The sequence below is a fragment of the Miscanthus floridulus genome, chromosome 13, assembly GCF_019320115.1.
Source record: "Miscanthus floridulus cultivar M001 chromosome 13, ASM1932011v1, whole genome shotgun sequence".
NCBI classification, from domain to species: Eukaryota; Viridiplantae; Streptophyta; class Magnoliopsida; order Poales; family Poaceae; genus Miscanthus; species Miscanthus floridulus.
The window spans coordinates 69,207,489-69,278,241 of record NC_089592.1 but is presented as its reverse complement, the minus strand read 5'-3'; the positions used below and the strand labels follow the sequence as shown (position 1 = coordinate 69,278,241).

The 70,753-nt window shown below is 49.5% G+C and overlaps 2 protein-coding genes and 2 pseudogenes across 2 annotated transcripts; 2 read left to right on the top strand and 2 right to left on the bottom strand.

The window, feature by feature from the left end:
* Positions 1 to 13,028: 13,028 nt before the first annotated feature.
* Positions 13,029 to 15,772, bottom strand: LOC136499975 (uncharacterized; annotated as a pseudogene).
* A 26,559-nt stretch (positions 15,773 to 42,331) lies between these two features.
* LOC136501578 (bifunctional monodehydroascorbate reductase and carbonic anhydrase nectarin-3-like) lies at positions 42,332 to 44,554 on the top strand. Its single transcript, XM_066497093.1, has 7 exons — positions 42,332 to 42,377; positions 42,482 to 42,727; positions 42,831 to 43,045; positions 43,253 to 43,359; positions 43,445 to 43,718; positions 43,834 to 43,887; positions 44,255 to 44,554. Exons 1-7 carry the CDS (start codon positions 42,344 to 42,346, stop codon positions 44,339 to 44,341), a joined length of 1,017 nt encoding a protein of 338 aa, XP_066353190.1. The 5' UTR covers positions 42,332 to 42,343; the 3' UTR covers positions 44,342 to 44,554.
* A 1,503-nt stretch (positions 44,555 to 46,057) lies between these two features.
* On the top strand, positions 46,058 to 47,376 carry LOC136499974 (G-type lectin S-receptor-like serine/threonine-protein kinase At2g19130; annotated as a pseudogene).
* A 4,113-nt stretch (positions 47,377 to 51,489) lies between these two features.
* Positions 51,490 to 53,685, bottom strand: LOC136500680 (uncharacterized). The gene is made up of 3 exons (XM_066496089.1): positions 52,532 to 53,685; positions 52,178 to 52,406; positions 51,490 to 52,085 (listed from the first exon to the last, which is right to left on the bottom strand). The coding sequence occupies exons 1-3, from the start codon at positions 53,386 to 53,388 to the stop codon at positions 51,921 to 51,923; spliced, it is 1,251 nt and encodes a 416-aa protein (XP_066352186.1). The 5' UTR covers positions 53,389 to 53,685; the 3' UTR covers positions 51,490 to 51,920.
* Positions 53,686 to 70,753: the final 17,068 nt, after the last annotated feature.

Here is a 70,753-nt window from a genome sequence, read left to right as displayed (position 1 = left end):
CTCTCCAAGTGCGTCAGGACCGCCTGCACCTCTACATCCGGCCCAACTCGCGTCCTCCAACGCTGGTGGTACACGAGTTGGTTTTACCTCCGCAATGACGACAGAGGGCTTCCCCCCTACACCGGGTGGATTGTGGGGAGTTGCCCGAGAAATGGAAGTGGGGTGTCCCAAAGGTCGACCAGCCCAAGCTGGAGCCGCTCCTAGAGGGGCTAGGAGGCTGGGGCCATGGCCTCACCGTGGCTGGTCGTGGCCGCCTTCCACCTTGGAGGGTGCTGCCGCTGATGGCTCGGGCGGGGCTGTTCGAGATGAAGCCGGTGAGCCCATTGAGGGCACCCGGATGTCCTCCTCCCCTTTCGACGAGGAAATTCTTTGTCGGGTGGGGAAGGTAGAGGCGAAGCTGAGGGGGGCAACTTGACCCCTATCGCGATGCGGCCATCGCGGGGGTTCCTTTCGCTGGTAAGTTGTGTGCCGATGTAGCCTCTGAACCTCCTTAGTCTCCCCTTACCCCTTGTTCCCTCATGCACATTTGTCGTTCCTTCAGGGGATGAGGGACGTGCGCTCCTCTCCACCACCCATTCCCGAGGACGCAGGGCGGCGGGCAATCAACCGCACTCACGCCGATGCGCAGAAGAGGCGAAAGGACGCCAAGGCGGCGAAGCGCACGAAGCACATCCTCACGTGCGAGGAGCTGGATAAGCGCCACCATCAACAACGGAAGGATGGTCTCCCGCTGGAGGAATCCCCATCGACGTCGTTGTCGACGGAGGCCTCGGACGGGAACGACAAGGGCGAGGGAGGGCGAGGTCCCCTGGACCACCTTCCTAACATCGTGGATGTGGCACCCGAGGTGTCGGCAAGCAGCCCGGCACCCTCGAGAAGGGGAGGAGAAGCGGACCCAGGGCTGGCGGTTGCCCGCTCTGGGGCCGAGGCCGACACACCCGAGGCGCGGGCGTTAGGCAAATGCGCCGTCAGCCCGGTAGGCTTGGCGGCCGTGGTGGAGCAGGTGGTGGTGGAGGCGACACCACCGCCCCTGCAGAGGACCGAAGGGGCGTCAGGGTCCGCTGAAGACCGACCGGCGTCGATGGATACGGAGGCGACGCCTCTGCCGCCGCCTCCGCCGCTGCGGATGAGGTTTGCCGTGGTGAAGCGGGGGCCGCCCTGTTCAAGGCAAGTCTATTCTTGGTAGGGTCATGGTGCCTTCTAATCGCTTTTTTGGTTTTGCGCTGACCTTGTAGGTTAATTTTCCTTAGTTGGAAGCGGCCTACGGATGACCTCCCCTTGGCGCCTCTTAAGGCGCTTAAGGCGAGCCCCGGCTCCTCTGCCCACTGGGTGGCGGAGGCACAAGCCGCTATCCAACGCGGCGCGGCATCGGCGAGGGTCGACCCAAAGGGGCCAGCCACCCAAGGAGGGGCTACCGAGGCGGCCCCTACACAGACGAGGGAGGGAGCACTTCCGCCTCGTGGGGGCGATGCTCACGAGTCGGATGGGGCTGGTGTGCCCTTTGTTACCGAGGCTCCTGGGGTCTCTGAGGCTGAGACGATGGAGGCTACGATGCCCACGACCACCGAGACCGCAGCGGCCGCGGTCGGTGTCTCTGTGTCTGCCGAGGCCACGATGGCGGAGGCCAGAGCCCCCGAGACCGCCGAGGGCTGTAATTGCAGAGGCCGAAGCCCCCGAGGTCACCAAGGCCGTCGTGATGGCGGTGAGGCCGTCTGTGCAGGAGGCGGAGATGCAGGCGGTGGAGGCCTCGGTGGTGCCCTTGGTTTAGGGCCCGCCATCGTTGAGAGAGAGTGCCTGGGAGGCGGAGGTCTATCCGATCTCCTCCGACGATACTTCCCGGGCACGAGAGGTGGTCGACGCCAAGGAGACCGATGCCATGGAGCAGCCGGCACCGCTCTTGGACGAGGGAAACTCGGCCCTCGTGCGGGTGCGACCCGAGCCTCGCAGGTGGGATCACCCGTGGGTACTGTGGCAGAGCTAGGACAACCCTGAGAGGGAGCCTCTGTTCGCCCTTGAGGACATGGCCGAGGGCAGGCGCTGGAACACCTTCGAGCAGTACCGCCAGCTGGCGGAGCGGTCGCTACGGATGATGCTGTCCGTGGTGGCCGACGAACTGCCCGGAGTCACCCAGGTTCATGTTTTCCTTTCTCGTGCGACGTTTCCTTTCCTAGTTTTGTTGTGACCAATGACCCTCGTTCTGCTTCCCCAGGAGCTCGAGACCCAGTCGCTTGGGAAGTCGGTCTTTCTCTGGCGGGAGAGGGGCATCTGGGACCAGCTTCAGCGGCAGAGGGGCCTTCTTGCCGACGCTAACGAGCTTCTGTCGATGCGAAGCGTGGAGGTGGAGGACCTCTGACTTCGCTATGCCGACGCGAAGGTCAAGGCGGCCATAGCCTATACGTAGCTCACCCCCTTGGCAGCGCGGGTCAAGGAGCTAGAGGAGGAGCTTACCCGCGCGGTCAGCGATCGGGATGCCTTTAGGTCCTGGGCCAAAGAAGCGATGGCCTCAGGCAAGGCCCTCGCTGGGCAGCTAGGGGCAGAGGAGAGTGCGCACCGGCTGACCAAAGGCGCTCTGAACGAGGCCCTTGCTGCAGTTGAGGCCTCACAAATCGAGGCTGTGGTTTTGAAGGGGACGGTCGAGGGTGAGTTGCGGTCCCCTTGTTTTGTTTCCTTTTCCTTATGTTTGCTCCCTAACTTCCTTGTATGACGCAGAGCTGGGAAGTGAAGCTTCCAGGGCGGCTGAGGCCTCTAGGTTCGAGGCCCAATGGTTGAAGGAGAAGGCCGAGGCCTGTCAAGCCGAGACCCGTCACTGGGAGCAGAAGGCCAAGGGTGAGTTCCATGGGCTTCCATCCCTAACTTAGGTTGTCCTTTCTCTCACTTGACCTCATTCCATTTTCCGCGGTGCAGAGTCAGAGGCGGAGATCATTTAGGCTGCCGAAGCTTCCAGTGCAGTGCAGACGGTGCTCGAGACCGAGATCAGGGAGCACGAGGTGCTAAAGCGTGCTGCCCTTTCCGCCTACGAGGCCTTGGAGGTCGAGGGGGTTCAGTCAGGCAGCTCCCTTGGGAGCCGCTTGATTGTGCTGAGCAGCCAGATGCGTGAGCGGCTCCGAGGGGCACTGCACACGGGTGTCAAGCGGGCGCTGGCCGTCATCTCCTCTCACTACCTTGGCGTCGACCTCCCGGCCATTAGTGATGGCTATGTTCTGCCTGATGATGACGAGGAGGCCGACGCGGCGGTCGCGAAGCTGATGGAGGCGGCGGAAAGCCCTAGCACGGCGCTAGCGACGCTCTTCGAAGAGGAGGTGGTTCCTCCCCTACCATCTGCCGGTGCTGAAGGCCCTAAGCCTTGATCTGGGCCCTGGGGGCTATGTAAAAATAGGATAGGGGTTATTTTTGTATCGTAATGCTTGTGGCCATCGAGGCCTTTACTTTTGAAGTACTTGTGTTTCTTAGTTGTTCTTCTTATGTTTCCGAGCCTCTGCCCTCTGTCGCTCCTGATCGGATTTCGTTTACAAAACACCCCCTTGGGGCCTAAGCTGTCCCTTGAGCGAGAGGTAGTGAGGGAGTGCCGTAGCCCGGAGGCGTAGGCCGTCTCGTGACTCTACCGGCCTCTTGCTTAGGAAACAGACCTTGGTCCGAGGGGTTTTTACAACTGATTCATCAGAGCCTGCTAGGGACTTGGCGTAGGAATTTTTTGCGAAAAGCAACTGAAGAATGGTGCATGGGACCTAGGGGACGCCTAGGGGGGTCCCCTATCTAGCCCCCAAGGGAGGCTTGGTTCTACCGAGGCAGAACCGAGTTTCCCTTGCCATGTTACTGTATTGCCGAGGCCTACGATGGGCTTGGGGGGTTTCTTGAAAAGTTAGACCAACTAAAGAACGCTTTTTAATTGTATTTCGAGAAATGATATATACAATGCTTGGAAATTTAGGGATAAAAGCGACGTAGTTGTTCTATGTTCCAAGCGTTGGTGAAGACTTCGCCCTTCTTGTTGGCCAGTTTGTAGGTCCCAGGCTTCAGCACTCGGGCAATGATGTACGGTCCTTCCCATGGTGGGGTCAGCTTGTGGCGACCCTTGTTGCTCTGTGCTAGCCTCAACACTAGGTCGCCTACCTTCAAGTCTTGGCCTCGGACGCATCGGGCCTAATAGCGCCACAGGCTCTGCTGGTATTTGGCCGAGTGTAGTAGCGCGACATCTCGGGCTTCCTCCAGTTGATCAAGGGCATCTTCTCGGGTGGTGTGGTTACTTTGTTCGTTATAGGCTTGCAGCCTCGGGGAACCATATTCCAAGTCGGTGGGGAGGATGGCCTCGGCCCCATAGACTAGGAAGAAAGGCGTGAATCCCATGGCTCGGCTTGGAGTGTTCCTCAGGCTCTAGATGACCAACGGGAGTTCGGCGAGCCATTTCTTGCCAAACTTTTTCAACCGGTTGTGAATCCTTGGCTTGAGGCCTTATAGGATCATGCCGTTGGCACATTCTACTTGGTCGTTGGTCCTTGGGTGTCCTATAGCCGACCAGGCCACACGGATGTGGTGGTCGTCACAAAACATCAGGAACCTTTTGCCGGTGAACTACGTCCCATTGTCGGTGATGATGGTGTTGGGGACCCCAAACCTATGGATGATGTCAGTGAAGAACAGCACCGCCTGCTCGGATTTGATTCGATTGATCGGACGAGCCTCGATCCATTTGGAGAACTTGTCGATTGATACCAATAGATGGGTGAAGCCCCCGGGGGCCTTTTGTAGAGGCCCGACCATGTCGAGCCCCCATATGGCAAATGGCCACGTGATGGGGATGGTTTGTAGGGCTAGGGCCGGGAGATGTGTCTGCCGAGCATAGTACTGGCATCCTTCGTAGAAGCGTACCAGCTTGGTAGCGTCGGCGACTACCGTCGGCCAGTAGAACCCCTGGCGGAAAGCGTTCCCTACGAGCGTCCGAGGCGCCGCATGGTGCCCACAGGCGCCTGCGTGTAAGTCCCAAAGCAGGGCTTGGCTTGCTTTGGAACTGATACACCGTTGGAGGACACCTGAGGTACTTTGCCTATACAATTCGTCATTGTAGAGGGCGTAGGTCTTGGCTCACCATGCAAGCTGTCGCGCTTCGGTTCTATTATCAGGAAGCTCCCCCTGATCGAGCCAATCGAGGAATGGGACTCGCCAATCCACGTCCTGATTAGTCTGTGGAGGCTCGGCGTTGACTTCCATGACCTCGGGCTTGGTCGAGGGGGTCTCGGCAGCAGAGGGGGCATTGAGCTTCACCGCGGGTTCCATAGGTGGGCCCTCCTCTATTGCCGGGGTGTATCCAATGGAAGGTTTATGGAGGTCTCTGGCGAAGACGTTCGGGCGGACCGGGGCCCGTGCCGAGGCCATCTTTGCCAACTCGTCGGTGGCCTCGTTATACTTCCGCGCGACGTGATTTAGCTCAAGACCGTCGAACTTGTCTTCTAGGCATCGTACCAGCTTGCAGTAAGCCTCCATTTTGGGGTCAAGGCAGTTTGACTCCTTCATCACTTGATCTATGATAAGCCACGAGTCGCCTCGGACGTCGAGGTGCCGCGCCCCAAGTTCAATGGCGACTTGTAAGCCATTGATGAGGGCCTCGTATTCGGCCATGTTGTTGGAGGCGGCGAAGTGGAGCCGCACCATGTAGTGCATGTGTACTCCGAGGGGCGAAACGAAGAGCAGACCCACACCTGCCCCGGTCTTCATCAGGGATCCATCAAAGTACAGGGTCCAGCACTCCGTCTGAATTTGAGTGGGTGGCAGTTGGGTATCTGTCCATTCAGCCACGAAATCGGCCAAGACCTGAGACTTGATCGCTTTTCGAGGTGCAAAGGTCAAGGTTTCCCACATAAGCTCGACAGCCCATTTGGCTATCCTACCCGAGGCCTCCCAGTTATGAACTATTTTGCCCAGGGGGAAGATGATACCATAGTCACTGGGTGTGACTCGAAGTAGTGACGCAGTTTGCGCCGGGCCAGGACCACAGCGTAGACCAGCTTCTGGATGTGGGGGTAGCGTGCTTTGGTCTCAGAGAGCACCTCGCTGATAAAATAAACAGGTCGTTGGGTGGGCAGAGTGTGCCCCTCTTCCTGCCTCTCTACCACTATGGCAGCACTGACCACTTGGGTCGTTACGGCGACGTAGAGCAAGAGGGTCTCGTCCATGGCTGGGGGTATCAAGATGGGAGGATTTGTGAGCAGTGCTTTGAGTCTGTCAAGGGCTTCTTCGGCCTCGGGAGTCCAAGAAAAATGCTCGGATTTTCTGAAGAGTCGGTATAGAGGCAAACCTTTTTTGCCGAGGCGCGAGATGAAGCGGCTCAAGGCCACAAGGCATCCCATGACCCTCTGTACTCCCTTGAGGTCCCTGATTGGTCCCATGCCGGTTATGGCCAAGACCTTCTCTGGGTTGGCTTCGATGCCGCGTTCTGAGACTATGAATCCTAAGAGCATGCCTCGGGGGACCCCGAACACACACTTCTTAGGATTGTGCTTGATGCCCTTCTCTCTAAGGCATTTGAAGGTTATCCTCAAGTCATCAACGAGATCCTCAGGCTTTCTGGTTTTGACCACGATGTCGTCTATGTAGGCCTCGACGGTCTGCCCGATGTTGTCGCCAAAGACCTGGGTCATGCATCGCTGGTACGTGGCACCTATGTTTCTGAGGCCGAAGGGCATCATCACATAGCAGTACATGCCAAACGGTGTGATAAAAGAAGTTGCGAGCTGGTCGGACTCTTTCATCTTAATTTGATGGTAACCAGAGTACACATCAAGGAAAGACAGGGTCTCGCACCCTACAGTGGAATCAATGATTTGATCGATTCGAGGTAATGGGAAGGGGACCTTTGGACAGGCTTTGTTCAAACCGGTGTAGTCTACACACATCCTCCATTTCCCATTTTTCTTCTTGACTAACACGGGGTTAGCCAACCACTCTGGGTGGGACACTTCCTTGATGAGCCCGGCCGCCAAGAGTTTCTGTATCTCCTCACCGATGGCCCTATGCTTTTCCTCGTTGAAGTGGCGCAGGCGTTGCCTCGCGGGTCTAGATCTGGCCTAGATGTCCAGGGCGTGCTCAGCGACCTCCCTTGGTATGCCCGGCATATCCGAGGGACTCCATGCGAATATGTCGGCGTTCGCACAGAGAAAGTCGACGAGCACAGCTTCCTATTTGATGTTGAGGGTGGCGCTGATCCTCAGCGCTCGGTCGTCAGGGCAGGTGGGGTTGACTGGGATGAGTTTGATGGTTTCCGCGGGCTCGAATGCCCCCGCACGACGCTTGGAGTTAGGCACCTCACCACTGAGTTGGTCGAGGTGGGCGATGAGGGTCTCGGCCTCTGCAAGGGCCTCGGCATACTCGATGCATTCAATGTCGTAGTCGTATGCATGTTCGTACATGGACTCAATCATGATGACACCGCTAGGGCCTGGCATCTTGAGCTTGAGGTAGGTATAGTTGGACACTGCCATGAACTTGGCGTAGCACGGCCACCCTAGAATGGTGTGGTAGGCTCCCCCAAACCCAACTACCTTGAAGGTGAGAACTTCCTTGGGGTAGTTGGAGGGGGTGCCGAAGCAGACAGGAAGGTCGATGCGCCCGAGGGGTCGCGTGCGCTTCCCTGGCATGATGCCATGGAAGGGTGCGACGTCGCCTCGGAGCCTTGACCGGTCGATCTCCAAGAGCTCCAGGGTGTTGGCGTAGAGGATGTTGAGGCCGCTGCCTCCGTCCATCAACACCTTGGAGAGTCGGGTGTTGCCGATGATTGGGTCGACAACCAGTGGGTACTGCCCGAGATTCGAAACATGGTCAGGGTGGTCATCTCGATCGAAGGTGATCACCTCTCGAGACCAGTCGAGGTACTGGGGGTGGCCACCTTGACCGAGAAGACTTCTCGGCGCTCCCTCTTGCGCTGCCGTACCATAAGGCACGCTGAGGGCCCACCAAAGATCATGAAGGTGTTGCGTACCTCGGGGAACCCGTCATCCTTGTCCTCATCCCGGTCGTCGGCGCCCTTCTGCTTGGTGTCGTCGTCGGGGAGCCCGAGCCTAGCGTAGTAATGCCGCAGCATGGTGCAATCCTTGAGAGCGTGCTTGACCGGACCCTGGTGGTAAGGGCAGGGCTTCTTGAGCATGTCGTCGAAGGGCCTAGGGCCTTTGAAGCCTCGGGGGTTCTTGCGTTCTGCGGCCGCGACTAGATTAGCCTCCAGGACCTCCTACTTCCCCAGGCGCCCCTTTTTCTTTCTCTTGGGGAGGTGGGAGGCTGAGGCCTCGGGGGCCTCGTCCCTCCGCTTACCCCTGGTGTCGGGGAAGATGGCTCCAATAGCCTCTTCACCCGAGGCGAAGCTGGTGGCGATGTCGAGGAGCACAGCAGCGGAGCGCGGCACGTTCCGGCCTAACTCTCGAACCAAGTCTCGACAAGTGGTGCCGGAGAGGAAAGCCTGGACGATCTTCGAGTCACCGACACTGGGCAACTCGGTGCACTATTTGGAGAAGCGCCATATGAAGTCTCGGAGAGACTCGTCTGGCTTCTAGCGATAGCTCTTAAGATCCTAGGAGTTCTCAGGGCGCACGTATGTGCCCTGGAAGTTTCCGATGAAGACTCTAACCAAGTCGCGCTAGTCGTGGATTTGCGAGGGAGGAAGGTGCTCGAGCCAGGCTCGCGCTGAGTCTGACAAGAGCAAGGGGAGGTTGCGGATGATGAGTAGGTCATCGTCTGCGCCACCTAGCTAGTAGGCCAGGCGGTAATCGACAAGCCAGAGTTCAGGGTTGGTCTCGCCGCTGTACTTTGTGAGATTGGCTGGTTGCCAAAACCGGGCGGGGAAAAGAGCAGCGCGGATGGCCCTACTGAAGACCCAAGGGCCTGGTGGTTCAGGGGAAGGACTGTGGTCCTCCCCGCTGTCGTAGCGACTGCCTCGGTGTGGGTGGTAGACCCGAGCGGGCCCCTCGTTGTCGTGGCGTCGTCGCCTGCTGACCACCTCATGGTCTCCCTGTACCTCGCGTTGATTGCCGAGGTGGTCTAGAAGCACGGGGGCCCTATGGGCTATCGGTGCTCGGTCAGGCTCAGGACGAGCTGGGGCTTCCCTGTCCTACTAGGGCGGTGCTATGGGCAGGTTCGAGGCGCCCCCGTGTCATCGGGAGGTGGAACTCTCAGCCTACTGAACCACTGTGGTCTCTAGGAGCTCCCGGAGCTCGCCGCGGACCCGCCGCCCCTCCATGGTAGAAGGCTCGGGCATTGCGCGGACCAGCATTGCTACAGCCGTGACATTCTGGCTAGCGCGATTGAAGACTGGGGGTTGCTCACTCCCTTCGTCGTCATGGATGTGGTGATGCACATCATGGGCCCTCCATCGGGCTCCCCCGCCTTCGCCGCGACCTCGCTGTTCCAGTTCGAGAGAGTCTCGAAGCTGCTGCAGAAGGAGTTGGTCTTGTTCGACCTTGGCCTAGAGCTCACGGAGATGTTCTAGGTCTGGGTGCTGAGGTTGCGCAAGAGCGATGTTCTCATTTCGTGCGTCCGGCAGGACGGCATGTGGAGGTGTGACGGCGCCTGCGCCTGGGCGAAGCGGGGAACAGCTACCTGCCCCCTCGTCCTCTTTGCCCACCCTCGGCATCCCAAGCCCGACATGAAAACACTCATGAGTGGGGTCATAGGTGCCTTCGTCATTGGAGTCGGAGTAGCCGAAGCAGTAGTCGCTTGCGGCCAGGAACTAGCGCAAAGCCCTAGGGTCGTTGAGTCTAGAGAAATCCACTCCAGGCCATGCCTCGTTCTCATCCGAGGAGTCGGTGTGGTTGCTCAGGTCAAGAGCGAAGCGCTGGCAGCGTTCCGAGGGATGCTCGTGAGCGGCAGTGTAAGCGTAGGCATAAGAGGCAGCGGCATTTCTCAACCCAAAGGGGTATGGGGATGGTGCCGTCGCCAAATTCTGCCCTGCCGGGGTCGGTTCTTCAGGGAGTGGTGGAGCGGAGCTTGACGACTGGGCATCGCCGCGTGTCACAGGCGACTTTCCTTTGTCCAAGCTCAGGCTAGACAGTTCCCCAGCTAGGGACCCTGTGCCAACAGCTAGTCGTAGGATATTGGCGGGGGGTGGCGTGGCACCCTAGATTCACGTAGCATCGGGGTGGCCTTGTTCATGTCGTGCTTGGCGAGTGCGGTGAGAGCGGCCGCCTGGACGCCGCCTACGCCTGGGCTGCCAGGGTGTGACTTCATCGTCGAACGGTGGGGCTCGAGGAGTGAGGAGTACCATGTCATACTCATGCCCTAGAGACATGAACTCTAGGCTCCCGAACCAAACCACGGTGCCGAGACGCAACGGTCGTACGGGGTCTGCCATCCGGAACCTGCTAGGATGACGAAACTAACACGCAGAGGCCCCTACCTGGTGCGCCAACTATCGATGTTTTGGACCGGGGGTCCTCAACCAACCAGTGAATTTGTTCTGCATGCTCCCGATTCAGAATGGTGATCCAAAGAGACACAAGGTTTATACTGGTTCAGGCAATCGAGGCCCTACGTCCAGTCTGACAGGTCAATCTTGTATTCCTTGCACCAAAGTGCAAGTAGTAGGGGGTTACAAGCTGAGGGAGAGAGGGAGCTGGTCCCAGGTCTCGGTAGGGTGTCGTGCGGGCCGCTTGAGGCGTTGCTCTCAGGCGACAGGGATGTGCGCGTGTGTGTGTGTTACAAGGTGTTCTCCCCCCCATCCCTCAAAACGGCCCAAGTCCTCTCCTTTTATAGCCTGAAGGGAGGACAAGGACGGTACATGAGCTAACTATATGGTGTCATGTGAACAGAGGCGGCGTGTCCGGGCCCTATAGTCTATTCCCGTGGCGGTGTGGTCGTCGGAGTGGTCTGTCCTTGGAGCACTGGAGCGGCGTGGTCGTCGAAGTGGTCCGTCCTTGGAGCACTGGAGCGGCGTGGTCGTCCCATCAGATTCTGTGCGTCGTGGGAACCTCGGGACTGCCTCAGAGTGGGTGCGGTGGTGAACGTGCAAGCCACTGTGGATGGACTGTGCACAAGGCCGAGGCTTGGTCGGTGCCGAGGCTGTCCTATGGTGGAGGGGTCTCAGTAGGCGCGAACCCCAAGATCACCGAGACCTTGGTGTACAGTGCCGAGGCCTCGAGCGGCCGGCTGATCGTGGGCATAGCGTTAGGACACAGTGGCCGGTAATCCCCGCCGTACCCTGTCCTAGCCGGTATGGCGCTGATCGTGGACACAGTGTTAGGACACAGTGGCCGGTAATCCCCGCCGTGCCCTGTCCCGGCCGGTATGGCGCTGATGCGATCTCGGGTTGCGTCGGCCATTCTGTGGTGTTGAGCCGCCGTTCGGCTGAGATTGCAGAGTGGTTGAAGCATTAATGAGACATGATGCGCTGTCTGGAGGGTCGGTCGAGGCGGGGGGTGATGGGCCATGGACGACCCGGCCTCGAGCGATACGGAGAATGAGGCCTCGCGCAAGACGGAGATCGGGCTCCCTGCCGAGGCCTCGTGCGAGACGCCTCGCATGATACGGAGAATGCACCCCCTGCCGAGGCCTTCCATGGAGAGCCTTGGGCGAGGCGGAGACGGCGTTCCCTGCCGAGACCTTCCCTGGAGAGCCTCGCGCGAGGCGGAGTTAGTGTTAGGATGCCGAGACCTCCTGCTCGAGGCTCGAGGCAAGGAGGAGGAGGACCCAGTGGGCTCGGTCGTGGCGGGTGAGGGGCCCACGGCTTACCTTCTAGCTTTATTTTTTAGATGGGACTTTAGCGACCCATTTGAGTTTTGCTTGGGGTACCCCGTTCTAAGGTACCCGACATATAGTTTGGAGACTCTATTGCAACGCTCACTATTCCATTGGTATGATGTTTTTTGCAACACCGTTTGTTTGTTGCTATATCATATATTGCAACACCAAATTATTTTGTCGATAGTCCATATTGCAATGCTCAGTTTGCTTCAAACAATAATTGCATGCCAAACAATATATGATGAAAGAAGCATTTAGACATCCATTAATCCAAAATATGCTTTGTTCGTACAACTCATTAATGAAACCACATCCAATGTCAAACTTAGTTGATAACACACGCACAACAACTGAAACACATAAGGTATCTGACGCATAGTAGCTACTTTGAACAGTTCAAAATGTAATAAGCTATGTGTAGCACTGTAGCAAAGGTTGGCTTGACATTGACCGTCCATCAGTTGTGCACTCCACTCAAACTCTATCTTGCTCCTGAAACAATCATTAACATTGGTATATTCAGCAAACAAAAACTTAGTATTCAACTAAGTATCATTTCACTTTACAGTAACAGAAACTAGCCAACTGAATCTGATTCAGAAATATTCACAGGTAGTGGAGTCAAAAATCACCTGTGCTTTGCCAGCTTGTTGATTCCTTTTGGATAATGCTCGTTTCTTAGCCACAGCATCCCTCAGTGCTTTAGTAGTAGTAAAACTAACTGTCGTATCCCCTCCTTTGTTTTGGCTAGTTTGAGTCTTATTCGCAGCACTATTTCTAGTTGTGCGACCATTACTTGTACTTGCCGCTGTTGTAGCTTCGAGTTGTGTTTGTGGTGGGATGCTATCTTGGTTTTCCTGCAAATCAATAGATGGAGGGAAAATTATGCCTCATACTAAGGACTATCACATGACAACATTAAACACTCTTCAGTTCTCAAACTGCATGCTGATGTGATATTTCTTCACTTTCTATATTTACATTTTCTTCATCCATGTTTGTTGTAGCAGCAACCTCTACATTTTGTCCCCCATCTTTGTTAGCCTACATTTCAATTTTGGTCAGAAAAATCATGAGTGGAGTTTGAAACTACCAAAATGATGCATGGTTTGTAGCCGACCCTACTACCTATTGTATTGATGCTTGTACATGTGTTGATTGCATCATTGCCATAAACTATTGCCTAAGAGCTTCTCTATCGGCCTCCCTTGCCTTCATCATTTGTTCCATTTGACACCTATGTTCTTCCCTTTCGGCTTCCCTTTCAACCTCTTGAGATTCTAATCTCTCTTGTAGCTTTGAAAATGCTTCAGCTAGTGCCGATTCCTGACGCACTTGGTACTGGTAATCCTCAGACAGTAGTTGCCTTCTAGTTGGGTATTTTGCCAAGTATCCATTAGCATAGATCTTGGTTGAATTGTAGTTTCTTGTTTCCTAGTAGGCTGACTGGAAAATCTAATTTTGCTCCACGTCTGAGATGATGAGTGCTTCTTCATATGTTTCCCTCTCCGAAATTTTGCTGCATGCATCATCCTAACAAAGGAGGACAGTTGAAGTAGTTAATTGAAAATTATTTTGTAGGCGGTCACTTTGCATCAGTTAATAAGGTTTGTACAAACTGTTATATACTCACATAGACATCCCTAGAATCTTGGCTTGTCCATTGCCCATTCTTACTGTGCGTGATCATGAAAAGCTCCAAATCATTTGGCTCGTCACCAGTTATTGGGTCCCTCTAATTAGGCAAGAATGTAACAAATTAGCGATATTTCAAAAGGTAAGGAAGCATGGTCATGTGCTTCTGAAGTTATTACCTTCTCAAAGCCACACTGAGAAAAAGTCTTTGATCCTGCCCGATGGTGTACCTTTACATTCTGCCAATTCCTAGAATTCTTGCAACTAACCCTCTGCACAAGGAGTTGATTATAAAAAATATTGCAATGTACCGAAACATATCCTTTATTTCATCAAGTGCAAATGGCAAGAATAAAGTAAAGGTCATCAAACCTGAAAACTTGTCTTGCCAAAATACAAAACCAGATAGTGCCATTCAACAATGTCCAACTCTTCTGGCTTATGTCTCATTCTCTCCTCATAGGTGGTGTACGCCCTGTATGTAGCACTTAATGTTGCTCGCCATCCTTTGTAATGCTCATTAGCGATGGTCCATATTTTTTTCCTATTTTTTTCGTTATTCTCAATGTCCCACTTATGATGTTCAACATATAAAACATAAATTCTAGGTCACTTCTTAACTAATTTGGTAACAAACTGTGTATGCTAGCAAAAACAAATCAGAAACTTACCATCATATGAGATACTATTGAATATTTGACATCTTGATGGATATCCTTCCATGTTTTCACCCCAATGAGTGGTGCTTTTTTCCTTGTGTACACTACTATTTTATCAGTAAATGTGTGTGCGTTCTCACCTACAGCTCCTCCATGTGTAGAGAATTGGACTTTAAGCTTCTGACTGCCCTGCTTGGATCTCTTGTGGCTGGCTGCCAATCCTTTCATAGTACCTCGTGCCTTCCTCTTTTGAGAGTCTTGTCCATCGAAACAATATACAGTGCAAGAGATTAAACAAAATCATTTACATAGGGAAAACTAAACTGAACATCAAAATAAAATCACAATAAGCATCACTTACTATCTCCCTGTGTTTTCTCACGCCGAGCATGTGATGGCTGGTTCAGAGGTGGTGTTGGATTGCTATCTTGACTTGAATTTAGTAAAGCTATCTGATTTGTAGGGTTGTCATATGCACCTGCAGATAATAGGTCGCAAGTGTAAACTATAAATGTATTGTGAAGGACTAATAATAAGTTGGTTGACATTTTGGGAAAAGAAGGTATATATTACTAATTTGATCTAGTTGTCCTTGCACCCTTAACCATTCTTTGTAAGTCTCGACTGTGTCATCCCTGTATATATCTTCAAAATCTGTGAAAGCCATGCTGCTATTAGTGATCTGGCCATTGCAATATAATATAATATAACAATTCATAATAGGGCAGCAACATAACTTACCCATGCCTTGGCCCTATCTATGCATATTTTTAAGCCACACCTGGCAATCATCAAGTGACTTATCTATGGAATGCTCACTATTTGATGCCACAGTTCTTGGCAATTTAATGGGTGTTATGTCCACAATTCACTCTGTTATTTGATCCCTTGACAATACTAATCTGACCTCCCTCTCCTCTGCATTACTTGATATCATTGCATTTGCATCGACATCATATTCGTTCTCGTTTAGTGTTGCTACAGAGTTACCACTTCTCCTCTTGTAGTACAAGTAGTCCCTGGTACCATACCCCAAATTTGATTTCATTGTTATTAAGTTACCAAACGTGAGGTCGTCCCTGGCTATTGTATACTGAGAAAATTGTTGTCCCCCCGATGCCCCCTTGCAAGTGAAAGAAACAATCCATGTTTGTTCCGAGCTGTCATAGAATGTAATGAGAAACATAAGCACACCCTAAACAATATTTAAAGAAGGAACAACTTGAGAATGGCAAACAATAATGTGTCCTTCATATTATTGAAGCATCTCACTACCGTTTATTGAAGGATCTCACTATTATTGAAGTAATTTGTCGAATTCTAAATCATTGCAGTAGCATCCAGACAGACATTGTGCCGTTACCTATCGTCGTCCTGAGTGGAACGCCGGAGGTTTTCTTGTGATTGGCTACCATCACCTCCATCTTCATCAGCAAGAGGTGTCGCCGTCCTGGACAAAGGTGTTTGAAAAAGCGACATCATCGCCCTGGGTCTGGACAATGAAGCAGGTGTTGGCGTGTTGAACGCAGGTGACATCGATTGAGTCTCCATTGATGCAATCTGCAGTCCAGCTACATTGAACAAGTTAACTACATAGACACACAGGTACATGCATTACTCTTTCGTAAGTGAAAAGTGAATAGATCAATGGCTTTAGGGTTGCCATAACTCTGATGAAGAGGAAGTCTGGGAGTCCTTGAGGTTTGAGCACCAGCGGTGGGGAGGCACGTCGTGGCGGCCTCCGGGTGCGGCCTGTCCTGCATCGGCGCCCCTCCAATGATGACGCGACGGCGAAGACAAGCGGCAGCGGCGGGTGCAGATCGGGACCCGAGTTGGAGGAGGGAAAGGAAAGAATTGGAGGAGATGGGGAGGATAATGAGAAGTGGGGAGGTTAAGATTCGTTTTGTTCGCATATTGGGCGGGGTATTAGGCGGTAAATGGATGCATGCGGGCGTCAAGCCAATTTTCGACCAAATTTTAAAAAAATAAGTCAGAAAAAGGGTGTGCCACTGACATGAGGGACCCACTTGTCAGTGCCGGGTTCATGGTGTTCATCTTTTTTATTTTGATTCATTGTAAAAACGTAAAACGTGTTTAGATTTCGCATTTGTTGTCCAAATCAGGTGATTCTTTTTTCCAATTTCTCGGAAAACTTTTTCCTTTCATGTGGTTTTATTTGCATTGTGTTACTCGACCCCTTGTATTAACATTTTGTCATTTGCTTTAATATTTACGTACTCTACAATGAACATACCTTTTTCGAATGTGTCCAAGGTACCAGGGGCTTATGAATAGGCAACTTGGAATCTTGTTTGATCAAATGTGTATCATATAGGTGTATCATATATATGGCATATCATATAGGTGTATCATGTTCAATGTGACCTTTGCCTTGAGGTGATTTCATGTGGGAGCTAAGACAATGTTTCAGTGCAAATTGGTAATCGATGTCCTCAAGGATAGGATTTATTGCACAAACCATCTTTTTGTAGCGTGACATCTTTACCTAGGTTTGGGTTCGTGACACCAAGATACACTTATCTTTGTATTTGTATTTGTATTTATGATAAACCAAGCTAGTGATATACACTTACCTTTGTATTTGCGATAGCATCCACTCCCTCATGCACATTGTGTTAGGACTTAAGAAAATATATATTGGAATTGTATAAACTTAAATTGGCAAAAAAATAGTACTAAAAAACTTGTAAATTAAAAATGAAGGAATATAAATTGAAAGAAAATGCAAAAAAATGTGTTAGGTGTATCATATATATGGCATATCATATAGGTGTATCATGTTCAATGTCACCTTCTTTGCCTTGAGGTGATTTCATGTGGGAGCTAAGACAATGTTTCAGTGCAAATTTTATAATCGATGTCCTCAAGGACAGGATTTATCGCACAAACCATCTTTTTGCAATGTGACATCTTTACCTAGGTTTGGGTTCGTGACACCAAGATACACTTATCTTTGTATTTGTATTTGTGATAAACCAAGCTAGTGATATACACTTACCTTTGTATTTGTGATAGCATCCACTCCCTCATGCACATTGTGTTAGGACTTAAGAAAATATATATTGGAATTGTATAAACCTAAATTGGCAAAAAAAATAGGACTAAAAAACTTGTAAATTAAAAATGAAGGAATATAAATTGAAAGAAAATGCAAAAAAAAATGTGTTAGGTGTATCATATATATGGCATATCATATAGGTGTATCATGTTCAATGTCACCTTATTTGCCTTGAGGTGATTTCTTGTGGGAGCTAAGACAATGTTTTAGTGCAAATTTTATAATCGATGTCCTCAAGGATAGGATTTATCGCACAAACCATCTTTTTGTAGCGTGACATCTTTACCTAGGTTTGGGTTCATGACACAAAGATACACTTATCTTTGTATTTGTATTTGTGATAAACCAAGCTAGTGATATACACTTACCTTTGTATTTGCGATAGCATCCACTCCCTCGTGACACCAAGAAAGCGAAGCACCATTCGCACACACACCTCGCCCCGGCCCTCGACCCGCCGCCACAATGCCTCGCCACTTGTAGACAACATGGGCGATGCTGAACCCGTCGTCCTCACGTCGGCCCCCGATGCCTCCATCGTCGCCGTCGTCCGAGTCGGACCTCGAGGTGAACCTCAAGGACGATCCGGACCGTAAGACCACATCGGAGGAGGAACCGAAACCTCTTCCGGTGGAGGAGGTTGTCTTCAACTCGTTGGAGATGGCTCAGAAGGAGGAGGAGGACCGGCGCCTCCGTGCCATCACACAGAAGGAGACCGACGACTGCATCCTGAAGCGCGTCGTCGAGATCTACAAGGAGGAGGAGCGCCACCGCTAGGAGGAGGAGCGCCACCGCCAGGAGGAGGAGACCGAGTGGCATCCGCGATGGACGCAGAACAATGCCGGCGCAGGGCTGAGCGAAAGAAGCGCGAAGAGGAGCACCGGCAGCAGGGTTGAAAAACCGTGATTAATCTATGTCTTAGGTCCATGTAATAATTTACTGGTGCTAAAAAAACCATGTCGTCGAATCCTTTGTTTGATGATTGTCACCTTGGGTTGATACTTGCATTGCATGACCTCGTTTTATTTGCTTACATATTGGATGTTGCATATTATATGACCTCATTTTGCTTACATCGTCCCTTGGATTGGTACTGTATGTGGCGATGCATCTTGGTCATTGACTCATTGTCACGAAGACCATAGTATATGATATGCTACGTACCGGAGATCGAGGGGCCAACAGGATTGTTGCTCTTCTAGATAATACCGTGTTGCAGCATGTCTATCACTTGACGCTCAATCTCAGTTTTCAATATTGGAGCATAGCGATACGTCCTTATGAAGACTGGGTTGGCACCTTCAATAAGTGGAATAGAGTGATCACATGAGCGAGGAGGAGGCAACTCAGTGGGCTCCAGAAATATAACATCAAACTCGTTGTCCTTCATAATATGGCATGCGAAAGCTATCTTTATAATGAGCGAGGAGGAGGCAACTCAGTGATCTGTCATGTCCATCATCTACCATCTCGGGGCATGTCATGTTTTGCTGCGTCACCGGCCGTGTCCACTATCTACCCCTTTGAATGCATATGTACACGTATGCCTATGTCAACATGTTACACATACATCTCCGCGTCTCCTTGTCTCCTCCGCTTGTTCTTCAACAGTTCCCAAGGCACCGGCAATGGGGAATTAAGACTGATATTCATGTCCACCATCTACCCCTTTGAATGCATGTGCACGTATGCCTATGAATGCATGTACACATACATCTCCTCGTCTCCTCCGCTTGTTCTTCGGCAGTTCCCAAGGCACTGGGCGCGCTATGTTGCTTTGGATTTGTGGAAGTGGGCGAGATTTCGTCATGTTATGCATGTGTTAGCTCCTGGGTAACCTGCAAATGTGTGTGTTGGTGTAGGTTTTTGTCACGTCTGTGTCAGCTCCTACGTTACAAACCCTTGGTCGTTGAGTTAAATTATGAACAGTCCTAAAGATTGACGATGGCGGAGGTGAGGAGTAGCATGGGTGACGCTCCATCCTTCATAGAAGCTGTGAGACGCCGGGCCGGGTGATCTTTTTTTTAATGCTTGTTGCCAACTAAAATTTACCCCAAAAAAAATTAGGCTTCGGATCGCAACATGGGCCCTGCAAGCAGCGTAGCACATGGACACAATTTTTTATGTGTCACACAGAGTTCTCCTATTCTAGTTCGGTTGAAACCCTTGCATCATCGATGCCGCCTCCTCTCACGATGTTTGGTGCCAAGTATCGCCGTCAATCCAGTGCCCGTTTGACTCCTCTGCCCGTTTGACTACTCCTTCGCCTGTCCACCATGGTTGGTGCATCTTGTCATTGCAGAATAATGTCAGGTGATGATAGGAGTTGGATACACTTGCCTCGTTCTTCAATTGAGTGGCAGGAGAATCTCTAAAATTTTCTGGACATCACATTTGGTGGCACATCGAGAGGTGGAACTGCTACGTGTCCATGTCCTAGATGTGCATGCATGGCATACAGACCGCGACCTCTGGTTTAGCTTCATTTGCTTCATAGAGGGTTTGATGAAAGCTTTATCAGGGAAGGGGAAGGTTTAGATGTGGGATTGCACAACGAAGATGCACCAGCAGCCGATGTAGAAGTACACAATGATGCACCACCACCAGCTGATGTAGAAGTAGACAATGAATCCGCACCACATGAAGTTGGAGTAGACAACGAAGAAGGCACATCGAGTGATGACGACTGTGGTGTCACTAATTTGGTTAGATCCCCAATCAGAGGTGCTATACATGGAGAGATCAGAGATACTAATGACAATGAATAGCCGAATGAACATGCGAAGATATTCTTCAAATTATTACAAGAGGCAGAAAAGAAATTGTATCCAGGTTGCGAGGATGCTACTAAGGTCTCTTTTATTGTGGAACTTTTTCAGGTTAAGTGCTTGTACGGTATTAGTAACAGAGCATTGGAGGAGGTACTTAATATGTTCACAAGGCTTTTTCCTAAAGGCCACTATGTCCCGGACATAATGGAGAAAGTGCAAAGGGTGGTTCAAGATCTAGGCTTGGACTATGTAAAGATACACGCCTGTGAGAAGGATTGTGTGTTATTTTGGAAGGAAAACGCAAATCTAGATACATGTCCCAAATGTGGCGAGTCTAGGTGGAAAACGACCGACGACGGTGCTCACAAGGACGCTGCAGATGGTGATGCTGATACAACAAACAAGAAGCGTGTCCCACATAAAATCCTATAGTACTTTCCTCTTACTCCTCGGCTACAAAGATTATATATGACAGAGAGCACATCATCACAAATGCGATCGCATAAGGAAGAATTGGTCGATGATGGCAAAATATGTCACCCTGCTAACTCGAAGGCATGGAAGCATGTGGATAACAAGTATGGTTGGTTTGCAAAGGAAGCTCGTAATATTAGGCTGGGTCTTGCTTCTGATGGCTTCAACCTCTTTGGCATGCAAAATGTTACATACACCACATGGCCGGTTATCCTCATCCCTTACAATTTGCCTCCTTGGTTGTTTGAGAAACAACCTTATTGGATTATGTCGATGTTGATTCCTGGTCCAAAATCTCCTAGAATGAATATTGATGTCTATTTGAGGCCCCTCATTGATGAGCTGAAGGATCTTTGTGAAAAGGGAATTGATACATGGGATGACAAAGTAAAGAAGAATTTTAAACTACATGCTATTCTGCTTTGGACAATTAATGACTTTCCTGCATATGTGATGCTTTCTGGTTGGAGCACAAAAGGCAAATTTGCATGTCCATATTGCCACAAGGATACCGATTATTTGTGGTAGAGATTTGGAAAAAAGCACTGCTACATGGGACATCGTCGTTTTTTGCCGTCGGACCATCCTTGGCACATGAACAAGATGAGCTTCAACAATGAGGTGGAAACCAGGGAGTCTCTAGTACCACTATCTGGTCAATAGGTATTGGACCAGTATGAAACTTTTGATCAAGTGATATTCGGAAAGGCGACATCAAAAAGGAGGAAGCGTGACAAAGATAAAAGATGGCACAATTGGAGGAAGAAGAGTATTTTTTTTAGCTCCCTTACTAGTCTTCTTTGCTCATAAGGCATAATTTGGACATGATGCACATTGACAAAAACATATGCGAGAGCATATTGGGACTTTGCTTGAAATTGAAGGTAAATGTAAGGACAACAAGAATACCCGACTTGACATGGAATAGTTAGGGATAAGGCAAGATCAGCACCCTATCATTGACAATGATAATTATACCTTGCCACTAGCCTTGTACTTTTTAGATAAGGCTGACAAGAAAAGTTTATGCCAATTTCTATTTGGAGCGAAGATGCCTAATGGGTTTAGCTCCAATATAAGGAGATGTGTTGACGCAAATGCATGTAAGGTGTCTGGACTGAAAACACATGACTACCATATTATTCTATAGAAATTGTTACCCTTAGTTGTCAGAAAGATTTTGCCCGAAGAAGTTGTCATGCCATTGATTCAGCTTACTAGGTTCTTTAGTGCACTTTGTTCAAAGGAGTTGGTAGAAGAATATCTTGACAAACTTAGCAGTTCAATTAAAGAGACTCTTTGCCGGCTTGAGATGGTATTCCCACCTGCATTTTTTTATATCATGATTCATTTGCCGGTTCATCTAGCTGAAGAGGCTAAACTTGGAGGGCCTGTGTGTTATAGATGGATGTATCTGGTTGAGAGGTATATACATACTGTTAAAGGCTATGTGAGAAACAAGGCGCACCCAGAAGGTTCAATAGCCGAGGGATACATAGCCGAGGAGTGCGTTACATTTTGCTCCAGATTCTTGGACGTCGACACCAAGCTGAATCGCGCTGATCGTCATGAAAGTACAACAGTGAATGAGCCACCATCTGGTCTGAGCGTATTTGGAGAAATAGATTACAAGAGGAGAGGACAGACTACCGAGATATTTGGTGTAGATGAGGTTCGGAAGATGAGGCACTACATAATTAGTAACTGTGATGAAGCCAGACCATGGGTCGAGTAAGTTGCAATATACCATCATTAATTAATCTACTTTTTGTTTCTGGCATCAACTAATTAATTAATTGGCTATTTCAATGCAGTGAGCACATGGAAGAACTAAAAAAATAGTATAAGGAATCTTAATAAATGACACGAGGAGCACTTTGTAAGGTAGTTCGAGGGCAAGGTTAGTTCTATTTTTTAATTTGTTATTCCATGTGATGGTTAGAATGATGTACTTCTTAACTGGCATTTGTTTTCAAACTATGTTTGCAGATCACCAAACTATACGAGAAAGGTGAAGCAAGTGAACTTATGTATGCCCTTTCTCAAGGACCGGACCATCGAGCTCGTGTGTTCCATAGATGCTACATCAATAACTGGCTATTTCGAACGACTACCATTGAGAGAAACCTCGTCACACAAAATAGTGGTGTGCTTGTGAGGGGTGATGGTACTACTAGTAACATGACCTGGTATGGAGTGATTAGAAGAATGATCTCACTCGAGTTCCCTGCACAAAAAGAAGTTTTATTGTTTCAGTGTGATTGGTATGATGTGCCGGCTGCCAGTACCAGCAAAAGTAGAGGATATAGTAGGGATAAATATGGTGTTATCAATATCGATACTTCTAGGTTTAGATATTCAAATGAACCTTACATTCTGGCAACACAGGCCGAACTAGTGTTTTTTGTCAACCTCGTGAACAAGCTAGGATGGTCTAGTGTTGTTGCGGTGAGACCAAGAAATTTGTTTGCCATGCCAGAAGCAAAAAATGAGGGTGACATGGAAGTCGATCTACTTGATGTGGGAATCCAAGACATGAATCTATTAGTCCCAAATGAGGATTTGTCAAATTGGACAAGACCAAACAAGGAAGGCACAACTGGTGATGCCTCTGTTGTTAATCAGGTGCGTGGCGAAGCAGTTCTCGAACCAGATGATGCGGTCTTAATTGATGAGGATGATGATGACGAAGATGACACCTACATTGATGATGGAGTTGTTGCACCAGTTGCGGTAGAAAGCATAGAAGATGATTTCTTTGTTTAAATACTTATCCTTTGTACAACAATGATGTTTTTTTTGGATTTTTTTTAAAACAATCTCATTGTCCGGGATACTGAATAGCTGCAATTGGTCTTTAAACTGTTATAGTCATGTTTGTTTTCTATCATAAGCACAAATATCAGCAAGCTGGACAATTTTTTTGTTTTCTAAAATTGTCATGGAAGATGCGGATGGTTATCATCCTTGTTGACATATGAAGTGAATTAGCCATCTTCATCATGTAAACAAGTAATATAAAGGCGGCTTAATGTCGAACATACCTTAGTAGCCCAGTGGTAGATGAGTGTTTGCTTCTACTTTAGTTCCTGGGATCAAATCCTCTGTGCAACATTTTTTTTGTCAATAGAATACATTATTCAGAAATGCGTGGAGCATTTTGTCTATTGCAACCATTTTTGGTATATTGCAATACTTTTAGGTCGTTACATCAGGGGTAGTCTAATGCGTGGAGCATTTTGTATATTGCAACCAATTTTGTATATTGCAACACTTTTAGGCCGTTGCATCAGCGGTAGCCTATAGCAACACAAAAAAAACCGTGGCAATATTAACATGATATTGCGACCATTTAGGATTGTAGTTACAATAAGTACTTAACAATTACAATGCCACAAAAATTATTACAACCCCAGAAAACCGTGGCAATAGGAACATGCTATTGCATCCATTCGGAAATCTTGTTGCAATAACCACCCTAGCAATTGCAACAACATGGAACATTATTGCAACCAATAATAACCGTGGCAATAGTTACAAGCAAAAGCAACCAAATCCAACATAGTTGCAATAACACCAAGTAATTGCAATGAAAACCAATACTATTGCAACTAAAAAATGCCATTACAATAATGCCAACTAATTGCAACACAATTCTTAAATGGTTGCAGTAGCACAAGCCTATTGCAACGACAAACCATACATATTGCAACAAATTTAGTCCATTGCATTATAGGCACATATTGCAACCATTTTTTGAAAAGGTTGCAATACGACCCACCTATGGCAACCAAATTAGTGGTGTTGCAATCATGTGACGTGGCATTAGAGGTAGAACCTTGTAGTGTGTGCTCTAGTTATACTTTGGTTATGCTTATACTCCTATGATAAGTGGGCTCTCAAAAGCATGGGTTGTTCATCACTAGCTGATACTCTAGTCTTAACATGAGGCTAGGGTAGTATCGAATGGTGTAAGTGTGGTGCTATGAAGGGACCGAGATCGACCCGCTGCTCTTCGCATGGAGAAAGTAGACGAATGCGGAAGAACCCTAACACTGATCCCAACTTTGTGGAAGAACCCTAACACCGATCCTAACTTCCCAAGTGGATCAAACCAAAGAAGTCAAATATATCAGAACCCTAACACCGATCCCAACTTCCCAAATCAATCAAACCAAAGAAGTTGAATACAATCGGAACTTACTAACATGGGTGGAGGGGAGGCGGGCAAGGGCGTGCTTGGCTGGGGAGGCAGGCTGGGCAAGGGCGTGCTTGGCTGAGGAGGCAGGTGAGGGCCGAGGGGGAGTGCTCGGTTGGGGACGTGGGCGACGCACTACACGCTTGGATTTTTGAATGCGATGAGAAAGAAATGAGGGGTCTTCCTCCATTTAAATAGCCGACTGGAAAGCGGTTACCGGGTGGCCAGATGATGTGCATATCCTTACTATGGAAGTATTGTGTGTCGCTGTGCACAAATATGTGCTGATAGGTGCTACTCTCTAAGGTCCAGTTCATAGGAGCAACTACAACCAAGTCCTCAAATTTTCCATCTATTCCCTCAAATGGGAGCCCTCATCAATGTTTTAGCACTACTTAGCGTACTTTAACTAATCTTCTAAATTTTTCTTACTTTACACTATATTTTCACGGGCTCTACTCATAATCCCTATATGTCAGCTTTGTGTGAGAGATAAAGGAGTAGGGGAGGATGAGGGGCTCCTACATTTTGAGGTTCAGGAGAGAAATGAGAGCCTCTCATCCATCAGAGCTCGATTGAGGCTTCAGCTGGAGCTCTTTTTGTATCCTTAGCTAAGACATCTTTTAACATGGCTTGGTCTCCTAAAATGAACTTTAACCATCATTTATTTTATTATACTATTATTTATGATTACAAACTTATGATTGTTGGATAGTACATTTGATTACAAATAGTTCAAGTTGGAAAACAATAATTAAAGTTGTTAGCTAAATTTGGTCAAAAGTTATAAAGTTTGACTCTTGAGATAAGTGAAATGCCTTATAAACCTAGAATAGACAGAGTAGGTATTATTTGTAATAAATTATTTTAATCTTGTTGATCTTCAAATGAACTTTATCACTCAATTTCCTATCCATTTCGGCTATGTAGGTGATTTAATTATCCATCTATTGGGTGTCTCTTCATTAAAAGTCAGGTCAGCCTAGTGAACTAATCCCCCGATCCCTGATGACTGGTGGTGGCTTGGAATCTCTTCCTTCTTGTAAGAAGAGGTCCCTCAATCTTCCTATAATGTTGCCTCATAAATAGGTGTCAAACTTATAAGAAGCAAGTATTCTTGTAAATTCAACTGACATAGTATATACATGTTAGTTATGTCCTGCATAGATGTCTGGGCAAACTAATATATGTATATCTATGTAATTTATTTATATATGCTATATTCATTCCAAATTTAGGACGTTTTGACTTCTATAGAAACATAGATAGCTTTTGTTATATATTTAATGTAATAAAAATAAGGGGCTCCTGCGTTTTTACCCCTATTTTGTTTTGAAATTGTGATTTTACCCCTGTTTTTTTTACTTTGTGAATTTATCCCTATGATTTCAAAATGAAGCAGCACTTTGCCCCTATTCCGTCATCCTCCCCTAACAGTGTTAAATTTTGTACAAAAGGACAGAAATGCCCTTCTAATTTTGCCCCTGTATGTTAAGCCTATTTGTGATTTTACCCCTAATTTAGGAATTAGACATTTATATTTGCTCAAATATATTTGGCACAACTTATAATTATTTCAATTCAGATTTGATGTTGAAAAAATATTTAAAATTTCGGCAGCACCTTGGCAATATTTTGATAACATAATGACAACAATATGAAGCACATATAAAACACATGACAACAATCATGGAGAAACATGTCCATGTCACATTTTGAAGTCTCCCATACACCATGTGAACATTTCCACAAAAGCTACAAGTCTGCACCATGTCACCATGTCCACAAAAGCAACAAGTCTACACCATGGCAATATGTCCACAAAAGCAACAAGTCTGCACCATATGAACCTGTGCACAAGAGCCAAAAGCATCTCATTCAAGGACCACCTAGAGACCTAACAAACTAGCTAGCCTTCATGTTGTTCCTCTTGTTCGCCGCCCTCCTTGTCCCCTTCCTGTACCTTTGTTCATAGAACTTGGACTAAAGAGCATTGGTTGGTTTGTAATGAGTACATCAACAAATAGGTAGACTAATACAACCATAACTTACATTGGGTCATTGCTGCCCTCTCTTGATTCTCTTCCTCTTCCCCTTCCCCTTCCTCTCATCCTGCCCCTCCTGGTAGAACTTGCACTAAAAGAGAGGAAACATGATTTCAAAAATAGCTATTATTGTTAGATAATCTATTGCTTCCTTGTGTGAACACACGGCAAGGGAAGGCGGTGCCGAAAAGGCTCCCCGCTATGGTACTGTAGCCGCTACAGTCTGCAGAGGCAAGCGCCGAACAGCTCACCTGTCACACTGTAGCCACAGCGGGGACAGGCGCAGAAGTCAGTCCTACTGTGTTATCTAGTCACTGTAGCAGCATGGCAGCTGTACTAGGACTAGATGGATAGAGTTCAAATTTGCCATCTCCTATATAGGGCTCCGACCAATGTTGGTGTCTCTACCGTGTGTGTATGCTCTATTCTCTCTCTTCTTCTACTTCTGACCATAGTGTGTGATTGGACAGCGTCTGTCGTGCTCGACCGTGGTCGGCAAGACTGGTGAGTGGTCGACTCACCTGAGCCAGTGATCCTGTGGGCTAACAATTATCATATCATTGCATAAGTACAAGTGAGCACCAATACAACCATGACTTACATTGGGTCATTGTTGTCCTCTCCTGACTCTCTTCCCCTACCTTGCATCCAATGTACTTCTTGCTTGTAGATGCGAAAAAGTCCACTTACAACCCTTATCAACTCTCTTGCATATGGCTCTAAATCTTTCTTGATCTTTTTTCACAATCCTAAAAGCATGGTCATGCAAGATAGCATGATGTGTAACTGCAGACTTGCACTAATCCACATCTGGGAACACCACATTTACATCAATGCATGGATCATCATGATCATATGAAAACATGGGAGCATCATAGTCATCAACATCATCAACTATTTGACCATCAGGATCAAACTCTAGGTCAGAGCAATCATCATCAGAGTTAGATGATGCAGCTAAATTAGTGTCATAGCTGCTATCAGAGAATATGCCCTTATCATCACTCCTACCCCCTCATCATCATTTGTGGTGGCTCTCTCATTTGTGGTGCCTCCCTCATTTGTGCTGGTTCCCTCATTTGTGCTCCCCTCAATTAGGTGTACTCTACTCCTCACACTAGGATGGCACCTATGTTTGGTTGGTGAAAACTGCAATGGCCCATCAAAATCATTTATCTGGCCATTGATGCAAGCTACCCCCTTGTCTACATTGAGTACAAACCACTCTAAAAGGTGTTCATCAGTTTTGATCTCAAATGAGTCATTTTCTAGATCATGCCATAAGGTTATGTATTGCTTAGAACCCCACTTGTAATGCTCAGCTATGAAATCAATAAACTGAAGCAGCCTAAAGCTATGTATGTCATCAACAACTTTAGTTGGCAAAGTTTTACCCTGCTGCCATGATTTTGGCGCATTGTCTGGCAAGCTGAAAAAAGATCGAAGTCTAACAACAAGCCGTATACCCCTGTGATTTGGCCTACAAACCACAGCAAGTAGTATGCGGTTAGCTAATCCGACTCAAACCATCAACAATGCAGTCACTCTGGCAACAAAAGAACAATACATAAGGGTTAGGGTTTGCTGAAACCTCCTTTGCTCTTCCATGTTGATCGATTCGAGAGATCCAGTGTCCAAGAAGTGTCCTGAGTGCCGTGTGTTGAGCAGGATATCCGCAAGGCGTGGGGCTCTCTGCGCGCGCCCCTACAGCCACGAAGCCAGGCGCCCAGAGGAAGAAGACAACCCACGGCCAGGCACCGCCGGGACCTACGGGCGAACGCCACCGGTGAGCCACGGCAGGGCGCCGCCGCCGCCGCCCGGCGCGCGCACGCCGACCCGCAGGCGGGCGTCGTGGCCACCCCACGCCTGGAGGAAGGCCGCGCCTGCACCTTGGAGCCACGGCCGGGAGGCAGCCCTGCGCCCTGGAAGTAGCCCCGCGCCCTGGAAGCAGCCCTTCCCCTCCCCTTTAGAGATTCTACAGCCGTCGCTGAAAAAGCCACGCCCAAGTCCGATGCGAGCGACGACGTCCCGTGCATTTGGGATGAGGAGATAATGATAAGGGGCACTATGGTCATTTGGCCTTTGTTTTTCAGATTTAGAAGTTTTTAATTCGTTTAATCCATGTCCATATGACAGACGTCAGAAGTAGGGTCAAACGGATCTTTCAGTTCAAAATAACAGGGGTAAAAACATAAAGTTAAAAAAGCAAGGGTAAAATCACAATTAGCTTACTGGTAGGGGTAAGAACATAATTTTCCCTAAAAATAATGTATTAAAAAAAGAAAAATGTCATATAACATAGGGGGTGTTTGTTTCCACAAGGCTAAAGTATATTAGCCATATCACATCGAATCTTTGATACTAACGAGTAGTATTAAATATAGGCTAATTATAAAACTAATTACACAGATTGAGGCTAATTTGTGAGATGAATCTATTAAGTCTAATTAGTTCATGATTTGACAATATGGTGCTACAGTAAATATTTGCTTATGATAGATTACTTAGGCTTAATAAATTTGTCTCGTAAATTAGCACAGGGCCTCTGCAATTATAGCTTTATAATTAGCTCATGTCTAGTCTTCCTAATTAACCTCTATATGAGAAGGACTAAACTTTAGTCAAGGATTCACACACCCCCGTAATATGGCCAAAGATGCAGTATATGTATATCATTTCCATTTTTACAAATTGATGACAGGGTGATGGGCACTGCCGTCACGGGTGCATGCGGGAGCCAGGAAATGGGAGTCCTCGGCTGACTGGATGCATGCGGCGGGAGCCAAGCGAGAGACGCTGGTCCATGGGCATGTGGGGTACCACCCATGCAGTGCACTACTATGCAAATCTTAATCGGGACGGGTAAAAAACCTTAACCAAGGTAGTTTTGTTAACCGCCTCCGTCGAAAGATCACGGTTAATCATGTCTTAACGGAGGCGGTTGGCCGCCTGCCTCGGTTAATCAAATAAAAAAAACAAAAAAAATAAGAAAGCCCGTGGACAAGCTGGGAATAATCCAAATCCACGGGCCCACCGAGACTATGCATGTGTCGCCGCCACCAGGATCTGCCGCCGGATCCAGCCGCTCCAACACGAGCTGCAGGGGAGCATGGGCGGCCAGATCCGGCTGCTCCACCATCAGATCCAGTGGCTCCACCACTAGATCCGGTGCATGGGAGGAGGGGCACCGGATCTGAGCGAGAGGGGTGCCGTCGCCGCAGCTAGAGGGTGATGGAGAGCGCCGCTACCTGGAGGGTGGTGGAGGGCGCCGCTGCCGCTACCGCCGCAGGAGGCCCCGTAGCCTCGCTCGCTCCGCCACGAAAGGAGAGGGTGAGGCGCCGCCGTCGCCGGGGAGAAGAAGAGGCGCCACCGTCGCCGGGGGCTCTCCAGCCATCGGGGCTGGGGAAGGGAGAGGCACCAGGGCTCGCTGGGGAGAGAGAGGGGGCCACTGGGAGTGTTGGGGAGGGGGCGCGTCGGGCTGGGAGGAGACCGGAGGAAGAGAGGAGTGCGGCTGAGGAGGGAGTGAGGAGCTGAGGATAAAAACCCTAAAGTCTGGTGTGTGTGTGTGTGTGTGTGTGTGTGTGTGTGTGTGTTTGGAACTGGGCCTGGACCTAATTTACCGAGGCGGTTGAGTTATAATGCCCACCTCGGTTAATGTTTTACCAAGGCGGTTTGCATTAGGATGTCCGCCTCGGTTAATATATATTAATCGAGGGGCCTGTTAGGTTGCCCACCTCGGTTAATATATATTAATCGAGGTGGGTCTGTTAGGTTGTCCACCTCGGTTAATGATTTACCGAGGAGGTTGCTGGGCCGGCTGCCCGGCCACGAATAACCGAGGCGGGCAACCGGCCCAACCGCCTCGGAGACTAATTTGAAAACGCCTCGCAGAAGATTTTGTGTAGTAGTGGTGGGGCGTATTGATTTATTGTTGTTTTTTTTGCTGGGGTTGGATTTGGGAAGCTGATTCTTATAAGAGCCAGGCTAATAATCTAGTGAGTTGAAGGATATATATATATATATATATATATATATATATATATATATATATATATATATATATATATACACACTCGTGTTATAGATTGATTGCAGCCGTGAGTACTGTGAGCATTTAATGCTTCTATACGCGTGGACGTCTTAGGATCCGCACTTCCGGAGCGAGGAAGTTGGGGAGCAAAGCGTTGAGCCTGTAGCCTGCAGCTGGCTGGGAACATGATGCGTGGTGGGATTCAAGCGTCGGCTCTTTCCTCTCCCCAATTCTCTCTCTGCCAAATCACGCTACTTTTTTTTTTTTTTGACGTGGACACTATTTAGCCGGCTGAGTAAACCTTGTTGTACTCTCTAAGGTGTGAATGGTAGTGTGTTAGGGGTGGGCTCAGTCCGCCTAATTAAAGGCATGTTTAGCTGTACTCCGATACATTCCAATATATCACACTACTTGAGAGGGATTAGGGTAAAAAAATTGAGAATTTTTACAATGGTTGTGAAGAAATGGACGGCTCACGACGTCCGATCCAACGGCTAAAAAGGCATAGGAACTAAGAGGAACCAATTTAAGAGGTACCAGGAGGGCACCAAGCACGTATTAAATGGTGGGCTCATTCGCACCAAGTGTGTACTGAAATTGGTGAGATCAGTGCCTAAAAATAATTGGGATAATTCTAATTTTGAATATTTTTTATATAATTAAGGGTAGTATAGTAAATGTATAATGGAAGCATATTGTTTGGAGTAGTATGTGGATGATTGAAGCACTATGGTTCTGAAATGTATTTCTTCTATTCCGACCACACCCTGGTCACTCGGTCTCTGTTCTTCCTTCTCTCCAACTCTCGGTGACGGGGGAGGCGGCTGGAGTGGATAGATCAGGAGCTCGGTTTGGGGTTGGCAATGGTGGCGGCGGCGGCCATTGGAGGCGCTGGAGAGAGGAAGGGGTTTTGGGAAAGGGCTAGGAGGCAGTGACATGCTGTGGCGGAGCTGATGTGATGGTTACAGGGAGGACGTAGAGGGAGGAAGGGCCAGGTCGCGGAGCCAGAGCATGCTGGCCATGGCGGCCGCGATCGGTGTCTTGCCCATGCACGACAGGGGCGGATCGAGATGGAGTAGGGAAGGGGAGGGCTCGGTCGCGCGGTCGCTGGCGATGCCGGATCGGGATGGCGCGGTGGCTGGAGGTTGGGGCAGGAGGAAGAAGTATAACGTGGCTCCCCGGTGTCCGCACTGCCCGCACTTTACTCAGTCGCCGCCGCGTCCGCACTCCCCGCACTTGACTCCTCCACGGCCACTCGTGCAGCATTCCGTAGGACCGCATCGGCGCATGGCATGGCCACCCCTGGTCCCCGCCATCTCCCTCCCGCTCCTCGCAGCCCTCCGAAGCTATCGATCCATTGTTCCTCTGTCTTTGTCGCCTCTTGCAGTGATGTAATGCGATCCAACGTTCATTCAGTGAAGGTCTGAAGGAACCGAAGAAGTACTGGGCCAGTTTACAACTCCATAAACTACTGTAGCTGGCAAACTAGGCATGAGTGACATTTTCAGATCAGGCACATGCCGTCATTTTCAGATCAGGCACATGCCGACAGAAATATTTCTTCTTTGAAAGTTCTAGCTGTGTATACCTTCAGTTCTAGTTGATGTTTGCTTTTGTAATTTTCCTTTTCTTGCCCCTTATCTATGTTTTTTTTTCCCTAGAACGAGCTACTTTGACCTGATGCTGATCCACGGCCAAGTGAAGCGAATTTGATTTTTGCAGAGGCACGTCCATCTTTTACAATCATATTGGCATGGAATCCTAGAGATTTTTTCTTGAGCAGTTGGCAATACCTACATGGCCATGTCTGCAGACATGACAGTACTGTGTGTGTCCTATGCATAATCTTTCACCAGCTTCACATCTACGAGTTGGTTGCCAGTATACACTATACAGAATGGTAATACAATGTAGATAGAGCGAAATTAGACTGAAAATTCAGTGCTACTAGTAGCACACAGACGCACATTGAACCATTTGCATCTTGCAGGACCACCAGTTATCTTCCAAAACAATTTTATCGTTGTCGTGGGCGCTGGGGAGGACCGGGGCTCCCAGCGACGAGTGCGGGCAAGGGCAGGACACCGGCGGCAGCGATGGTGAGGGTGGGCGAGGCGGCAGCGGCGGCAGCTGGGGCTTGTGCGCAGCCTCGCGGGCTAGGGCTTGTTTCGTGTCCTGGCGTCGGGCTTGTCTGTGACGGATGACGGGAACCGGGGATTGGGAAAGGGGAGGTAGAAGACACTATTACCATACTAACCTTCCACTCATAAAATTAATTAGCGTTAATTATTTGCTTAGTAACCGAGAGGAACCATGAAGTACCCCAACCACAGTAAAAGAGCTCAAAAAAATTAGCTTATTTTCATCCTAATCCAGTCTAACCCATAAGTTAGGGTAGATTTGAGTGTAGTCAAATAAGTTCTATTTCTAGTACCGTTATTAGTAAAACTTTCAAAAAAAAATATGTACAAGTTTATAGAAAAAAGTTTACTATCAAGATATATTCCAGACATCGTCCCTCTCCAACTAGCAAAACCTCTAGTTTTTCCTGGTTTGAATCAAATATAATTAGTTTTGTTCGACGTGGTAGTGACCTCGTATGTGTTTTAAATCAATTTTTTACACGTGGCCATAGGTCCCACATGCTACTCTCTGTGTTTCTTTCTTCCTTCCACTATTTAGTCATTTCAGTCGCCATGAAGTCAAGAATAATATTTATCCATTTGTCATTGTTATATAAATGGCACCTCTCTGATTGCTATTATTAAATGAGAATCTATATTTTCGCCACTGGCGAGAGAGCAGATGCATTATATTCTTGCTATTTTTAGTGACATGACATTCAACATCAGACCACACCAGCGCGTGGAGAACAGTTAGCTGCAACCTGCAGACGACGATGCATCCAAAAAACCGATTTGCCCCTGCCTTTTTCATTTGCTCAGCGCATATGGTATCTACCATCACTGTCGTGTGGGCCTTGAGCATCTTGTGTCTCAAAATCAATCGACCGACGCCAGGATCAGCTCGGCGATCAACTGCCGCGTTGCGGAGCAGCCACTCCACGCCAGCATCGCCACATCGACCCGTGCCTCCAATGAGGTCCCGCTCCGCAGCACGTGCGCCAGGGACACGACCACGACCCTGGACGACGCGTCGGCGGCGAGCGCTACTGCCACGCGCTTCTTGTTCTCCTCCTCGATGCAGTCGGACGTGGCGATCGGCGATCTCCGATCTCCGGCAAAGCAGGGCCCAACAACGGAGCAGCACCACAGGTACCTGCGCGGCCACCGGCTCGCTGCACATGTAGCGGAGCATGGGCGCGGCTGTCCGCGCGGCCCCGGATGCCGCGGTAGGGTGCGCCGAGGGCCGTTGTCGGGGTCGCCCGATCGGCCGGTGACTTCGGAGAAAGCTCCTGTTAGATCAATCTACGCTAAACTCGCCTAGGACGATCGACCTTTCATCTTTTCTAGTTCGTTCCTCGAACCCCGCCTGGCACCTGCAGAATCGTGGCATCCGCTCGCGCCTTGTGCCCACGGATTGACGGTTGGTGCATCTGTTTGAGTTGTAGTGCAGCGAAGGTACTTAATCCGCAAATTTGTAATTGTTTGATTAATCTATCCGGTCTTCTATACTTCCGTTCGCACAGACCAGGCTCCATTCCATGCCTCTATTGGCTTGTGACTCCCATGAGATCTTAGATTTATTTATTTATTGTCCCCCCCCCCCCCCCCCCCCCCCCCCCCCAAATTGTTTGAGATAATAGGAATTCAGAAGCAAACATGTCATTGTAGTCCCGTTCGTAGAGAGAGCTTTCTTCTCTTCATTCAAGCAAGATCTCTCAGGTAAGAGAACTAGTGGTTTCTAGTCATATAGGTGTGGCGGCTTGCGCATTATTCATTATGTGCTTGGGTTAATATATAAAAGAGACTCAATGTTGTCATTCATGTGAGTGAGACCTCAGTTTCATGTCTCAAAGTTCACATTGATAGTTTGTTTGCTAAGCCTGGATTGAGCATAACACAAGTTAGACCAAGGTTATGATGATGTCATAGTTTGACTTTAGAACATGGATGACCGTACTCATACAGTCTGTTCGCTGGTTGATTTCAGCCAGGGCTTATCAGTCAGCCAACAGTGTTTTCCTCTCACAACAAACCAGCACCAGCCGGGCTTATCAGCCCAGAAACCAACCAGCGAACAGGTTCATAGAGTGAAACTATAATAAGAAGAGGTAACCATCATTATAAAAAATTGTTTTCTCTGATAATGATATTGCTAATTTCATTCCTCTACAATTTTGTATTATGTCATCATTATTAATATTTATGTATGTTATATGCATGGTGTTAGGTTGCTATAAGTTTGGGTCTTGGGTCTGTACTGACCCCGGCGACAGTTTATCATAGATTCGTCACTGCTGCACCGTGGCGTGGGTGGCGACGATAGCATGGATAGAGAAAGAAGACCGAGGAGAAGAATGGACGGGTGCATTTCTGTCTTTTCGCATGTCTTGTTGAGGGCATCAAAGCTGTTCTCCACGTCGTGGTTCAATTTAGCATTGCCACGTCAACAGAAACGATTACAAGAATATAGTGTGGGAGTATCTACTCTCTTCAATGGTAAAAATGTAGATTCATATTTAATAATGATAATCACATAGATGGCATCCGTAAAGTGGTAAATAGTTAACTATCCCTGACACGGAGACCCATAGAGTTGATAGCTTAAAAATTGAATTAAAACAAATTTCCTATGAATTTTCTAATATTCGATCAGATTTTAGTATTTTAAATGCATATTTATTTTAGGAAAATATTTAAACTTTTTTTAAAAAAATATTTTATATTTTTCATAAACTCTAATTGGTCTCTTTCAACTATCGTAAAAAGCCTAATTTATCTCTGTTGCCGTTGACATGGTGCCACGTTAGCCAAAGCCGTTTTAAAACAAGGAGTCTAAAAATCAGATTTTTTCAATTAAGGAAGACAAATTAGTTTTCACATAAAAGTTGAGGAGATCATATGAACTTTTCCAACATTTTTCCATTGTGGCCGTTTGCAGCCCACGAGCTTGTTTCTTTCTTTTTTTGAGCAAAAGCCCACGAGCTTGATGGAATCCATCTGGTCTTCGCACATAAAAGTTGAGGAGAGGTCTGAGTGCCGGGCCCAACAAGCCTGAGAGGGTGAGAGACAGACGGAGCCACCTCTTCAACCGCCGCCCTCTCGCCCCTCCTAGGGTCTCCGTCGCCGACTCCAATTCCACATCTCAATTTCGATTCGGTCGACGAGGTGCGCACGGTTTTGGCGGGTACATATAAAGGAAGCAGCCATCGCAAATTTTCCCTCATCGATCTAGATCTATTCAGGCATCCACAGCACGTAATACTCCTGCAGGTTCAGTTTCAGGATCACGACGAACATGGAAACGCCGTCGTTGAGCCACGTCGCTTCTCGTGCGCCCTACCTCGCACTGAAGCACGTCGCAGGTTCAGATCGTCCCGTCTTCTTCAACATCTCGGAGAAGAAGGCCATTGACGTCGAGGCTGCAGCCGAGCTCACCAACAACAATTGCTGGCCGGGCAACCCCGCAGGGCTGGGTACTCGTCCGTGACGCCTCGTCGGCGACCACGTACCTGCTGGATCCTCACAGCCCTCCCTCCTACAGAAACCAGGAGGAGGATCTCGCTGCCGCATCTGCCGGAACAGAACTTGTCCACCTACAGCACCTGCCTGCTATCCGAGTACCCAGCTGGTCCAGGCCGGGAGACCAACAGCAGCTGCATCGTGCTCCTAGTCGAGACCGACGCCCCTGTCATCTGGTACTGTCGCATCGACGGTGAAGAATGGGCAAGCCACGAATACGACATTGGAACTCAAGATCTCGACGGGCACACGGCGAAAGAAATCATATGCACAAGTAGCGGCGTGCCAGGGCAGGTTCTACTTTGAAGGCTGCACCCCAGGCGTCATCGGCGTGCTCGAGTTCTGCCCTGCACCATCGTTCAGATCCATTGCGATCCCTGACGCCTTTTCCGGGACCAAGGGTTTCCAGAAAATGTTCATGGTCGAGTCTAAGCAAGAGCTCTACATGGTCTCCCTGAAGTCCGGCCTTGGTCTTGACGTCGTCCACGGATTCAGTGTTCACAAGATGGATTTCGTCAAGGGCGAGTGGTATCAGGTCGACGACATCGGTGACCAGGTGTTCCTGCTGTCTTCGTGGTACTTCGGCGCTTCTTGCTCGGCGGACGAGTGCGGGCTGCAGCGGAATTGCCTTTATGTGCTCTATCCATGGAACAAACGCTTGATGATATTCAACTTGGTAGAACCAACGGCGGTCAAGGCGCAGGGCTTCGATGAAGCTCCGGCGTGTGATCAGGCACTGTGGATGCTGCCTACCCACCCATAGCCATCGACCACCATACAAGCTTTTTAGGGGTTGGCGTGCGTACGTTTTCCTTCACACTATTTTGTAGCATCTATAAAGAACCTTAAACCATCTTTCATATGTGTAACCCTTGTTTAAGTACCATACTTAGATTCTCATAACAGTGCCACTGATGCATATGTCATATGTGTACGATGGTAGACCTACTTTGAAGTTCGTAATGTTCTCACTTGCTTTTTTATTGAATTATTTGTAGTTTGATTTGACAAAAGAATAATCTATGAACATAGACAGAGTCAATAATTGACATGAGCAACTTATAAGTACAGGATTGTACTCACCCTGCCTCAATGTGAATTCGAGCACCAGCAGATCCACAAAATGGTCAGGTGACGTTTGGTTCTAGGCTCCAACGCCAAGACAATTTTTGGCTGTACCTAGGAAATTTGGCGTCCCAAAATTTTTCTATAGCGCACTTGGTCAAAACTCGAACGGTGAAAATGGTTGTCCAAATTTTGGCTTGGCTACGGATCAAACGAGACTGAATTTTAATTATTTACTAGATATATACCCGTGCATTGCATGGGTCATAAATTGAATGAGACAATGAATTGACGTTTAGTAATTTTATAGGTCCACATGCGTATTTCTTCAATTATTTTGTAAGAGAAAATGAGTCACTGTGACCTCAGTCACATGTTGTTGGAGGTCCCGTCAGACGAGGAACCGATGCGGAGCAGGCGGCAAGGAAGGTGGCGTCGCGCCATGAAGTACTGCGTGTTGATGGGTTCAAAACTTCCACAGGCCTCCGTTGTTGCATCTGTGCAAGACTTAGGCCTCGTTTAGATGCATTCCAAATTCCAAATTTTTTCACTCTCTCTCCATCACATCAATTTTTAGCCGCTTGCATGGAGTATTAAATGTAGGTAAAAAAAATAACTAATTACACAGTTTAGTTGGAAATCACGAGATGAATCTTTTGAGCCTAGTTGGTCTACGATTGGACAATATTTACCAAATAAGACGAAAGTGGTACTATTCATCGGGTTCACTTTTTTTCACGATCTAAACGAGGCCTTAGAGTGTCCCCTCCTAAACTGCTGTTTCATTAGATGTTTGACATATACATAAAGTATTAAATATAGATTAATTATAAAATTAATTATATAGTTTGTGACTAATTTATGAGACGAAACTTTTAAGCCTAATTAGTCCACGATTTGATAATGTGGTGCTACAGTAAACATGTACTAATAACGGATTGATTAAGGCTTAATAAATTTGTCTCGTGGAGTACTGACGGATTCTGTAATTTATTTTTTTATTAGTATCCAAACACCTCATGCTACGCCCTCATGTAACACCTTCTAAATTTTTAGTCACGGGATCCAACACCCCTGAGAGAGATCTTGTATCGACAAGATCAAGCGCCACTGTGTCAGGTATTGATGTGCACAGTGAGCAATTGTAGATGGCTTCACAGGGTCAATGTACAATGTATTTTTTTATCTGAAATACAGTGCTACCACAGAAGGTTTGGTTGGCCTCCATGGCAGCTGCTAGGGCTGAGGACGAATCTCGATGGCTTCGGTGTATGAATTTTCAGCTTTACATTAGTAAAACATTTGCCATGATTTCAGCTCCAAAGTTCGAAGCCCCTGGAATTGCAGAACAGATGACACTTGTGTGTGAAATTTTAGGTACCAAAAAAACTTCAGCGGATAAAGCTCCACATATCAATTAAACAGTTTTTTCACATAATTTGCAGCCCGTTCGTTTGGCCGTGGCTTGTTGTAAACGATCGTAAATTTTCAGCCGGAACAGTATTTTTCTCTCACACAAACCAGCCAGCCGTACTTCTTCATGAACCAGCAACGAAACGAATCAGCCAACCGAACAGGCTGTTGTTTTACAAAGCAAGAGGTATGATGTGAAAGTTCTGCAGGTTCTAGCCCAAAATCAAGCAGTCAGTAAACTGTATGAATGCATTCTGCACAAACTCAACTCATCGTTGGTCAGGAGTACAGGTTGCCGTAGCAGATACCGAGGGAGACAGAAGTTGTAGAGTAGAGAACGAGGAAGCCAGAGGGTGCCGAGAATGCGGCACGAGGTGGCGGCGATGTTGGGGACGACATCAGCCGATCAGTGGCGGCGTAAGGTGGCTGGATTCGCACGCCACAGGCACTTAGCCCGTACGTGATTATTTTGTTTTGGAATTAACTAATGGAAGATGCTAGCATCCGGACCTATGACGTAATGTTTTGGAATTAACTAATGGAAGATGCTAGCATCCGGACCTATGACGTAAGGATCTATCCACTATCCGTGGTCTGACGTCGCGGCTCACCAACATGAGTCCGATCTCAGGCTGCTCGCACTAACATATCAATGAAGCGGTATCTTTACCCTGCCTGCGTAACAAAGAAGGGGAGAGCACGCACTCACGCTGCGCCGCCATCCCCTGCTCCCACCGCGCCCCCTTCGTAGTCTGAGAAGGATACAAAGCAGCAGAAGATGAGGTGACACAGAGGCGAGAAGGTAGATGCAACACCCTATCTACTTTTAAAATATCAAAATACCACACTTGCAACATACGTATGAAGACAAATGAAACACTTCAAATATGCGTCTGAAACACTTACAAAAACGCTTAGAAACCACTGTAAACATACGCAACATCTAGATGAAATATTTGCAACATATGTGTGAAACATAGGCAACATCCAGATAAGCATTCTTGCAACATATGTCTGAAAAAACAGATGAAACATTAGGAATAGACGTTTGCGACATACGTATACAACCATTGCAACATCACAATCTACTTTTACAACATCTATATGAAACACTTGCAACATACCTTTGAAACATCAGCAACACTTGAAACAAACTCTTGCAACATGCACTTTCAAACGCAGCATCTACTTGCTGCTTACGAAATGGAGGCTCACCGGCGTGTGGAGTTCACCGGAGGCAGCCGTACCAGCACCACCATCGACCAGATCGACTACGCCTACCACGAGCGCCCCCCCCCCCCCCCCCCCCCCCCCCCCCCGCAACTCCTGCAATCGGCGCCGTAGTCACCACCACCACCGGATCTCTCGCGCGAGCAGTGGTTCTGGTGAAACAGTGAGAGAGATTGCTCGTCGCTTCCAATCGGAGATGGAGCAAAACGGCCGGGGGTGGAGAGGGAGCAAGGCAAGCGCTGGTGCAGGCCGCGGTGGAGAGGGAGGCAGTCGGCTGGCACCGAGCAGACGATGAGGAACTCGAGCTCGAGCGGCATTCGACAAACAACGAGAAAGAAACGGACAGATGACTAATGTGGAGATTGGTGGGGTTGGGGGTGGGGTGGGGGGGGTGTTAGAAGGTGTGGTGATTAGGAGTGGGTGGCGACATAGAAGGCTATTGGACTGTTCGCCAACCATATTGCATCCGTTGTGGATTCGTAGCTGCGTCGGACGCGGACTCTGCTGAGTTTCTTCACCAACGGCGAGTCGTGGTCTACGAACTGTAGCGGGGCAAGCAGCGCTGACACGGGGACCTCCTCGGAACCGGCCCGCTGACGCAGGAGCACATGCGCAGCACGCGCGGCGTCCGACTCTGACACGGTGTCGAAGTCAGGTGCCTCCTGCTGTCCTGCTGCGGGCGATTAGGCAGCGGAGCGAGGCAATTGATTAGTTTTTTAAGTGTAGAGATTACTAGCAGATATGCCCATATATTGCACAGAACCTTATACATATGTTGGACGTGAATCTAGATCGCATAGGAGATACAGTGGGTACAAGACCAGTTTTGAGAAGTTAAAAAACAGGACAAAAAAGAAATAAAGAACAAACTGAAAGAAACGCTTTCATCTTTATAATATTCTTACTTATATAATATAGAAGAAAAAAAACCGTGGGTTATAACATGATGTATAAACTTAATTATTTTATTATGTTGTCATCTGGATGATTTGTGGCTCACAGATTATTCAACAACCATGCAATATGTTTCAGTTCGTCTTGAATATCTTTATGATTGCTACTTGTCATGTGTACCAACTATACAATTCTACAAAGCAGTGGATTGTGTCATGGTAAAAGCATTTCTCCCCTGAGCAACCTGTCATGGAAAAGGCGCGTCAGTGTATTCCTCGTGGACTGGTTTGACCCCTGAAAATGCAGCATAACAACTTTGCAGGAACACTTTGTCCCTTGGTTACCTCCAAAACGGAAGCATGGCATGGAGCCCCTTTTCATCCGTGTGCCACGTCATGGATTTGGTAGAAACAGACTGGAACAGTTGGAAATTTTGAACTCTGTAACTATGCGGCTGGGCGCATACTGGCAGGGTGTTTTGCTTCTTTATTACAAAAGCCGTTCGTCATATACCTGACTCAGCGGAGTCCATCAGTTCATCCCGTGGCCGTGAGGGTTTACACTGGTCTCGCAGATCACAATCCATTATCCAGGTCTCCTTCAAATTTTCTTGTGCTGGGTTCAGTCAGTAGATGGATGGTGAAAGCAGAACAGCAGAAGAAAGGTTTGGTAGTGTTTTAGTTTGACCGGCAAATCACTTGGACCAACTAAGACAGTTTATGATGACTGCCTTTTCGAGCGTTGAATGAAAGCCTCAAAGGAAAAAAGTTTTTCTCCCTCTACAAACACAGCCGTGATAATCTTTCAAAAGAAGATCTATATTAAATTCCGGAGGAAAAGCCTATATTTTCTCTCCAATACTTAAAAGATTTACACATCATTATAATTAAGTAGAAGATTTGGCCCTATTCGCGTCGCTGAAAAGCCAGGCCGAAAAGTACTGTTCGCTGATTTATTGTGAGAGAAAAAACACGGTTCCATGGTTAATAAGTTCAAGCAAACAGGACCTTTAACTATACAAGCGACACGCTTCTTGCAAGCGCCATAGAGGGTCTACAAGATGCGTAGTGCCCTAGCATGCGAATTCAGGTTTGTGGTTCACAATGATATTGCAGCCAAGGCGATAAACTAGCAACGCTATGGATGGTATGGAATTCGGGACACCTCATCACCTCCTACCGCCCCGCCGAGGCCACCATCGTCAACACCGGCCACTACGTCATGCTACGTGACTTTGCTGAGATCGGGACACCGTACCGGCCGGCCGGCGGCTAGTAGATAGGCAGCTAATTAACCGGCCTTGTTCGCTTCGTCGTAAACGATCGTAAATTTACAGTTAGAATAGTGTTTTTCTCTCATACCTAACCAACCAGCAGTTGTTTACCGAACAGGCCAATACCAGGAGCTAGCACACATACTCCTATGATATATTCCGTCGATCAATTAGTATAGGAATAGGGACTACATATATTGAGGACTCTGGGTCGCTGATGACGCCACCGGCTGCTGGTTGCTTGCATGCAGGTGAGCTTCAATGGCGAGACGCCGGGAGCCTGGTGAGGACCTTTTCGCTTCGGTTTTGCCGTGAACGTCAAGTTGCATGCATTGACAAGTTACCGAATGCACAGGTTTGTTTGACGCGATCACCGGCCTTCATCAGCTCCTCCCTGCCCGCCTCGCTCGCGTGTGTTATATACCATACCATGCCGGCCTCCCTACCCCTCCCAAACCTACAACGACCACAGAAACAAGCGGCGCACAAAGGACAGCTACTAGCATGGGTCCCGGTCGCCACGCTGCCGTCGGGGCGCTCCTCGCCGCGGCGCTGCTGCTCTCCGCCGCCGTCCCGGGCGCCAGAGCGCAGGCAGAAACAGGCGAGCTGTTCGACCGTCTGCATGCCGTGAGGTAGCATTTCGTGCTGCACCTGTCCACGTACACGTATTTGACTGGAGGGAGCACGCATTTTGTTGGTTGCAGAGGATGAGGACTTCAGCTACATCCCGGGCGCGGATAACGGCCCGGAAAACTGGGGTAAGATCAAGGCGGAGTGGGCCAACTGCAGCGTGGGGCGGATGCAGTCCCCCATCGACCTCTCCGACGAGTGTGCCAAGCTGGTGCAATCCCTGGGCTACCTCATCACCTCCTACCGCCCCGCCGAGGCCACCATCGTCAACACCGGCCACTACGTCATGGTACGTGACTTTGCTGAGATCGGGACACCGTACCGGCCGGCCGGCGGCTAGTAGATAGGCAGCTAATTAACCAGCCAGCAGCACTACCAGTACCTAGCACACATACTCCTATGATATATTCCGTCAATCTATTAGGAATAGGGACTACATATATTGAGGACTCTGGGTCGCTGATGACGCCACCGGCTGCTGGTTGCTTGCATGCAGGTGAGCTTCAATGGCGACGCCGGGAGCCTGGTGATCAACGGCACGACGTACAACCTCAAGCAGCTGCACTGGCACACGCCCAGCGAGCACACCATCGCCGGCCGCAGGTGAGGGTGTCAATCTACTCCTAAAGAGACGAGAGCAAACGGTACTAATGTAAAGGCTCCGAGACGCGCGCTCGCTCGCACGCAGGTACGACCTGGAGCTGCACCTGGTGCACCAGACCTCCGCGAACAAGACGGCGGTGATCGGCATCCTCTACGAGATCGGCGCCATCAAGGACCCGTTCCTACTCTGGCTAGAGCCCTCCATCAGGAGCATCGAGAACACGAAGGACCAGCCGAAGGACATCGGGGTTGTAGACCCCAACGGTGCGCGCAGCATCGGCAGCGTGTACTACCGCTACATGGGCTCGCTCACCACGCCGCCCTGCACCGAGGGGATCGTCTGGACCGTCGTCAACAAGGTACATACGCTCCGGCTCTTGTTTGCTTCACCGGCCGGGGTGGCGTTGGCGAGGGAAGCTAGCTGTTACTGGCGTTTCCTCAAGCTAAGCTTTCAAGTGCATGCTTTGTGTGCAGATTAGCCCCGTGGCCAAGGACCAGGTGAAGCTTCTCAGGGATGCGCTGCAAGACGTAAGAGTTCATCTCCATAACTAATTTCCACACGCCTCTGACCAAAAGCCAGTATGAACGCACGCTGGTTTTGGTTCTTGTAAGGGTGTGTTTAGTTCGGGAAATTTGAGAATTTGGCTACTGTAGCACTTTCGTTTTTATTTGGCAATTAGTGTTTAATCATAGACTAATTAGGCTTAAAACGTTTGTCTCGCTGATTTCCAACCAAACTGTGTAATTAGTTTTTTTTTCGTCTACATTTAATGTTCCATGCACGTATCGCAAGATTCGATGTGATGGCTATTGTAGCACTTTTTGGTAAACTTTTTTGAAACTAAACGAGCACTAAGCTGATTAAAGTCCCTTTGTTGCGTGTTCTTACCTGCAGGGAAATACGATGAACGCGAGGCCGCTCCAGGAGGTGAACAACAGAGACATCAGCATTTTCCGCCCCAAGCTCTATGATTATTACTAGTATAATGCATCACATTTATATCACATTTCGATACCTTGTTATAGCAGATGACGATATATGTACTCATTCCGTCCTAAATCATAAGTACTTCGATCTAATTTTTTTAAGAGTCAAAATATCTCAAATTTGATCAAAGTTATAGAGAGAATTAGAAAAAAAATATAATATGTATACTATAAAAATATAATCAATAAAGAAACTAATGTTACTTGTTTAATATCATAAATGTTATTATTTTATTATACGAAGAGAGCTACTTCAAACTGCACGTGCCTTAACCAGTATAATTCTTGTATCTCGCGTGCTACCCATATGATTTCCTGTACGCGAATATGTCGATTGGTATTGGCATAGTAAATTCTTCTGATGCCTTCAATCCCACCGGAGTACGACTGTGTTGCCATTCGAAAAAACATGGTATCTTTGTCCCCAGTGCCGGTCGTGAGTTTTTCTAGGCCTAGGTCGAGAACTAATATAGAGGCCTATAGTCCACTCTCTACAAATATTTATATATATTTCTATTTATACATATAGTCTCCCAAATACACATAAATTTAGAAGATAATATTCGATGCACTAAAAAACATATATCGAATATCAACCGAACGGTGCTTATGGATGTGATCCTCTCTGTTCTCTGCCGTGGGGCGATCCCGTGATGATTGATGGACTGATGCGGCTGCGAACTGGATCACGGATGAGGATGATAGAAATTGGGATCGAATAGGCCCTAAGAATTGTTGATCTGCTCGATTACCTTCACGTTGACGAGTTCACAAGTCGCCAAACTCTGAATGGAAACTGGAAAGTGTCGAAGGCAAAGCCTTCCTAGACCTGCGCTTGCTATATTGGGCTACAGCCTATAGAAGCCCACGTACGTTACACTGCTTATACAACGTATAAACTAATGGCCTATACTAATACTAGTACTAATCTACTATATGGGTTGAGGCCCACCTAAATCTGAGGCCTAGGTCAGTGGCACACCCTGCCCACCCTCAGGACCGGCTCTGTTTGTCCCTTTAATGGTGCAAGATACCCATTTTTATTAGGATATCCTGAATCCACGAGATAATACTTTCCTACATTTTATATTAGGAAAATAGCGTTCTTGCCCTTGTTCAATACTCCAATTGTGATTTTGCCCCTCTTGTTTTAACTTTATGATTTTACCCTCGCTTTTTTCGAACGAAGCTAACGTCTACCCCTGCTTTGTAACACCGTCTAAAATGCTTGGATTAAATGGTAGAAAAAAAAAAGACATCTACATGAAAAGACAACGATACCCCTCAGTCCCTTTCTCCTTTCTCACCCGTTCGCTTGACCCGTTCTCGACGAGAAGTCGCGGCTTGCAGAAGGTTTCACGGCCTGGCAGCGGCGCAGCTACCGGCGGCGGCGCAGCTCCTCCTCCCTCCTTCCCGCTCCCCCCCCCCCCCCGGCGCGTCTCCTCCTCCCTCCGCCACACTCCGGCGCGCGCGGCTTGTGTGTTAGGGTTTGGGGAGTACCGGCGGCGGCGCGACTACTGGCAGCAGCGCAGCTCATCCTCACTCCGCCCCGCTCCTCCCCAGGCTTGCGCCCACAGTGGCTGGGGCGCCGTGTGTCCTGTGGCGGGCTCCGCCCCAACCCCTCCCCCCGGCTCGCGCCCGCTGCGGCGCGGCTGGGGGCCTCGGCCGCCGCCCCGTCCCCCGCCCCACAGGGTCGCGGCCGCACCATCTGATGCTCCAGTCGGGCACCTCTAGGATAGCGGCATCAGGGCAGGCAGGCGGAGCGTTGGGGCCTCGCGGGTGCGTGCCGCCCACCTTCCTCATCTTCTTCCTCCTTTCCTCCTGCTGGTCGTCGCTACTTCGGCGACGGACACCATCCTCCCCGGCATGGGCATCTCCGGGAACCAGACACACGTGTCCAAGAACGGCGACTTTGAGCTGGGATTCTTCGCCCCGGGCGCCGGCATCCACCGCTTCCTGGGCGTCCGCTTCAAGAGGATGCCGAGCACCAGCCCCACGTTCTGGGTCGGGGACAGGGTCGGCATCTCTGACCTCTTCGCCGCGGCGCTGGAGGTCTTCGCCGGCAGCCTGTGCATCACGGAGGCCGGGTCTACCCGCTGGTGTTCGCCCGTGGCGGGGGCCGGGCCACCGCCTCCTGCCGCGGCCGCGGTGCTTCTTGGCGACGACAACATGGTGGTGAGGGACCAGGCCAACGCCTCGCGGGTGCTGTGGCAGAGCTTCGATTCCCCCGGCGACTCACTGCTCCCCGGCACCAGGCTCAGGCTCGCCGGCGACACGGGAGCCAACGTCTCCTTGACGTACAAGAGTTACTTGCACAATGGCAGCGTTGGGGTCGACCGGAGCAGGAGGAACGGGTTCGTGCTCACCACCGATGGGCATCCTAGCCTTGGGACCTTCCTGGATGGGATGGTGACATCACAAGACAATGGCAACTCACTGGTGCTGAATCCTCCGGACAGCCCTAATCTGACCGAGTTCTTGCAGTTCCTCCTGGGGCAAGTCAGCTTGATGCGGTGGTCAGAGGATTCTGCAGCGGCCAATAGCAGTGGTTGGGTACCTCATTGGACCTTCCCTTCAGATTGCAAAAACAGTGGCTTCTTCTGTGGCAATTTCGATGCTTGCACAAGCAATGGCAAATGCGATTGCGTCGATGGATTTGAGCCTTCCTATCCAGCTGAGTGGAACCTCGGATCCTTTGCTACTGGTTGCTCGAGACCGAGATCTCTTCCATTGAGCTGCGAGACGAATGGCCAGACAGAACATGACGACTCTTTTATCCTGCTGGACAAGCTGCAGGGGCTCCCTTATGATTCTCAGAATGATTTAGCAAGAAGTGATGAGGATTGTAAGCAAGCCTATCTCAGCAAATGCTACTGTGTCGCATATGTGTATGACTTCGGATGCAAGCTGTGGTACTACAACCTGTACAACCTGAGTTTTGCTTCTAGAACTCCATACAGCAAGGTTTATGTTTGTTGGGGCTCCAAACTCAAGGCCAAAAATATAGCAAAGGTGCTGCCAAAATTTTGAATATTTATCAATATTAAATCTGAATTCAAATAATTGCAAGTTGTGCCAAATATGTTTGACCAAATTTAATCAATTGTCAGCATACAATAAAAAAGTTTAATTCCAAATCAGGGTAAAATCACAATTAGGCATAACAAACAGGGGCAAAATCGCATGGGCATTCATGTCCTTTTGTACAAAGTTTAACACCGTTAGGGGTGGATGACGGAGCAGGGGCAAACTGGTGCTTCGTGAATGTCACAGTAGGGGTAAATTCACAAAGTCAAAAAAAACAAGGGCAAAATCACAATTTCGATATAAAACAAGGGTACAAACGCAAGAGCCCCTTTTATATTTGTAGGTTACTTAAATAAACACCTCATATCCTTGTACATTGCACAAAAATGCATTGGAATGTAAATGAAACATACATTCAGGAGGGTGTGGGAATTGTACATTGCACGCCCGACGCTATTCTTGATGTGAATCCTTAGGTATGACCTGTCATGGCCACGAGTTACATCGGGGCGTGCTGGTCTCTTCCTTGGTGTCAGAGTTTTGACCCAGGCCTATACGCCTGGACCTGTAGTGGTTGGCGGCGGTATGGACCCCATCGGGCGAGACAGAGCCCGCACCCGAGGGGTTGGGCGAGGCGGAGCACAAACCCAAGGGTCAGGCGAGGCGGAGCCCGTGGCCTTGAGGTCGGGCGAGGCGGAGCCCGCGGCCTCAGGGTCGAGCGAGGCAGGAGCCCGCAGCCTTGAGGTTGGGCGAGACGGGGCCCGTGACCTTGGGGTCGGGCGAGGCGGAGCCCGTGGCCTCGGGGTCGGACGAGGCGGAGCTCGCGCACCTGGGGGCGGTTGGAGCTATAGTCGCGCTCTTGACTGCTCGGATGAATCAATGTCGATGGCCATTAGCTCCTCCTCTTCGGGTACCCTAGTATTGGTCCCCGACAGTTCTTCTTCGCTGAAAAGCCAAGCTAAACAGTACTGTTCGCTGATTTGTTATGAGAGAAAAACACTATACCATGGCTGATAAGTTCAAGCAAACATGGCATTTAACCATACAAACGACACGCTTCTTACAAGCGCCATAGAGGGTCTACAAGATGCGTAGCGCCTAAAACGTCCTAGCATGCGAATTCAGGTTTGTGGTTCACAATGATATTGCAGCCAAGGCGATAAACTAGCAACACTATGGATGGTATGGAATTCGATATTTTTCCCCAAATTTAGTTTTCCATCACCAAACTATCCTGCATGATAGGGGCTATTTGGTTCTCTGGCTTCCCCCTGTCCAGGCTCCACGAAGCCAACTTGGGCCTACTTGGTTGCTTGAACAAGCCTCCAAGTCAGGCCCTAACTAGCCATCTATGAGCACTTAGCCTAGACTTGGTGAAAACGAAGCGGGTGGGCGTTTCCGCCTAGGCAGCTTGTGCCAGCGCTCCCCTCATCTCTGCACTCACATCTCCCTCGACCACCATCCTGGCTCCTCCATCTTTTTTCGCGCTCGAGTGCCACCGCACCTCGCCGCCTCCACACCCTATCCGGTCCCGCACATCACTCGCACCGGCTAACGTGCCTCTGCCCCCACCGGTCGTAGCCCCATCAGATGGGGATGGGCACGAAGGAGAGGATGAACAGTTGGTGGTGACGGGAGGTGATTTGAGCTAAAAGACACCTTCACAAGAAGAGATGAGGGAATCCAAGGTAAGCAAGTAATCAAACAAGATCTAGGCAAGCCTAACTTCACTATTACAGGTAAACCAAACAAGAGCCTCTTGCATTGTGGGAGCCAGGCTAGCTACAGATATCTTGGCCTAGTTGGCTAGCCAGGTCGTCCTTAAACACGAACCAAACACACCCATAAAGAAGTCAGCTTTGGGGGCATTTTCAAGTGTTAACAACACGTTGGTCACCATGTGCAGAGCCAGCAACCTGGTCCAACAGCGACGGCGTTGAATATGCAAGCAGGGGGAACGTGTCTAATGGCGGCACTGCGTCAGTAGCTTCTCGCGCAAGAGTGGAGAGCAATATGAAAACAAAAATTTGAAGTGGAAGGATTTGGCCCAGGGACGAGACGTATCAACGGAAGCCGGCTGCCGGTGGTGCCACGAGTGATCGCCCGGTGCTTATCGCCCCTCTTGAGACGTCGCCTTCCCAGGGCTTGCTTGATCCTGCAATCGCCATGTCACCGTGATGGGCATGGGCCTCCTCTTATCGCCGCAAAGTTTAATTTGGAAAAAACAAGCGCGCCGGCTGGACACGTCAAAGTACGAGACTTTTCCCTTATATTAGATTAGCTCGACAAAGCCATGCCTGCGTCACACCCGGTTTGGCCTGCAGTGGCTCGTGTGCTGCTGCCTGCAGACAACCATTTTTGTGATATAATAGTACTGTGTAGACCACTTCTGTGATACTGGACTCGCCAAGCGTGTGTACTAGTTCTTTTCAGTTTCGATGCGCGCACCTTTTTGCTCGCAGGAGGCAGCGGAAAACCAGAGATGCAGAGTGCAGAGTGCAGAGCAGCAGCCAGCAGCCAGCAGCACGCCATCGCCATGCGCACATGCAACAGTAGCAGGGCAAGTCGATCTGTCGATGCTGCGAAAGGGGCAGAAACAGATCTAATTATCGGAAAACATGCGTTGTTTTGGAGTACTAAGCAGGTCCTGCTCACGAGAAGTTACGATGGCACGGCAAGGTGTTGTGAATGGGTCAGAGCACACAACATCTGTTCGTTTCGTCGTAAACGATCGTGGATTATTTACTGCTGGCTGGTTTGACTGGTTTAGTGTGAAAGAAAAATACTACTCTAATTTATAATCCACGATCGTACGATCATATAAACCCAGCTGAACAGGCCGCGTTTCCACGATGCAAGATCTCGCAGCATTCAAGTTCAACACAAACAGACAATTTCATCACCTGTCTCGAAAGAGCAGAAGACGTTGACAGATGACTCAATAAAAAAAAGAGAGCTTCAGGTAAAAAAAAAGAGTTTCAGGTAAAACAAAAGTTTTAGGAGGAATAATACTAGGTCATCTTATCCAACAAAGTGAAAACCTAAGAGCAACTCCAACAGTCTAGGTAAATATACTTGTGAAGCCATTTATAGTTGTTGTGCTCAAAAAAAAAAAAACATTCCAACAGTTTGTTTATATTGTTTTCTATTTTTTCCAGCTGGGTATTCCACCATTCTCGTTGGCCATATTTTCCTAACGAGTCCTGATTGCTATATATGTTTTTCAATTTAGCTAGGCTGTTCTAAAACTCTATATTTTAGATGAGCTTTCTATTTTACGTAGCGTCTAAATCTTATAATTTAGCATCTAATTTAATCGTGTCTCTTGAGTCGCTCTAACAGGAGCCATCCACAATAGGACACAAGCAGCCACTTGGAGTGTCTACTTCAACTCCACCGTGTCTATTACGTCAACTGTTGTACTGGGTGAACTGAACTGGTTTTCATTTTGTGGCATGATCCTTAAGTCCATTGCTGAACTTTCTTATCTACTTAAGGCAAAATTCTACCTAGAAAACTTCTAGGCCATGAAGGCACGAACTTCGCTTATGGTACTGAACATTTTTACACGCCAAAAGCATTTGGTGCCCAATTTTACCATATCACCACAACAAGAACCTCGACAAGAACAAGCGTCCAGACCGAAATTGTTGGGACTTCTGTCCTATCACTATCAGTGCACGGCAAAAGGAAGATTTCCCAGTAGTGGAACTGGAACCTGGAATAGAACTGGAACTGACGCCACACAAATTTTCACTCCTGCACTTGCTTTCCCGACTCGATGAAATTGAAAGGCTGCGACTGGTCCATTGTACAGCAACGCATTTGTTACCTCAAACATTTGCAGGTTTCATTTATTCATGCCTCTAGTACAAGAACTTGGAGCAGCCAAGTGGACCCAAAGATGTCATAATCTGCGGAGATATTGAAAGTGTCCAAAAAGATGCAGGTAGCCCAGGTGCAGGGGATGGATCAGCAGATCAGAGGCTGCATGATATGGCAGCAAAGGGGGGCCAGTGGTGCCAGAAGAGATTATAATCACCCATATGCCTCCTCAAGTACGATTAACAAATGGAGAATCCCTGCACATGGCGCCACAAGTTCAAACCGGCAAGATTGGCCACTGGAAGAACATTTGATCCGAGCAAGAGAACACGGTAGTACATGTACAATGCACTTACAGTACAGGGCGCAGCAAAAAATAGAAAGGCACTGACACATAGATCATCTCCACCGACCACCATTGGTAGCACATGGATGGAGGAGGCATGGAGCTATCTACAACTTACAGTCTGCACAAGGAGGAAGAGGAACAGAACAGGTGACCTTGCTCTCAGCGATCCATTCCAGCACGACGTGAACAAACTCTTGATGAAAACAGCAGCAGCTCAGCCCTTTGGTGGCTGCCGCCAACCATACTGATTGATCTCTCCAACACGGAGCAGCAGTGCTGCTCCTGGTCGCGAACCTCAGCAACTAGTTATTGCCGCTCTTGGCTACTCTAATATACAGCTTACAAGTGAAGGGCACAATTCTTGGAACTCACTTCACACGTCGATGAAACAGAGCTTGCCATCTATCCTATTCTGCACTGCCTTGATCGCGGCGACACGGGCAGCTGTGGCCGCCCTGTTTGCAGCCATGACGGCCTTGTTCACCTGCTCTTCTACTCTTGGGAGGCGGAAGGCGCAGTCTGCAGCCCTTCGTGCAGCCTAGTTGCACAATGAAACAAACAATGTGAGTTCCTGAAGCAAGGAGGCGTATCGATTATCGATGGGTACACATGGGGAATTGTTGTGAATACCTGTAGGGCACGCTGAACAGCTGGGTCTGACAGAGGCAAGGAGTTCTTCAGAACTCCAGAATCCCACTCCCCCGCTCGTTCATCCCCATTCCGAAACGCGTACATCCCGAACCCCTGTTTCTTTCCTTCGTGCCAAGAGCCCTCGTAGCTGTGTCCATTGGCGAAGCTGTACACACCGAAACCGTGGATCTTGTCTCCAAAGTACTCCCCTGCATACCGATCGCCATTCCTGCAGACGATTTCGTTGACAGAACAAGAATTAGCAATAATGGAACACTTTGCGACAATGCAATGGTATCGATTTGATTGGGCACCAAAAGATGGGATATCTGCAAGCAATGTCACGGTGTTCACCTGAAATGGTAGCAGCCGAGGCCGTGCTTGACGCCACCCTTGAACTCACCGGCGTACGTGCTGCCGTCGGAGCAGGTCTGGGCGCCGATGCCGTGGCTCTGGCCACCAGCCCACTCGCCGGCGTAGCAGTCGCCGCTGTAGAACCGGTAGACGCCGTGGCCGTGGCGGAGGCCCTGCCGGTACTGGCCGCGGTACCGGCTGCCGCGCGCCCAGCTCTCGACGCCGTGGCCGTCGTACTTGCCGTCCACCCAGTCGCCCTCGTACTTGCCCTTGCCGAAGAAGCTGTACACGCCGCTGCCGCTGCAGCGGCCCCCGTGGAACTCCCCCTCGTAGCGGTCCCCATTGCTGTAGAACTCGACGCCCTCCCGCACCTCCGCCGCGCCCGGCCTCCCCTTCTTGTCCCGCTGCTGCTGCTGCTGCTCCTCGGCGTCGCCCTCGCCGATGAACCACTGCACGGAGGCCGCGAGCGCCGGGGGCGCGCGCGGGCCCCGGGCGCCGCCGCCGCGGAGCCGCGCGACGGCGGCCGCGGCGGCCAGCGCGAGCCCCGCCGCGGCCGCCAGGAGGGCGAGGTGGTGGCCCCCGCCGCGCAGGAGCAGCGCGGCGAGCGCGAGGACCGGGAGGAGGAGGAGGAGCAGCGCAGACTGCGCCGGGCCGGGGCGGAGCCGGTGGTGGGCGGCCCGGCGGAGCAGCGCCCGGGGCTTGCCCAGCAGCGGCGCCTGCGCCTTCTTGTCGTCGGGCTCCGGGTCGTCCAGCGCGTGGAAGGACGCGGCGCCTGGGCCCGCGCGGACGGTCGGCGACCGGAGCAGCGACGACGGCGTCCGTGTCAGCTTACCGGCCCCGCCGCCGTGCCCGTCCATGCCTCCCCGCCGTCTCGCTGCCGCCGCGTCAGCTCCGCTCCTGCTCTGCTTCCCCCCGCGAACCGTCCCTTCCTTGGTTTGGCTCTATGTCGTCGAGCTGCTTCCTAGACGAGAGTACGAGACGGATCGATCGACGCGGAGGGAGTGGTTGGGAAGTGGAAGAGAAAGAAGAGGGGAAGTGGGCCGGAGAGGCGTCTCTTAACCACCGGACGACGCCGGTGGCAGCTTCCTTCCCTTCGCGGGCTGAGCGAACTCTCTCAATCCCCCCCTATCCGAGCTGGCAGCGCGAACCGCCGCGGCGAGAGCAATCGGATCGGATGTGATCCCCGCGCCGCCTGAGGCCTGACCTCTCACTTACGCCTGGGCCCGACATGGTGGCGGCGCGGCGGTCAGGTGTGGGCCCGGGTCCCTGGCTGGCAGTGGCAGGGCGGGGTTGGCCAACCAATGTTTTTTTTTTCCCCTTGTGGTTGCTGGTGGGCGGCGCCGCGCGAAGGAAAACATTTCGCACGTCGCGGAGATGTCTGGCGGCTGGCGCGCGTGCTGCCGCGAACGGGTCCGGCTCCGGTCCGATGGACGACGTCACGACGTGCAAGGTGTCTTGTGCGAACGGGCTGCCCGTGTCGGGTGCTCCAAGAACTCTGCTCGCGTGCACGGTTCCACGCTTCACTGGCAGACTGGCACAGACGAACGAGGGGGCTCGCCGACTTGGCCAAACCTTTTGGTAAGATTCTAGGTCCGCAGGCACGTCCTTGCTCCGCTCTCAGTCCTCACGCGGGGAGGCATGTGATCGCGCGCCGCCAAGTTTGTAGTTGCAGATACAGTCTCGGTCTTGTTCGCTTATGAGTCGTACTATTTTAACGAACCAATAGTATTTTTCTTTTATAACAAATCAACGAACAGTACTTTCAACTATGGCTTTTCAGCAATGCGAATATGGCCTATGAGTGTAAAATGCACCCATCACCAAAGTTTGTTGCAAAAAGCACGTGTCCTTCAGCGGCGGATGCAGTATAGGCATTGTGTAGCATGACCGTGTAGAGGGAAGAAGATGGACAGTCAGATATCCAGCCTACCAAACGCTTAGATATCCGTTTAGTTTCTCTCTCGATTCCTTCCAAGCAGTGTTTAGAGGAGAAGTGGTGCCAAACAAACAGTGAACAGGGTTGATTGCATCTATTGCAGCTTATACGTCTACGAAACGCGGGGGGAGGCACGGAACCTTACACAATCCATGGCCTGTTTGTTACCACTTATAGGCCCCCGTTTCGTTAAAAAAACAAATCGAAATGTTGTTTTGGCTGATTTGTTGTAGGAGAAAAATACTATTCCGACTAAACAAACAAGCTGAAAAGTACGAATTATAAGATAAGAGTGTCTATAAGAGAAAAATGTTGTTTGTTATCACTCATAGGCCCCGTTCGCTTCGCTATCCAGGTCCTTGACTTCCAGTCCTCAGGCACATTGACTTTCGGCACGGAGTATATATGTTCTCTGCCGAATTGCTGATCGCCTCCAGCAGCGACATGACTGACAAGCCAGGGGATTTTGCTTTGCAGGCATTTCGTTCTTTTCAGCTGCACGTTGCGGGCTTGCGACCGGCCTCGGCGTTTCAGCTGCTTCTGTGTGGGCTGGATATCAATATATAGGTAAGGCTCTCAACAGCGCACACACGGCGCTGCGCCTGATCGCACACGCGAGTAGCACTTGCACAATCGACGTTGGTTATCAATGGAGTGAACATGCTTGTGGAGAAAATTTTCATTCATTTTATTAGTTATTAGAATGGGATTATTAGTGCTCTAAGATCATCAGGATACAAGTCCGTATATTTTGGGTCACTACCCCATCAGTTCATGCTCCAACAGACCAACACCACCCATTCATTCTCCTCTAATAATTAAATTAGAGTTAAATGCACCGGCGGCCCTCAAACTTGTAAGCGTGTGTCACATAGGTTCATAAACTTTGAAAATATATTTTTGGGTCCCTAAACTTGCTAGGTGTTGCACCGCAGGTTTATACTTACCATGTGAATATTTCTGGCTGACATGGCATTGCTAGCGTGGCACGTATTTTTCATTTAACCCCTTATATTTATTTTTCTCTTGAAAAATAAATCCTCACGGTGCTGTCGGAGCGCAACCTCACGGTGCCACTCGACATGGTGGACACGTCGTCGTCTGGTGTGCTTGCCCCGACCTTGTTCTCGTTGGCACATATCATGATCTCCTCGCTGCTAGAGTCCGTGGCCCTATCTTTACTGGCGTGCGTGCCCACGGCGGTCTTCTCCCTCAGCAGATGCACCTTGATGTGTCGAGGTAGTCAGCGGCCGGCGGCGCGTCGGCCTGGCCCTGCTGCGAGGAACTGCTTCAGGTACCGAAGGACGTGGCAAATGGAGGCAAAGTGGCGAACGATGGGTGTTGCGCTTGGTCGGCGTGCTAGCACCGCTTCGTCATGGCGACTAGGTACTTGGGTGTCGAGAACAGGAACAAAGCGGCCACTCGCCAGCGTGGACGTTATTGCTCGTCTTTCTTGTCTCTGTCAGCAGCTCGAAGCATATCATCACGAAGCTGTACACGTCCACCTTCTCCATGTGCGTGTCGCGGCTCTCCTTGAGAACACGCGTACCAGATGCAGTTGCCGTCGTCGCCACCGGCTGCATTGCCACCGTCTTCCACCACTAGCAAAGTTCTCGTTCCTCCACCCTTGCTTCTCATGGAGTCGTGGTATCGCTCCGACGTCACCCACGCGCGCATGAAGGGCTACGTCTTGTCCTTCGTGCCCTTCCATGAGCGCGAACTCGCGATTCCTCCCCACCCATTCCTCCGAGGACTGCTACATCACTACCAGATCGAGTTGCAGCACCTGAATCCCAATGGGATCCAGCACATCGCAGTCTTCATCGCGCTGTGCGAAGGGTATCTTGGGATCAAACCCCACTTCGAGCTGTGGAGGTACTTCTTCTCCATCCCCCTGCACAAGAAAAGGGAGAGAAGTGGGGACCTATCGGTGCCGATGGGATGCGCAGGTATCCACCTTCGGGGCCACCGGTCCGCCGAGTACATGACCTATCCGCTATCGAGGTCCAACAAGGGATGGCACGTGCTTTGGTTCTACATGAAGAACGATGCCGTCGCCCCCTTGCCACGCTTCACCAGACGCCTCATCGAAGAGGTGCCACAGGTGTGGTCGTGGGGTCCTCTCAAGAAGGAAAAGAAGAGGATGCGCGATATCCTTGACGCCATCGTGTTCCTAAAGAGCCATGGCCTTCGCGGGCCTGGTGTCATCGGTGCACGCCCTCCCGCTTTACAGGATGACGCCCGATGCATAGCTCGATGGGACAGTGCTCACCCAGGGACCGCTCTACGACGGAGGAGTTCGGCGCCGTGTTCCCGATCTTGGGACATCCCGCGATGCGGCCGGACACATGCTTCGTCGAGCTACCAGCGGGGTTGGGCTTTCAGGCCTCTGTCGCGCCGCTGCTAGAGCACGCAGCCATGAGGCCGGCGAACCGCGTCGCAAATGAGAAGAGGAAGAAGGAGAAGGACGATAAGAAGGAGACGCGGCGGTCGATGGAGCGGGCGAAGCTGAATCGAGGAAGGTGGCGGCAAGGCAAGGAGGAGGAGGAGGAGGAGGAGGAGGAGGAGGAGGAAGAAGAAGAAGAAGAAGAAGAAGAAGAAAAAGAAGAAGAAGAAGAAGAAAAAGGGGGCTCGGAGTCGCCCGTCCAATGGGATGAGCTTGGAGGAGGGGACGAGGACTCGTCTCAGTCACAGGCGGGGCCTTTCCCATGGCATGCCCTGGGGCAGGAGGGGGAGGACGCGCCCCTGGAGCAGGGGGAATCAAGTCGCCCCGCTCCGTCAGGGCCTTCCTCGGTGCCCCCCGGAGTCAGCGGATACCGACTGCTCCGCTTCGATCAGACCCTCCGAGCAGAGCGAGGGCTCGAAAAGGCAACGCGCCGACGAGGCACAACTGGGGGCGGGCAGACCAACCCCAAAACATCATCGTCCAGTGGCGTCGAGGTGAGTTAAGAGTTTTTTGTCCTTTTGTTCTAATGATTTTTTGCCATAAACTGACCGTCATGTTCTTCGCAGCGTTGGAGGACACAGGTCTCTCCTGAGGCTTGCACCGAAGAAGAGCCTCGCCCTCTGGTAGACACCCTAGGAGCCAGCTGGTGTTACGCCGGAGGCCAGCAGGAGTGGCACCGGGGCGGCCACGGCTTTGACTAGAGGGGCGCAGCCGGTGGCTACGTCTATGGGCGAGCAGACATAGGAGGGCGTGTCCGGGGCGCCCATGGTGAATGTGGCATGGCCGGGTGTGGCCACGACATCACAGGCAAAAATGGCACAGCCGAAGCCATCATCCATGCAGGTGGTCGCCTATGCGATAGGGCGGACAGAAGAGGGCGCATTTGAGGCGTCCTTAACAGATGTGGCGACAGGGCAGGCCTCCGCGTCCATGTCACCCTCCCCCTCTACCATCGGAGGGGCCGCTCCGGAGGAGTTGCTACAGCAAGAGGGGTTGGCGCCACTTGGGATCAGCGCAGAGCCATCCTGGTCTCTGGTCCGGGTGGGCGGCGACCCGCATGCGTGGGGAGGATCCTAGATCCGGTGGGCACACCGGTGGGACTTGGGGGGCGACGCTTTTTGCCCTTGATGACACCATGCAGGAGAGGGAATGTGGGAGCGTCCACATAGAGGTTGGGACCACGGTTCGTGCCCTGACCACCGCCCTGAGCTCGTTGCATGACGTCGTCGCCCCGGTTGGCCAGGTATGATATGACCATGTTTTTTACTCTCATTTTCCCTTTCCACGCCTCTAAGTCTTGTTCACTCTGCAGTCCCTTATGGTCCACAGCTGGGAGAAGTTCCAATTCCTTTGTCGCGAGAAGGACATTTGGGACTGCCTCGTCGAAGAGACGCGGCGGAGTGAGGGGCTAGTCGTACAGCTCACCACTGCCCATCAGGAGGTGGCTAAGCTTGTCCCCACTGCCCAGGAGCTAGCCAACCTCTAAGTCAGGGAGAAGGATGCTCACGAGGATGCCTGTGAGACCGAAGGGAAGCTCGCAACCTTGAGCAAGAGGACATATGTGGACACCATAGAGTCTGAGCAGATACGGAAGGAGCAGAACGATTTGCTCTAGGCCATGGAGGGGCTCCGCATGGAGCACGACTTGGCTCGCCAGGAGTGCGCCGACGCCCAACAGTGGATCGAACTCCTCAAGGGCGAGCTTGAGGAGGAGAGGGACCTGAAGGTTGAGGCCAAGGGCACGACCGCCAGACTAGCCACGGAGGTTGGTCGGCTCTAGGAAGGGATCCGGAGCCTAGAGGATGAGGTGATCCAGCAGCGCGAAGAGGTGCACAAGCTTCGGGCGGACGTAGACGGTAAGCCTCTAGTTTCCCATGTTGTCTTTCTCCCTAGAATCCATGGTAGGACTTTTGACATGGTTGGTATGTGACTTGGATAGGTCTCAATGGCAAGCTTGGGGCAGAGGTGATGAAGAACTATAGCCTAGAGAAGGAGCTCGGCGAGGTGAAGGCCTCCCTCCTAAAGGAGAGCGATGAGCATGATATCCTACGCATCGCCGTCCAACTGGTCTGTGACAACCTTGAGCTGGCCCCAAAGTAGGAGACAAGCTCCCTCGCGGTCCATGCCATCTAGATTACAGATCGGGTGCACGAGACCGCGAGGAATGCGCTTCGCTTTGGCGTTCATCGGTCATTTGTGATCGCTCGTTCTCACTACGAGAACATCAATCTGGCGACAACGAGTCAGGGCTTCATGCCTAGTTACTACGAGGCTGAGCTAGAGGAGATTGAGGGTACGGTGGCCCACCTAGCGCAGGATCTAGCTATAAAGCTCGAGGACTAAGTCATCCCCCTAAGGGTTTAGTTAGTTGGATGAGCCGAGCGGTGAACTTTTAATAAATGGACAAGTTTTTAATTTTTGTTTTGGCCAAACAGGCATTTATGTATAAAAAGGTTGATGCGATCCGACCCCTTCTGATGTTAAGGTTGTAAAGCTCGAGGTACGAGCAAAAACACTTTGATCATGTTGGTGAGCAAAAACGCCGTAGCCGCTGTGGCATATGTTTCTTGCAGTCCGACCAGTTTTACTCAGCGTTTGTTTTGGCAACTCTTGCTTCTAGATCTTAATGTAAGGAGGGGTCGGGCGCATAGATTATTTCTGAGTAGATATATTCTTATCAGCCCCTAAGTGAGGCCCGACCCCTTGCCATTGCTGGGGTCGGGTGTCACTAAAGATTGAGGAAACGATAGCGAAACCGATAAGAGAAAGCGTTTTTGCGTTTCAGAAATATCATTCTTAATTTTCATAAGTACGCGTATAGACTAGGGGTAAAAGCGACATAGCTGCTTGATGTTCTAGGCGTTGGTGAAGACTTTGTCATCGATGGACTTGAGCTTGTAGGTGCCCGGTTGACGCACCTCCGCGATGATGTACGATCCCTCCCATGGTGGAGAGAGCTTGTGGCAATTCTTGTTGCTCTAGACGAGGCGGAGCACCAGGTCCCCGACGTTGAAGGCCCAACCCCGCACACGGTGGCTGTGGTACCTATGTAATGCTTGCTGGTACTTGGTTGAGCAGAGGAGGGAAACATCGCGTGCTTCATCAAGCTGATCCATGGCGTCCTCGAGGGACGTCTTAGCTCCCTTCTTGTTGTACGCCCTAACCCTCAGTGCACCATAGTTGAGGTTGATCGGGAGGACCACTTCAGAACCATAGACCTTGAAGAAAGGCATGTATTCAGTCGCCCAGCTAGGACTTTTGACATGGTTGGTATGTGACTTGGATAGGTCTCAATGGCAAGCTTGGGGCAGAGGTGATGAAGAACTATAGCCTAGAGAAGGAGCTCGATGAGGTGAAGGCCTCCCTCCTAAAGGAGAGCGATGAGCATGATATCCTACGCATCGCCGTCCAACTGGTCTATGACAACCTTGAGCTGGCCCCAAAGTAGGAGACAAGCTCCCTCGCGGTCCACGCCATCTAGATTACAGATCGGGTGCACGAGACCGCGAGGAATGCGCTTCGCTTTGGCGTTCATCGGTCATTTGTGATCGCTCGTTCTCACTACAAGAACATCGATCTGGCGACAACGAGTTAGGGCTTCGTGCCTAGTTACTATGAGGCCGAGCTAGAGGAGATTGAGGGTACGGTGGCCCACCTAGCGCAGGATCTAGCTATAAAGCTCGAGGACTAAGTTATCCCCCTGAGGGTTTAGTTAGTTGGATGAGCCGAGCGGTGAACTTGTAATAAATGGACAAGTTTTTAATTTTTTTTGGCCAAACAGGCATTTATGTATAAAAAGGTTGATGCGATCTGACCCCTTCTGATGTTAAGGTTGTAAAGCTTGAGATACGAGCAAAAACACTCTGATCATGTTGGTGAGCAAAAACGCCATAGCCGCTGTGGCGTATGTTTCTTGCAGTCCGACCAGTTTTACTCAGCGTTTGTTTTGGCAACTCTTGCTTCTAGATCTTAATGTAAGGAGGGGTCGGGCGCATAGATTATTTCTGAGTAGATATATTCTTATCAGCCCCTAAGTGAGGCCCGACCCCTTGCCATTGCTGGGGTCGGGTGTCACTAAAGATTGAGGAAACGATAGCGAAACCGATAAGAGAAAGCGTTTTTGCGTTTCAGAAATATCATTCTTAATTTTCATAAGTACGCGTATAGACTAGGGGTAAAAGCGACATAGCTGCTTGATGTTCTAGGCGTTGGTGAAGACTTTGTCATCGATGGACTTGAGCTTGTAGGTGCCCGGTTGACGCACCTCCGCGATGATGTACGATCCCTCCCATGGTGGAGAGAGCTTGTGGCAATTCTTGTTGCTCTAGACGAGGCGGAGCACCAGGTCCCCGACGTTGAAGGCCCAACCCCGCACACGGTGGCTGTGGTACCTATGTAATGCTTGCTGGTACTTGGTTGAGCAGAGGAGGGAAACATCGCGTGCTTCATCAAGCTGATCCATGGCGTCCTCGAGGGACGTCTCAGCTCCCTTCTTGTTGTACACCCTGACCCTCAGTGCACCATAGTTGAGGTTGATCGGGAGGACCACTTTGGAACCATAGACCTTGAAGAAAGGCATGTAGTCGGTCACCTAGCTAGGGGTTGTCCTCAAGCTCCAGAGTATCATGGGAAGATCCACAGCCCATTGTCCGCTGAATTTATTCAGTTGGTTGAAGATTCTAGGCTTGAGGCCTTGTAGGACCATGCCGTTTCATGCGCTTGACATGGCCGTTTGTGCAGGGTGCGCCACAATGGCCCAATCAACACAGATGTGGTAGTCATCACAAAATTGGAGGAATTTTTTCTATGTGAACTGTGTGCCATTGTCCGTGATGATGGAGTTTGGGACTCCAAAGTGGTGGGTGATGTCGAGGAAGAATTGCATGGCCTGCTCAGATTTGATCATGGAAATCGGCCGAGCCTCTATCCACTTCGTGAACTTGTCCACGGCGACAAGCAAATGCGTGTAGCCCTTGGGTGCTCTTTTGAGGGGTCTGACCAGATCAAGCCCCCAAACCATGAACGGCCATGTGATAGGGATCGTCTGGAGCACTTAGGCCGATAGGTGGGTGTGACGAGCATAGACCCTTCATAGGTGCGTACAACTTGCTCAGCGTAGGCCACCATGGTTGGATAGTAGAAGCCCTATCGGAATGTGTTTCTGACCATGGTTCTAGGTGCGGCATGATATCCGCAGACCCTATCATGGATGTCCTTCAGTTGTAGCCTCCCTTATTTGATGGGGATGCAACGCTGTAGGATCTTGGTGTGGCTTCGCTTATAGAGTTCCCCTCAATAATGATGAAGGACTTGGCATGGCGTGCGAGCCATCATCGGCTCTATTTTGTTAGTCGGGAGCACCTCACAGAGGAGGTAATCGAGATAAGGTGTCCTCTAGTCAGTTAGAGGGTCGGGCTCTATCACTGGGTCTTTGTCAAGATCCATGATTTCGAGGTCAGAAGGAGTCAATGGTCGGTCAGCCCCCAAGCCCAAGGCAGGCAGCCCGTCACTGGTCTGTTCTAGCTCCTTGTTGCGGATCGAGGGTTTGTACTAATCGCCGACGAAGATGCTAGTTGGGACCAGCCCTCGGCCAAACACCATTTTCACTAGTGCATCGGCCACCTCGTTGAGTCGTCTTAGGATGTGGTTGAGTTTGAGGCCATCAAACTTGTCCTCCAGCTGGTGGACTTCTTGGCAATACGCAACCATCTTGGCACTATGGCAGTTTGATTCCTTCATGACTTGATCGATGACTAGCTGTGAGTTGCCATGGACGTCAAGCCATCAGATGCCTAGCTTGACGACGATACGTAGGTTGTTGATGAGTGCTCATATTCGGCCACATTGTTAGATGCAGGGAAGTGAATGCAAACCATGTACCTCATGCGCACTTTGAGGGGCAAAACAAAGACCAGCTCCACACCGATGCCTTTCTTCATCAGTGATCCATCGAAGTACATTATCTAGTACTTTTGATCGACGACTACTGGTGGCATTTGGATCTCGGTCCATTCTGCAACAAAATTGGTCAGCACCTGGGACTTAACGGCTGTCCGAGGGTCATATGAAATGCCCTGACCCATCAGCTCGACTGGCCACTTCATGATTCTCCCTGTGGCATCTTGGTGGTGGATGACCTCACCGAGAGGGAATGACATCACGACTATCACCGGGTGTGACTCAAAGTAGTGACGCAACTTCCTCTTGGTGATCAGGACGGCATACAAGAGCTTCTAGATTCAGGGGTAGTGAGTCTTGGAATCGGACAAGACTTAACTAATGAAGTATATGGGACGCTGCACCTTGAGGGTGTGTCCCTCTTCTTCTTGTTCTACCACCAGGGCAGCACTGACAACTTGCGTGGTGGCCACAATGTAAAGTAGGAGTGGTTCCCCATCGGTCGGTGGGACCAGAATCGGGGCTCTCATCAGGATTTCTTTGACCTTATCAAGCACCTCCTGAGCCTCGGGCATTCATGCAAATCAGTCGGTTTTCTTGAGAAGCTAGTATAGGGGGAGGCCTCGTTCGCTAAGGTGCGAGATAAAATGGCTAAGCATGGCGAGGCACCCCGTAACTCATTGTACTCCCTTTAGATTCTAAAACAGGTCGCATCCTCATGATGGCCGAGATCTTCTCTGGGTTGGCTTTGATGCCGTGCTTAGAGACGATGAACCCAAGCAGCATACCCCTCGGGACCCCAAAAACACATTTCTCAAGGTTGAGTTTGATGTCATTTGCCCAGAGTTTCGTGAAGGTTTGCTCTAGGTCTACTACAAGCTGGTCAGCCTGTTTGGACTTGACCATGATGTCATCTACGTAATCCTCAATAGTTCGCTCGATGAGGTCCCCAAAACACTTGAGCATACAACGCTGGTATGTGGCCCCTGCATTTTTCAGACCGCACGACATCATGACATAGCAGAACGATCCGAATGGGATGATGAAAGAAGTCATGAGCTGGTTAGATTCTTTCATCATGATCTGATGGTACCTAGAGTACGCATCAAGGAAGCAAAGGGTTTTGCACCTCGAGGTCAAGTCGACTACTTGATCTATACGTGGCAAAGGAAACAAATCCTTTGGACACGCCTTGTTGAGACTCATGTAGTCAACACACATTCTCCATTTCCCATTCTTTTTACGTACGAGGACGAGATTGGCTAACCACTCGGGATGATACACTTCCTTTATAAATCCGGCCACCAAAAGCTTTACGATCTCCTCGCTGATGGCCATGTGCTTCTCCTCGTCGAAGTGGTGTAGGCGCTGCTTTATCGGCTTGGAGCTAGGCCTGATCTTCAAGGCATGCTTGGTGACTTACCTCGGAATGCCTAGCATGTCCGAGGGTTTCCATGCAAAGATATCTTTGTCGGCGTAGAGGAAGTCAACGAGCGCACTTTCCTATTTAGAGGAAAGCGTAGTGTTGATGTGCACCACTTTGTCCTCAGAGCTACTAGAGTGTATGAGGACCTCCTTGATGCCCTCTGTAGGCTCAAAAGATCCGGTGGACCACTTGGAGTCAGGTGCTTCCTCGGCGGTCCCCTCCTTGATGACCGCAAGCTCCTCGGAGGCCATAATTGTCAAGGCGTGCTCACAACACTCAACTTCACTCTCGAAAGCACGCTGGAAGGAGGTACTGATGGTGATGACACCATGCGGTCCTAGCATCTTGAGCTTTAGGTAAGTGTAGTTAGGGATGGCCATAAACTTCACATAGCACGGTCGTCCTAGGATGGCATGGTAGGTTCCATGGAACCTGACCACCTCGAAGGTGAGGGTCTCCATCCTATAGTTGGATGGATCCCCAAATGTGACGGGCAGGTCGATCTGCCCAAGCGGTATGGCTTGTTTCCTCAGCACGATGTCATGGAAAGGCACCCCGGTCAGTCAGACGTGCAACCGGTCGATGCCCATGGCATCAAGCGTCTCGGCATACATAATGTTGTGGCTACTACCTCCATCCATCAGTACCTTGGTGAGCCACTTTGTGCCAATGATTGGGTCGACCACGAGCAGGTACCTTCATGGTTGTGGGATGCTCTCTGGGTGGTTAGATCGGTCAAAGGTGATGGTGGAGTCCAACCATCGGAGGAAAGATGGCGTGGCTGGCTCGGCCGTGTAGACCTCATGACGTGTGAGCTTTCGGCGGCGCTTGGAGTTGTAAGCCACCGCCCCACCGAAGATCATGAGGAAGCCATCAAGTGTCGAAAAGCCGCCATCCTTCCCCTCAATGTCGTCCACCACTAGCTCAAGCTTCTTCCCTTGGCCTGACTTTTTGGAGCTATCGGACAGGAAACGCTTCATGAGGGCACATTCCTTATACAGGTGCTTGACAGGGAAGGCGTGGTTCGGGCATGGCCCCTCAAGTAGCTTCTCAAAGTGGTCGGGAGCACCAGCAGTGGGCACCCAACCACCTTTTCGCTCTATAGTGGCCACGAGCAAGCCCTCGTGTCGCTGCTTGTTCTTCTTCTTGCTTGGGCGATTGGAGGCGCCCCCATCGCCACCCTTGTCTTGCTTCACTTTGCCCTTGGCGCGGTCAAAAATCGCTTCAACCACCTCCTCACCTGAGGCATGGCTAGTCACAATGTTGAGGTGTTCCTTGGTGGTTCGAGGGCCCTTACGTCCTAGCTTGTGGACCAAGGACTCATAGGTGGTCCCGGACAGGAAGGATCTAATGACGTTGGTGTCGACGATGTCGGGCAACTCATTGCATTGCCTAAAGAAGCGTCGGATGTACTCATAGAGAGTTTCCCCAATTTTCTGTTGGCAATTCTTCATATCCTAGGGGTTCCCTAGGTGTGCATAGGTGCCCAAGAAATTTCCCACAAAGAACTCTTTCAGGTCCGGCCAGCTTTGAATCCAGTTAGGCAGAAGGTGCTCTAGCCATGTTCATGCCAAATCGGCCAGGAACAAGGGGGGGTTGCGGATAACGAAGTAATCACTATCTGCACCATTAGCTTGACAAGCAAGTCAGTAATCCTCGAGCCATAGGCCGGGGTTTATTTCCTTGGAGTATTTTGGAATGGTGGTCGGTGGTCGATACCGTGGCGGGAAAGCCATGTTGTGGATGTGCCGACCAAAAGCCTAGGGCCCCGATAGATCAAGGCTTGAGCTTTGGTCCTCACCACTGTCGTAGCATCCACCGTGATGAGGATGGTAGCCGTGGCTAGCCTCCTCTCTCTTGTCCCCTCGTCCATGCCTATGGGCTTCAAGGGTGTTACGTGCGTCACGGTTGGGGTTGAGATGCTCATACACCGGGACCATGGCAAGGCCCCTACCGTCATGTGGTGCCTAGTAGATGGATACATCCTAGCCATGTCCTCCCAAAGATGTGCGCTGATTGGCATCAAGCTCACGTCACCAAGACAATGAGCTTTCCATCTGCTGCACCGCCATGTGCTCGAGCAGCGTGCAGATCTCATGATGGGCCCTACAGTCTTTGGGTGTTGCAGGCTCTAGGAGCCCTTGAAGAAAGGCCACCAAGGTAGCTATGTTCTGGCTTGCCCGGGTGAAGTGGGGGAGGCCTCCATCATCCTCGATTACCCTCTGGTTTACGTCGTGGGTGATGGCGTGTGCACGACCACCATCTCCATGGCGTTCGATCTCGTACTCAAGCACCACACGCTCCTGCTCTAGCTAGAGTCATGCATCCTTGATCTCCTTATGCCGTGCCCTCAGCTACTCCACCCGTAGGAGATGCAGGGCCCCCGCATCTCCCTCAACCTTGTCGTTGGAGTCATTTGTAGGAGTAGCCCCTCTCTCATGGATGCTTTCGACACGTCCCTCAGAGGTGCCTGCCATGAAGCATTCTCATGAGGGGTGATGGCTTCCCCTGCTAGAGTCAAAGTCAGAGATTGTCTCTGAATCTCCCACGAGAAGGTCATGGAAAGATTCCATGACTTAATATGTCATACCCACAAACTCATCATTTATGGGGGCCAGGTGCGTGCGCTGTGCCACGAGGTGACCAATGGTCCTTGCGGTGTTGCGTAGACCAAACAAGAATGCTATTGGGGCGCTCTGGGTGAGGTATTCTAGGGAGAGCGGTTCCCCTCCATAAGCTATGTCATGACGTTGGCGAACGAGAAGGTGAGGCAACACATGTCCTCCCAGGATGGTTAGGGTCCTAGGAAGACATCAAGCTGGCACTCCAGCCTCCCATAATTGAAGCTGAGGAGCTGGTCACTCCCGAGGGCATGGGCCTCCGAGGCGTGTAGCTGTACCTCCTCGAGGCCAGTGGAGCAAAGAAGTTGGATGGGGGTGGTAGCCCACGCTAGCTCTCCCTCCACGGTGACAAAGAAATCTAGGCTCTCAAAGTGCACGTGCATGCTCAGGACCTAGCTGATGTCGTGGCTAGCCATTCGTGGCCTTTTGTGGATGATGAGACGTGCAAAAGGCCCCTACCTGGCATGTCAACTATCGGTGTTTCGAACCGCCGACTAGTAAATTTGTGTTTACAGGTCTGGCCCGGATGGTGTGCTCGGAGGACACAAGGGTTTATACTAGTTCAGGCAGAATGTCCCTACATCTAGTTTGAGGCTGCTCGTGTTACCGGCACTTGTTTGTTGTAGGGGTTACAAATGAGCGAGAGAGGGAGAAGGTCCCAAGTCTCTGATGGAAGGATTGAATGGAGTTGAGTCTAGTTGAACTCAGTCTCTTGAGCCATTCAGCATTTAGCCATGCCCTTCGTGGGGCATCCTACTTCCCCTTTTATAGTTGAAGGGGAAGGCGCAGGTTACACAAGAGAAAGAGAGAGAGAAAAGTGAGGAGGAAGAAAGCCTCCGAGGTCGCAATGCCCTTCATCTCCTTTATGCGGGTCCCATCGGTCCTATAGATGATGACGGGGATGGCTCCACGTCGTGACCCTATTCATCACTAGAGCCATACGTGGGCATCATCAGCCGGTCATGGCACTCCATTCCATCCCAGCGAGCGGCATGGTTAGCAGACACCCCCGTTAGTAGTCGTATGGGGATTAGGTAGCATAGCCCTAGCACGCCTGACACTGTTGGCGACGTGAGTCCTCAAGCATGGCTCATCGTGGCCACAGGTCACGTTAAGACATGCCTACTCCCCTTTTGGTGTCAGAAGTTTGACCCTGGGTTTGTACTCTTCGAACCATAGTAGTTGGAGGTGGTATAGACCCCCATCGGGCGAGGTAGAATCCCCCTTTGAGGGGTCTAGCAAGGTGAAGTCCACGCTCGAGGGGTCAGGCGAGACGAAGCCCACACCCTAGGGGTCAGACGTGATGGAGCCTGTGCCCTCGGGGTCGAGCATGATAGAGCCTATGCCCTCGGGCCTGGGCAACATGGAGCCCGTGCCCTTAGGGTCGGGCGACACAAAGCCCATGCCCTCAGGGTTGGGTGTGATAGAGCCCGCGCCCTCGGGGTCGAGCGGGATAGAGTCCGTACCTTCAGGGTTGGGCGAGACCAAAATACGCTCTTGACCATCTGAGCGAGTTAGCATTTGCTGCCATCAGCTTCCTTCTTCTAGGTATCCCTAATACTGATACCTGACACCATGATTATTTTGTAGATCCACCATTCATCACCAAGAAAGGAGATCCTGGCCGCCCAATAATCACATGCTCAATAGGCCCACATGTCTTCCACAAGGCCTTCTGCAACCTTAGAGCAAGCATCAATGTTATGTCTAAGGTAATATATAATAATATTTTGGGTGGACCTTTATCCACTGCAAATTTTAGACTACAGATGGTGGATGAAACTCCATGACACCCAGAGGGATTAGCCAAGGATATCTTGGTAAGAATTCAAGACACATACATCCCCACGGACTTTGTCGTTCTAGACATAGGTCACAATGAGGAAGTTCCTCTCCTCCTAGGGAGACCATTCCTTAACACCACAAATGCAGTACTACACGTGGGATCTGGGAATGTTTGTTTTCATATTCAAGGGCAAACAATAAGATGCCCATTTAATGGATTTAACATGCATAAAAACCTTAAAAACAACATCCCAAGAAACAACCACATAAAGGAATCAAACAGGTATGGCAAATGAAAGGATCTACATCTACGCCGGCTTCTCCAGGCATGGATGCACCATCATCAAGCAAAAGTTGAAAGAGAAGAGTCCTGCTCATTGGACTTTAAACATTGAGTCCTTACCGAAGGTAAATCGGTAGTTATCCTTTATACTTTGCTTAATAAAAAGTTGCTTAAAATTCTTATATAATAAAACTATAGATCATGCTTTAAAAAATTATGCCAAAAATAAAAACAATTAGTTCACCCTCCATATATCTAGAATCAAACTCACCTTGTTCCATACAAAGTATGTTTTGGTTTGAAGTATGGTTAGTGTGCAATCATACTCTCGTAGACTTATCCAATTAAGCATGGTGCTTAGGTTGTTTAGTCTACCTTGATGAAATTAAAATATGATGTTTAGTTTGATCATTGAACCAAAAACAACTGAGTATAGACATGGTTGAGTAAAAAAAACAAATAAAAATATATATAAATAATGTATCTCGGAGGTAACACCAAGCAATCCTAGACCATAGGCCAAGAGCTAGCTTGGGGGAGGACCCCCCGCAGAGGTACCTTGTATCTTTTTCATATTTTTAAAATTTTGCATTTATTTTCTACATTTATTTATTTATTAGCATATAATAAAAAATCTAAAAAAATAAAAATACCAAAAAATAAAATATGATAAAAATACCAAAATATGAATTCCACTCTCATATGTATTTTAAGAATGTTTAATTTCTTCTAAGTTGAAATGATGAATAGTTGCTCTATCTATAATTCATCTGTGCCTAGGTTATAACTTAGTATTTCCCAAGATTTTAGTTTGTTGGCTAAGAATGTCTCATCCTAAAACTTGAAAACTTGTGGGTTACAAATGCATGCTCCTTTTCTAAGTTGTTATGAGTTATGATATGGTACAAATAGAATTTGCTATGACTTTGTTCTAAGAGAGACTTGACATCCAGAGATTTTACTTTCAAAAATACTAAAATCAAGAGTTTCTCAATGATTATGAATACCTACCAAGGCCATATGACATGATTTTTAAATTCAAAACTTAGTCATAAGCTACTTGTTTGATCATTGAGCTTTGTTAAATTATTGTGACCCTTGTTGAGATTCTCATCATGCACCCATGATCAAGACACACATACACCCATAAAATAAATTGCTGACTCTTACATTGAGAGTTACGAACAAATATGCTTTTTCCGTCCACCAAATAATTACTCCATTCATTTTATCATATGTCTCTGTCTCAAAAATTTTATATGCCAAAAAGAATAGTATGGGCTATGCTAAAAAAAGAAAAAAAGAAGAAAAAAATATCCATGCCAAAAGGCATGAGAAAAAAATGCATGCCAAAGAGCATGAAGAAAAGAAAAAAAATAAAGATAGCCCATACTTTCGAATAAAGGCATTCGTTCCAAAAGATCATGATTTAAAGGACTAAAAAATATTTAGAATTAGAAAGTTATAAAAATTCCACACACTTACACGTCTTGATCAAAGTGTATGACTTGCATCTCCTTGAGGTCCGGTTTTTGACTTAGCAAAATATGTGATGCAAGTATGCCTCAATTTCATACCTACCCAAAAACTCCACTCAAAAAGCCTTTAGTGGTAGGATATGAAAAGGAAGGCAAAATACCAATTGCCTTAGTGAGGTTTCATACACATTGAGTGATCGAGAGAATCATTTGAGGAACTTATATTTGTTTACAAAACTTTTAAAACCTCCGGATAGATGGTTAATCAAAGAATGAATGATTGGTGATTATGTTACAACCATTCTATCTTACAACTGGCCAAGAACTAAGAAAAGCTATATGCCCCACA

What these genes read in the sequence shown, in the direction of transcription:
- LOC136501578 (XM_066497093.1), top strand. Translation starts at nt 42,344, where the DNA reads ATGACGCCACCGGCTGCTGGTTGCTTGCATGCAG. An exon ending in TGCTGGTTGCTTGCATGCAG is followed by an intron (nt 42,378 to 42,481) that starts GTGAGCTTCAAT and finishes CCGAATGCACAG; the next exon opens with GTTTGTTTGACGCGATCACC. An exon ending in ACACCGGCCACTACGTCATG is followed by an intron (nt 43,046 to 43,252) that starts GTACGTGACTTT and finishes GCTTGCATGCAG; the next exon opens with GTGAGCTTCAATGGCGACGC.
- LOC136500680 (XM_066496089.1), bottom strand. Translation starts at nt 53,388, where the DNA reads ATGGACGGGCACGGCGGCGGGGCCGGTAAGCTGACACGGACGCCGTCG. An exon ending in CTCGGCTGCTACCATTTCAG is followed by an intron (nt 52,407 to 52,531) that starts GTGAACACCGTG and finishes AATCGTCTGCAG; the next exon opens with GAATGGCGATCGGTATGCAG. An exon ending in CTGTTCAGCGTGCCCTACAG is followed by an intron (nt 52,086 to 52,177) that starts GTATTCACAACA and finishes TTGTGCAACTAG; the next exon opens with GCTGCACGAAGGGCTGCAGA.